We start from the raw sequence: 60,948 nt of genomic DNA on the forward strand, positions 1-60,948 counted from the left end.
GAGACACTGTTCGGAGTTCTTTGTGTTTTATAACTGTTGAGGAATATTATCCTATGTAAAATTAATATTCACATATGTTACCTGCACAGCTCAGGAATTAGTATGGCGATTAAAAGACAGATCAAAATATGCTCATATCAGAATTTTTAAGGTAAAATATCTATGTATCCAACAGATGATGGTAAGATCTTGGTCTACTTGTTCAAATTGTTCATATTATTAATTTTAGGTGAGACAATAATAGAAGTAATTATGCCTGAATCAATTAACTTTAAACCATTTGAGTTGTAATTTTGGCTTTCATCAAAGCTATCACTGTTAACTTGAAAAAAATAGGCAATATTTTCAGTATCTGTGACTTAAGTATTAAGCATGTAACAAACACATTCTAGAATAATCACTGATTTTTTTTAACCAGTTATTCTTTTGTCTCCTTTTAAATTAAGTGTTTAAATATTCTTGAATTTGCATTCAATAGCCTCACGGGGAGGCAGAAGATTTAGAAGGGAGACCTGGCCTGCAGTGCTTGATTGTTCCCATATATGTGATCTGTTCACTCCCTGATTCCTCCAAGAGCTTTCCAATGAACAGCTTTAAAGGGAAGACTGTGGGGATTGTTAGGGGGACCAGAATGAGGGGGCGGGAAATGAAGCATCTTGGAGGAGTGTAAGAAACGTCCTGAGGAAGTGGGGAGACAGTGACTAGTGCCAGGCATGGAAGGACACAGCAGCATTCCAAATATCCCAGGACCGAGTAAGGGAACTGTGGGGAGCTTTTCTGAATCCAAAAAGGGAATGTGAAGCTTCAAAGTCAAAAGACTTGTGTGCAGCATCCTGACATGTTAAACAACTGCAGTGCCAGCCCACAAAATAATGGATCCTAAATGCCCAGAAATATGGTGTGTTGTCTTTTACAACAGGAGTCCTAGTCTTGCTTGATTTTAAAATCTGAATCTGAGTTCTGAGGTGATTGATGGTCAACACGAGTATCTATCTCTCTGATCAGTGACAGCACACACCCAAAATATTAAGCTACTTTCTATTTATAGACCTAAGACTGTGCCTCATGCATCTTTGCATAGTTAAAAAAAAAAAAAATCCTACCTTCATCTATTTCAAACAATGTTTTTACAAGAATCCAAATTATTTCCTGGTAAATTTCTGTACAACCATTAATCAAATAAAATGGGACCTATAAGGACACCATGGTGTAAAATGTGGGCATCAGAGTGCAGCTTTTGAGGGCTTCCTTTGAAGTCTTTCCCCCCACCCCCACTAATGGATTTAAGATGACTACATTGGAAGAGGCAGAGGCGGGACAGAAAGGTGATGTTGTGACAAAATGAGCTTGGTTGTTTGGAAGCAGCCCTGCAGCAGTAGCTCTGAATTAGGGGCCTTATGAGTTTCTCTATGATGCAGATAGAACTTCATGATATATTTAAATCCTTTTCCGCAAACATTTCCCTGATTTGTTGCCAAGCAGTCACTGAATTTAGTAATCCAGACAGATTACCAGAGGGGGCCTATTTTTAGGGTCCTTCTGTTGCTGTGGCAGTTGCTGCTGATCGGATTATGGCTCTATCCTACCCATGTAAAACGCACTGATGCTTCAAGAGAAACCTGCGCTCCACTCCTGTAATTACAATGTCAGACTCATAGCTGGATATTTCTCTCTGAATTTATTTTGCAGCTCCACTGTGGCCAATCCATTATTAACTCATGAGATGGTGTCTTGTCTTTTAGTTTTGCTTTGTGGCTATCAAACTAGCGCACTATTGTGTGTATGTGTGTGCTGGGGGGAGGGTGGGTGATAGTAAATGCGTGCTGCGGGTCACAGAGGACATACATAATTTCTCTTGATTCTGAAGGCAAAAAATAAAAATGTAACTCAGACATTTCTCTCTTCTCTAAATGACAACATCTCCATCTAGTGGCGAATCTGACCTCGAATGTGCTATTATGTTTTACTTTACCACCAGAGGAACAGTAGTATTTACAAATTTGTCTCAGAATGCACTTTGAGTTTTCCTTTAAAATGTAAATGCTGTGCTAAGAAGAATAGATGCTCCCTTAATCACATTGGACCCTATCCCTCAGCCTTTGTAAAGGAAAAAAATTGCCACTTAGCTCAGAGGAAGTTTATCCTCTACTGTGATCTGATACCTATATGCAAAGCTTGCCTTTTGTTTTTAGTGTTTGCTGTGTTTTTGTTTTGTTTTGTTTTGTTTCTTAGCAAGGCATTGAAAAAGAGGCGGTTAGAAACTGCAATAAAATTAAAATTGTATTATTTACATATAGAGTCTCTTACCTGATCTAAGAAGTAAATTACCCACTACATTTCTCATCTCCCATAAGACAATCTTTTATCAATTTTATAGCTGAGACACCCAAGGAAACTAGCATATATTATACACAGATAAGAAAATAAATGATATTTTTCCCTGAAAAAGTGAAGGCTAAAACAGAATACTTACTCTTTTTCCTCTTCATAACTTAATTGGAACCTCAATCAAAAAGCTTTCGCAGTAGGTAACCAAGAATTGAAGAATGTCTGTTTCAAATGTTCTTGATTTTATTTTTGTTACTGTTAACACAAATGAGAGATCATTTTATCTAATGTTCCAACTCATATCCCATTATTCAGCTTGTAGTAGCAAATCTGTTTATGTAGGGCAGATATATAGTCATCACCTGGCCAGGTGAAGCTGGCCACTACCACCAACAGAGCCTCCAGCAGTGTGTGGGGTCAGCCTATTGCAGAGCCTAGTTCTTATGTTTTGAGCATCTGAAGCCCAGCTTTGTTGGTGTACCATGGAAATCCGAATGCTTATTGATCAATGCAAAATTGAAAACATGTATGAAGTCTTTTCTGAGTCTGTAACTCTGGAATGTGCTGCCCAAAGAACTTGCCATCAAATTCTTTCAGTTCAAATGTTGAATGCATTTGGAGCCTTGACAAACCTTTGATCCAGTGTATGTCAAAGTCCAATGACATTTGTGTCACTTTTTCCCTTCCTGCTTCTCTCTACTTCTTTCTTCTCTTCCTCTTCCCTTCTCCTTTTGGTTTTTCTTTGTCTCTTTTCTTTCCTTTCTTCTTTTTTCTTTTTTCTCTCCTTCTTCTCCTGTTTTTTTTTTTTTTCCTTCCATCCTCCCTCCCAGTACCCTTCCTTGGCTTTCTTCTCTTTGACAATAATAATAACACTGATAATATCAATCGCAAAAACAGAGCAGCAACAACAAATAGAAAACTAATAATATTTGTAAAATGGGAGTTCATAACCCACTTGAAGCAAAGTGTGAAAGATGATATATCAAGAACTATGTAATGTTTTGAACAACCAACAATAAAAAAAAAAGAAAAAAAATAATATTTGTATATCTGAACCTTACTGAGATTATCTCATTTAATCACTTTAACCTCATTATGAGCAAACAGGGACATTATGATAAAGTAAACTTTTCAACATATTAATTCAGGACATATATTTGGACACATGTTATGAAATTAGGATATAACAGGCATCAAATCAGATACATATTCTTATAGAATTTGCATTCTAGAAAGAAAGCATGAGCAGTTTAACAAAATAACTACAAATTATGAAATAAAATGTATACTCTAGACAGAAAATAGAGTTTTAAATAAGGTAGCAAATATGAATTGAACTGTTCATATATAGAGTAATATGGTCCTTAATGATGGCAATGATATATTCTGAGAAATGTGCTGTTAGGTGATTTTGTTGTTGCATAGTTAATTGATTGCCTACTGATCAAAATGTTGTTGTGTCACACTTGAGCACATACAGACACACCCAGATGATAAAGCAACTATGTCCTCGAAATCTGGGGACCTGCTTCTCTGAGCTGTTTTTGACTCCTGCTATTTTAGTTTTCTTGCCTATTAGTCTTACACTTTATAGTGTCTCTGTTTATATTACCCTTAGTCTTTTTTTTTTTAAACATTCTGAAAAGATTAGGCTTTCACTTCCTTAGGTGAAATATTGCAATCATACTTTGTGAATTGTACCCCTACTGGGGCCAGAAATGTGTTCCAGAGCTAATATCTTAGTTAACTTACATAGATGGTCAATCTCATTCATCATGTCATGCATCCTTGCCTAAATTTTAAGTTATGGGGACTTTTTCTCTCTGTACCTAATAACTATGTGTGTATGCACACATTTTAAGGATAAAAAAGTTTGTAGGTTTTTAACACTATATTAAAATAAGTCACTTTAGAAAATTTGTAATGTCAAAAATAATCATTTTTTCTAATTTTAAGTAATCTAAAATATTGGAAATATTATTCCTTTTTAAGATTTTAATTCTTTGGCACTAAAAGTTCACTATCCCTATTAATATAATATAATATAATATACAAGAAACAAACAGTAAACTTTGTAAATGTGGTGACATTTTAAACACTGGTGAATAAAGGTGACTGAATACAGACTGAAAAACAACAACACTTAAACTGATCGATGAAATTTCATTTTTTTCTTGAAGTATTCTTAAAGTTTTAAAGATATTCTTTAAAAAGGAGATCATAGTTTTAATATAGTCCATGTTTTAATTTATTTTAATGCATCCCTAATGCTTACAAATTAAATAAAATATTAAAATGCATATTTTAATTTCATGCCACACTAAGATTCCTCAGCAAATATAAACAGTATTTCTCATTATACCTACTTAGGTTTTATTGGGTACGGTCATGTAGTCTAATGTAGACCATCCATACTTGTCATACATTATAGATAAACAATGAAGATAGTACTACTTAAGAAATATATGGATTTTCTGATACCCAAAACATAACATTTGTCAAATAAATATTTTTGAATGTGTTAATAAATAAATGAAAATCAATATTTCTTAGATTGACAAAGCTATATGGCCTCAGGACAAGGAATGTGTATGTTTATTCATTCAACAATGTTTATGGAGCCTTTTCTGTCCTCTAGCAACTATATTATATTTTTAGAATTTCATTTTTAGAAACAGTGCTTGCATTTTAATAGAGAAGACATATTAATAAATTATTTCCAATTAAAAATTGAACTTCAATCATCATAAGCTTTAAGAAGAATTTCAAGATACTAGAATATACTTTGTATACAACCGAAGATATGAAAATTGTGCTGTATATGTGTAATAAGAATTGTGATGCATTCTGCTGTCATATATAAATTTTAAAAAGAAAGAAAAAAAGAATATAATAAAGGAGTGATCCACTGTGGGGGGCCACTGGTGTAATAATAAAAACCTAATGAGTTATCAAAGGTCTAAAACGCTTTTAATAGAGCTCTAAGAATCCACTTAAGCTCAGGCAAAGCTCGAATTTTTAGAGTATGTTTATTAATGCCTGGTATTTTTATAAAAGCAGAGCCTAAACCGAACAACTAATCTTAATCATGCTGCAGCAAATTAAAAGACACTGCACTTTCCCATTGCCTAGATAGTATCAGAAACATTTAAGGTTCTACTATGAAATAGATCTGTAGATAGAAATATTGTATCAATGTTAATTTCCTGATGTTGATCATTTTACTATGGTTTTGTCAGAAAATGTCCTTGTTCTTTAGGAAACACATGCTAAGGCATTGAGTGATAAAGGGAATAATGTTTAAACATGTTTTCCAGTGGTTCAAAACAAATTCGTGTGTACGAGAAGAAAAAGAGAGAGAGTGCAGGGGAGACAGAAAAGATGGAAAAACGGCAAAATGCTAAAATTAAACTCATCAGGATAGTGTACACTTATAATCCCAGCAACTGAGGAGGCTGAGGCAGTAGGATCACAAGTTCAAGGCCAGCTTCAGCAACATAGTGAGGCCCTAAGCAACTTATCCAGATCCTGTCTCAAAACAAAAAGTAAAAATGTAGCTCACTGGTAAATCACCCCTGAGTTTGATCCCAATACCAAAAATAAATAAACAAAATTTCAAATTAGGGGATCTGAAATAAAGGTATAAATCTTTGTTCTAGTCTTAAAACTTTTTTGTAGGTCTTAAATTATTTAATTTTTTTAAAAATTACAATTAGAGTGTGTGGAAAATAATACTAGACACAATTCCTGGCAAGTCTTCATGCCGAGCCTATAATTGATGATTTTCAACAAACAACTTGAGTCAATCACTTGATATGACAAATTAAATTAAAAAGTACTTGCCATTCAACTTTTTAGTCCCTACGTGAACTTTTAATTCACAAAGTGAAAAGTAAAATATCTGTGTGTTAGGTATAGGGTCATAGAGACAGTTTTAAAAGCTGCTTAGAAAGTTTTAGTTCAAAAAACTGAATTAAGCGCAGGAATTTTTATCCTCTCCTTACTACAGTCTTCCTGAAATTACAATAGATATACCCAAGAGAAAATTACTTATGATGGGAAAAAAATAGAAAATATAGCATCCATCAGTTACAGTTACACAAATGTTGAATTTCCATAATATAGAAAATCAATAGATTCTTATTGATGTATAAATGGGCATATAGAAGGCAAATCAAAACATGTGCAGAAGAAGGCTGAGAAGAAAATAACCACAATTTCTTTCCATAGAAAGTGGCCATGCTGGGCTGGGGATGTGGCTCAAGCGGTAATATGCTCGCCTGGCATGCGCAGGGCACTGGGTTTGATCCTCAGCACCACATAAAATAAAAATAAAGATGTTGTGTCCACCAAAAACTGAAAAATAAATATTATAAAAATTCTCTCTCTCTCTCTCTCTCTCTAAAAAAAAAATAATAATAATAAAAATAAAAAGAAAGTGGCCATGCTCCCAAAAGTGGCCAACCTCAGAGTAGACAAAGTTCAGGAAGGGCAGGGTTTCCTACAGAGTAATTAGTGAAAGGCTAAATAGAGAGTGGTAGAGTTTCCATATTTGCATCTGGCTGCAATATATGCCACCAAGTAATGGCATCAGAGGAATGATAATCCATGGTGTTTATTTGGCCATAAAGGAGAAGACCAAGATATTGCAGAGTTGTCCAGAGGCCCTGCTGTTATTAAGTCTTGGCCAACCCTACAACCATACCCTCCAGACTTCTTATTATGAGCAGGAAATAAATTCTTACTCATTTAAGCCATGATAGTAATAATCAAGTTTTCTTTCATTAGGAGCCAAAAAACATACCCAAACTGAACCAACATTTAAATACGTAAACACAATAATCTGAAAAACTCAAAATAATGATATACTTAACAAACAGTTATAAATGTAGGTAGGACCAAGGAGATTGAGTAAGAAAGTTATTAACTTTATCTTTTACAATAGGGATATTAACATATACACTCTAAAGTTAATAAACCAAGAAATAGAAGTTTATGTTTCTAGTAAGAAATATTGAGTTAATCATTTAAAGAAGGAGAATGTAAATTTTTCAAATGCCTTATCCTGTGGAGCATTGTACTTTCCCAGACAATATATATGAAAGAAAGACAAAATTAGGAAAAGTGACTTAAGGAGTTTAAATGAATTTTAAAAAGGAGTAATTCAAAATAATATATGTTGAAAATATTAAATGAGGGAAGATACCAAAAAAATGATATTACATAACTTTCTTAATATTATGTCCCTATTTACCTGTACAAATAAAACATGCATAAATAATTTGGTATGATTATTCAGTGTATTTCCCAGGTGTCTCTTGCAATTTTTTGTCCTAAATATGTTTTCTCTTTCCTTCACACAGTTGAGAAAGAATAAAAGGTTAACAATGTAAAAACAAAAATCTTAGAATTTAAGGTATATTTTAATTTTAAGAATCCCTGGAAAGAGGTGATTGAGTATTATTGGATTTCTTGTGCCTTCAATGGATGCTTTTTTCCCCTTACATTTTTTTTTTTATTTTCAAGGATCTCTTTTTATTTTTCTTGCCATGTCAGATATACACCCTCAATCAATGCTAATAGTCTTAAGTAATTGAAAATCTCTTGTTTATGTGTGAACTGGCTTTAGACAATCTGCCATAAATCCAAGTGTCTACTGGCATAGCACCAGGAGACAAGAAGCAAGACTTTAAAACACTGGATGTTTTCTGCTAAACTTCTGTTTTCACAGTGCTGAATTCTAAATGGAGTTATTAGTTCTTATTGATACTTTTGGCTGTTAAAATCCAGAGGAGTCCTTCTACTAGTAAACATTCCTAGTAAAACACCCTTAACTTTTGTTTGTTTTCATCCTTAATAATCTTAGTAATCTTTGGCAGTCTTTGGGGTCCCTGAATTTCTATTTGCTACCAGTGCAAAGATCCTGGTAATGGTGGCCAGAGGTTATCTATCTCTCACAGGGTTATTCTGTTACTCAGCAAGCCTTAAATTCATTTTCAGATAGGAAAGGTGGACACAGAGAGCTTTGGTTTGCAAGAATCATCCAAGTGTTGGAGAAGTCACTAAATATACAAGGGAGGTGGGCTGTGAAAAGTCAGTGTTCACACCTTAGGCTTGAAGGACATGGAAATACAATGGAAAATAAAACCAAGTATGCAGATGATGTCATGTGACCATAAGTTAGCCAAGTAACCACCTTAGGTCATAGATGAAACACTTAAGAGAGTAGTCAGGGGACACAGAACCCATGGAAGGTGGGGAGGAAGAGAAAAGAGGAGAAAATCAGAGGACCAAACTCATAGGAGAAGATGATATAACAGAGTTGTTGAATATAGCAAAGAGAAATAGAGGCTAAAAGTGGTCATTTTGATTGATAAGGTCACAAATGGTTTCCAAGGTCATTTTGGCAGAGTAGTGAGGAGTAAAATAGGGGAAAGGATCACCAAGGTGTACTTTTTAGGAACTATGGATGAGAAGGGGGACAAAAAAAATGTGTGTGACTGTGACTTCTAAAGCTCTATGCTCCATTAATCTTAATGTTACACTGAATTATGGACAATGGATGTTTGCATTCTTATGCTTTATTACAAATAAAATAATGAATGTATAATATCATTATTATGTTTCCCTAGTACATATATAGTTTTCCCACTGTAGTTAAGCTTTTATTCTTTTATATCCTCCTAAAATATTTTTCATACTTTTCAGTGGATACAGGTAATTTGTCCTGGGCTAGATTATAAATCCTATACAGATATAGAGCATGCTTTCTAGATTTTTTTTTTTTAAACATTTTACCACATGGTTCTTTATTCTGTATGCATTGAAGAGGAAGTTCAAAATGTTGCCACTAGATGGTGCAAAAGATCAAAAGTTGGATGAAATCAGGGGCAAAAATCTTCCACCATGATCTATCATTTTGAAATAAATTATGAAATTGTCCTTTTCAAATCAATATGAAAGCTACATTTCCAAGTTCTCTAGCTAATATATATCTGAAAAAAATATGCCAACTCATTATTAGTGTTTAAAAGGAAGATTCTCCTGGGGAAAGCCTTGGAAATATTGAAGTCAAAATTTTAATGACTGGAATCTAATAATGGTCTTACTATTTCCTTGACAGATGGACCCTCCATCACCCAGCACAACATTAGAAGCGTGCCTAAAATTTCACAGTCCAATTCCGTACTTTCTGTCAGAAAACATTAAGTTCCCCCAACAAATAAAATTAGGGGAATTTCTTCATTTACGATTTTATCATTTTTTTAGCACTTTCCTCATTTTTGTGGAACAATTGGCTAACATAAAACAATATTAGGATGCTACACAGTAATGCTCACATAACAATTATATATTAAATGTATTTAAGAGCAGAGTTTTTAAAACACAGTTCCTCATTTTTATCAGCATTTTATTGTGGAAGGATTATGGTTCCCTTTGCCTCTAAATGCGAGTGTTCTGGCAATACATTTGCATTATTGTCTTTGCACTCTAAACAGCACCACATGTACACTCTGATCAGAACTCACGTGGACATGTTCACCATCCAAAAGGAATCGCAGAAGCAGGATCACTTCGTGAATTTTCGGTGGATCAGAGTTTCCTCCTCACAGCTCTGTCTTGGTATCTGTTTTCACTAACCAGCCCCATTACCTAATGGAAGTAAGTAATGCTATCCTCAGCTTAGGTGGCCCCAGAAGCCTTGGCATATGCTAAGCTTGACTGTTTATTTTTGTTTTTATTGTTTATGATAGAAAATCCTTGAATCTTTTAAAGAATATAAGAAAGAACTGATAAAAGTAAAATTTGTAAATTCAACTAAACAATGATGGACCCTATTAGTGTCATTTTCCTTTGAATACATCAAAACAGAACTAAGAAAAATAAGAGTAAACAATGGGCAAAATGTACCCACTTTTAACACCAACATCATTTAATAAATGAGCTTACTATAACTTGACTTCCATTAATAGGAAGTCAAGTTTGTGGTTTTAAGCATAAGTAATTTTGTTTGATTTATTATTTGTCTCATTTTTTTTCACAAAACTCACCAAAACATGAATTAAGACTTATTTTTAAGTATGAAAAAATTGGGGAAAACTACCATATATGACTAGGTCATAAAGGTTCCACAAATCACAGCTTATTTTTAGAGAAAATTATACTCCCCTTTTTTTTTTTCTTTTGACTGTGGTTAATCTTGTCTTTATTCCAAGTTTCCACATATTAGTAGGAAAATTAACCTGGTGACCTGTCTAGTTTAAAATCCACTAATAATAGTCCTTTTAAGAACTGGCATTGTCTCACCACCCAAGTTTACTAGCTATAGACTTTAGTTTCCAATATCAAGTAATCCCCAGAAGGATAAGAGATGGATAAGGGACAAAAACAGAAGAGTCAGAAGACAATGGGCCTCCATCTTCATATTCTCCAATGACTCCCTTTCCCAGTACATGCCTAAAATTCTTAGACTAAAGCCAGCAACGGAAAGAGTGGAAGAGAAATTAAGAAACCACACTGTTTTTCCTAGACAAATAAAAGGAGTATCTAAAAGTAAATTGTCAGATCCAATGAAGTCACAGCAGATGCAGAAAAGTTAACTTCTCCCCCTCCTAAAGCAGAATGTATGAGTTCTTGAAAAGTAAATAATTTTCAGACAAAATACATAACCTAAATTCAGGGTTGGCTTCAAAAATGTGTGGCCTGTGCAGATGAACAGGGCTCCATGACCAAAAAGTCCAATTTTGGTTATTAATGGGCTCTCACCTTCTTGAAATTCTTTAGAATTTCTGAACAAGGAGCCTAATCTTTTTATTTCACACAGCTCTGCAAGTTATGCAGATGTGCTTGCTTAACTTTATTCTCTTGTCCTTTCAAAATATGATGTAAGGCCACTACAGAAAAGCCAATAATTTCTTCCTCCCTCCATCTCTCTTTCTCTCACCCTCTCTCTTTCCTTTTAAAAATACTCATAAAATATGGTTTTTCTATGACTATGAAGGTATGTTTTTTGGGTACTTTGCTATTTCTCTCCCATGGTATCAGAATTAGAAAGTCCTAAGTAGGACCCTGAATGCAGAGACTAGAAGGAAGACATACAGACTGCCAGATAAACTAGGATAAAGATATTTAAAATATAAACACCGAAAATGAAATCAGTATTTTGAATAAAAAAAATTGTGCTTGTGTGTTATTAAAGCAATTTTAAGTCTAGGAAAATAAATAAATAAAATATAAAAGTTAAGGCATCTGAAATTAATAGCTGGTTTGCATTCCGCCCACACAAACTTTCCAGTGGTCACAGTCCCCATGAAAATGGAACCACAATAATTGTTTCCAGTTAGAAAAAGAGCCTAAAAAGTTTATTTCCATATTTCCAGTAGACTAGCCAAAATCAGTATTCTTTCCAGATGAGTGGTTTGATTGGTTGATGACTCAACTTGGGACTAAGCCTGAGTTTCTGTCGACCCCTTTGCTTGGGCCTAAAAAAAAAAAAAAAAAATATGTGATTTTTTTTTTTGAATCACAGGACATTATTAAGCTGGAATCACTGATAATAAATAAATAAAATCTACTTTCTCTAAGCTAAAATCCATGAGGTTCATATGAGCTTATAGTTACACAAATTGGAAACAAATAGTTATTCAAAATCAGAAGAAAATGTGCTGGTGTCCAGGTCACAAAGACTGAGGACGATGAGTCTGAGCACTTATGAACGTTGTTAAAAAAAGTTGTGGACACACTGGAGCCAAAAAGCTCCTCCTACCTAATGGGGCGGATACAGGTTCCTCACAGAGCTCTGGCCACTCCCAGCTGCCCATACTGCTGTCACTGTTGTGAGTGGATCCGCCAGTTCTCCTCTCCTGCCTCCCTGGGGTCTCCAGGCCTAGTCAGCTTCTTTCCCTGGTCCACCTGTCTCACCTGTGGCCATGGTTCTGGATTCAACAGGAGCAGAAAGGGTAACACCTCTGTAATCTTTAATACCCAGATGTATTCAAGGCATTTTCATTTCTATTCTTTTCTCCCATGTCTAATATGCTGAATTTGAACCCTGCTCCTTTTCATTTTCCCTGCACCTACATTGGATCCATTTATAGTTTTATATTAATATACAAAAAGACAGTCTATAAACAAGCTATCCACTATTTAAAAGGCTGACACTATTTAATAATCTTCAGTGAGATAAGAATATAAAGAATATAACCCATAGCCTAGTTGATTACATGTGATAAATTCACTACATTTATCTTTGCAGAAACTGGAAATGGTCTACTGTTTCTAATATTACAGGATATTTCATAATGAATTATCATATTAAAGGAAGATTTCTTTTTTAGCAATGCATTAGGAGATCCTCGTAGTAGCAGTAGCTACTATATATTAAAATTTACCGAGTGTTTTCTGTGTGCTGCATGCTGATGATCACGTTCAGTTTGTATCATGATCATTAATATTCTCATTTCACTGATGAGCAAACCCAGCTTAAAGAGGGTAAGAAACTAGGCTGAGCCCCACTACCAGTGCATATTGGGGCTGGGATTAGACTCAAACTGCCTAATTCCGAGTTATGGCTGTGAAGACACTGACCTCCTCTGAGCCCATTTTCAGAGTCAGAAATTAAACAGTAATAATAATTGCCAGGAGCATTTTTTACATGTCAAACGCACAGAAAGTATTTAAAAGGTGGGTCACTTTGGCTATTGAGTCAGCATCTCCAAGCATTAGAATCAAAGCTAAGGAAAAAGGATCATTTCCACATGACTGCTTTTTGGTTTTCTGGATACTAACAGCTGTTTCTATTCCAGTATTTCTGGTTCAGCTACAACAGGCACATAAATTCATCTTAAGAATTTCTTATATGATGTTGGGGCAGGCCCCAAATGGCTATAGTTAGGCTCCCTTGCTGAGGCTTGTGGTGGACTATGAGATGTTTTGTTATGTTTTTAGTATGTAGCCAAAGCCATGAATTGGCTCTATGTGGTTAGTGTGTAGTCAAGGCCAGAAACACTCTGATTCAGCCTACATACTCAAGGTCATAAAAGTCTGCTTGTGAGCCTGCACCTACTTATGTAACATGTTGGCAGTGTACATTCTCTGTTTGGCCTACATATAAAAAGGGCCTATGAAAAAGACTCGGGGGCTAAATGGCAATGACTGGGGCAAAATGTAACTGGCTGGGGGCTAAAGCTGAAGCTGGAGGCCAGAGGCTGTTGTCACATCTGAATAAAGCATGTCAACTATTCTAACTGTGTCTTGCATCTTCTTCCACCTGCTGGGAACCTGAATCTATTTCCTAGGTTAGAGTCCCTCCGTGATATATGATCATACAATTATTCAAAGTCATTTCAGTTTGGAGTTGAGAATTAGCTTAATCCAAATTTAATCACCACAAGATCTCTACCATCTATATCAGCAAATGTGGATGAAAACTAAAATCTGATTCAATTATTCTGTTTGGCCTATCATTAACAATTATGTTAGCATTTGAAAGCATTGAATTTTTTCACTTTCTCTTAATTGGCTTGATATCAGCTATTCCTCTGATTATTTCCTGTTAACTGTCAATTGCTTTAACTCTATCATATATAATCCTTGTAGCAACTCTGAATAGCAGGTAGGGATAGCAGAATTTTACTAATGAAAATCTAGAAATTAGAAAAGGTAATTGTTACCTTTGGGGCCATGGTAGAAGTTTGATTAGACAGATCTTTTTGGTTTCCAGGTCACTATCCTCTGTACCACTCTGCTCCTGTGTCATAAAAAGCCCTAAGCAAATATTTACAAATGTCTTTTCTTCTCCCTCTTCTTTGGCTAGCAATATTGCATAACACTTGCAAAAAACAAAACAAAATGAAAAAAAAAAACATGATTATTCTTAAGTCCTGTTCATAGAATACAATCCTCTGAGCCAAAAAGTAATTATGCTGAAAAACTGTTAGCATATAATTACAACTCTGGAATGCACTATAATATAGAGGCTTAAGTGCTAAAAAATGTCTGTTAGGGCCCTTCAGTTGATAGCTCTAGGATTACTGAAGTTAACAAGAATGAGAGGAGAACAGATAATGTTTAGAGTGAGAAAGTATAAAATGTGAGCATTTGAAGAAGTAAAGATTGTAGAATACCCACAAAGGTGGAGTACAGAAAGTGCCAGAGAACATGCTGACCCAAGATGGGACGCTGGGTGAGACCCAGGTCATGTCACATATTATTTGTCTCCATAAGAAAGTTGTCTCTTTCCTAAAAGCAATTGGAAGTCAACAAAGCAGTGTTAACTCTCTCTGTGTGTGTGTGTGTGTATATGTGTGTGTGGTGGGACTGTTGGGTGGTAAAGTAATGATGATCATATTTGCTTTTTGATAAGGTAATCATTTTATACTTACAATTTTGCAATTGTTATTGTTAGTATTTAATGGAAAGAAATGTGAAAAAATTGAAATGTAGATTCTAGTAGTAAGGGTACAGATATCCTAAATTTATTCATTAAAAATAGAAATCCTTGCAGGCTCTGTGGTGTACACCTGTAATACCGGCGGCTTGGAGGCTGGGGCAGGAGGATTGTAAGTTTGAAGCCAGCCTCAGCAACTTAAGGAGGCCCTAAGTAACTTAGTTAGTGAGACCCTGTCCTAAAATAAAACATTAAAAGAGCTGAGGTTATAACTCAGTGGTAAAGTACCTCTGGGTTCAATCCCCAGTACCTGCCCCCACCCCCCAAAAATATGAAATTCTAGACCAAACTAGCATCTTGGAGTTCAACCTCATTTTGCAGATCTAAAGGCAATTTACTATGAATTCAATTCTGATGAAAAACAAAATTAAAGAATGTGTACAAAAATATCTAATTAGAGATAAACATCAAATGCATGCTAATGCTAGGTTGCCTATGAGAGTAGAGACAAAAGAGAGCAAGGTATGGGGTAAGTCAATAAAAATAAGTAAATAATATCTTGTAATTAATGTGAAGAATAATTGGGAATATTTTGTAAGTTTTAGACCTCTCCGCAAGATAGTAAGTAATATTTTGCTTGATTTTTCCTTGATGAATAACCCATAATAAAATGGACAAGAGTGTTATATGACTTAATTTTTAATAAGAATTCCATGAAACTTAGACAAAGTAATTCTTATGGGGGGGAGGAGCTGCTGTCCTGCAAGTTGTAGTCAGATATTCACAGGTGTCATCTGCTTCTACCCACTGAATGCCAGTAACACCATCTCCCATTTGTAGTAGCTTCACAATGTCTCCTGACATTGTCCTGTCTTCTGGGGGCCAAACCTGGCCCTGATTGAAGACCACTGGCTGAAACCAATTATGCCACCCTATTTCCAATCTGATCAGTGATTCTTAAAACACAGTCTGCTGAGGTGGGGATGGGAGAAAGTTTTCTGAGAGAGAAAATATGCAACTGGCTCCACCTTCTCTTACTTCCCTTTTTTATTTTCATTTTTTTTTCCTTGCTGGAGCTCTGGCTATCATTTTGAAACAATGAGATAACCAGTAACTGGAAATGTCAAAAGAACAGAGCATTTCCTGCTGTCATTCAATCCTAACCCAATGCAACAATGCAAACAGTCTTTCCTGTATTTGGGGGAGGAGGATGACGAAAATAAAAATCCCATTTATTACACCATTATTAGACATCTTTTCTGTTATCTATGTAGGACCACAATCTTATTTGATATGTTCCTAGAAACTATCACTGTTCATTTCATACAAGGTATTAAGGAACAAGGAGATAAAGGAAGAAGGGAGTCAAATAAAGGGGGCTTGAACGAATTGAACTGGGAACTCCAGTGGCAGAGGTATTATCAGAAGTATCACAGGGTACAATATATGGGTATTTGCTTTATTATTTAATAATAAGAAAAGCATGCAAATGAGGATAGATAAAGTTCATATATAAGCAAGGAGTGAGGAGCTTGTGGAACATTTTAGACATAGATGAAAGACATAAAGCAAGTACATCCTGAGAATAAAAAGAGATGGAAGGACCAATAATTAGTACACGGGGAAGGTATTATAGCATTACATATTTTCTCTCTTGTACTACTTCTAGATATAATTACTATTTTATTTGAGAGATGAATCATTGATAGTATTTAGTTTCTACTTCTCCATGTCAAAACCAACAAGTATTGTGTGTGTGTGTTAATTTAAAAAACTAATGTACCAGGCCAAAAAAAAAAAAAATGTAATAGAGTTTGTGCCAATGCAAAATACTGACTGCATGCTTAATGTGTGTGTACATTCATATATTTAATTTGTCAAGTATATATTATCAGCCAGGACTGGGTTAGGTACTACAAACACAGAAGCGAATCGAACAAGCATAGTTCCTACCCTTGTGAAACCTGGAGAAAAACAAGGACAGCTGATTAGAAATTACAGCACAAGATTATGGAAAACAGGAGGAAGACTTAACCAAAGACTATTTGGAAGAATTAAGAGCTTAACACAGATAGATCTGAGCCATTCATTTAATTAGAAAGACAAATAGAGGGGATAGCAAGTTTTCCCTGAGTTTAATCATTACATACAGAGTATTGTCAGAATTTTACCTACACCACAGTTTACCAAGAGAAATATCCTTACCAGGGGGACCGTATTTCTTAGCATGATCTTTAATTTTAATATCTTGTTGTGGAACGTAAGACTATCACCTTTTTATTCATCCCCTTCTCCTAAATCTTGACAAAAATGTTTATTTCTTATAGCTGCTATTTGCATGTCTCAATCATGTTTAAATCTGGTTATTAAAAGGGCATATGCTATCACAAAAAAATATTGGCAAATAATGCAAAATTGCCTTTTATTGTTTTTTCACTAGATTTACCACAAAAAGTAAGAAGCAAGCGGGAAGGAGGAAGCAAGGTAGGAAAGGGGCAGGCAGGGGAAAAAAAATCACAGTATTTGTAAGAAAAAGAAGATGTATTTACTTTTGTTATTTTTGGATACTTGTGATTAAAATCATCTCCTGTCAAAGGCCTGGCATCTGAAGTAAATTTTTACTGAGTCTCATTCCTTCCTCATACATGTCCTTTCTTCCCACAACTTTGGGAAGGAGAAGAAATTTCAGGACTTCAAATTAGGTGAAGAATTTGTAAATATGCTATTAAAAGTAAAATCTATCAAAAGAAAAATAAATAAATTGGATTTTATTAAAATATTAAACTTTTGTTCCAAAAAGTCATGTTTGTATAAATATGTCAAAATTGACTCTACTGTAATGTACAACTAAACAGAACAAAATTTTTAATATTCCTAAATATAAAGAGAATGAAAAAAAAAAGCTACTCACTGTAAGAAAATATTACAAACAGAGAAAATCTGGTAAAGAACTATTATCTAGAATATGCAAAGGATTCTCAAAAATCATCAATAAAAAATAAACTAGTGACAACACCAAATTCTAGCAAGGGTGTGGAGAAACTCAACCACTGTTCCATTTATGATGGCAAAGTAAAATGGTATTACCACTTTTGATATGTTTGACAGGTTTTTTTAGAAAAAAATCAACATGCAATTGCCAATAAACAAACATGAGAAACTTTTTGTTGGTGTTGCCATTTCATTTTTATACTACTCCATGAAATATTGCAGATGTCAATTATAATGTTGGTGCAATAGAAATCCAGACAGCCTCTTGGTAATCTATACTCAGATGACAAAATGTTAAGGAGTTCATTTTCCAACTCCATTAATATTTTCTTCAATTTAGCATATGAAAATGATTTCATTAAATAATTGTCAATTAGCATTCAGGCTCCAGTCCCTTGATACCAAATTAAATCTCTGCATTACACATAAAAGAAAATCAGAATAAAGAGCCAATGACACCAATTGTCTTGTAACACTTTATTTTCAACTACTTGTACCTTTCTCAGGTAGTTACCAGAACAACTTGTTTATGGGGTTTTAGGGTTTAAGGTAAACATTTTTTTTTAAAAAAAGTTTCTCTCTACTATACAGAGTTGTGATATAAAAATGACTTATAGGCTATATATTTCAGAAAGTAGGTAGCAAGACTGTAATCCCACTGAGCAAACCTTCCTAGTTAACCCTGTTACAGAATGAAAAGCTATAATTCAGCAATCTTCTGATGAGAAGGCTTGAGAACATCAATGGATTGTTTAGTTTCCTCCACAAAGGGCCACCAGGATTTTTTCATAATCTCCCTTGGTTTCATCCTGTTGATTAAAAAATAGTGTACCCTTAGTGCTATGCAAAATCTTAAACAATATATTTTTAATTGTAGAAAAATTGCATATTTACAGACTATATCATACATTGCAGTACATCAGTGATCTGGGATCTATAATCAAAATATTGTTTGTATAATTAAATAATATGTACAGCCAAAATCTGGTAAGTGTGGATTGTTGTACAAAAAGCAAGGGCTTTCAAGATTCAAATTATAAACTTCCCTGAGTTAATTATGTTATATGTTAGAGCCATTTTTATCTAAGGGTAAAATACATTATATGGGATTGAATAAAGTATTACAAATATAACCTCATATATATGAGAAAAATATTTTGATTCACTCACCAGAATAACTCACTTTGTATTTGTAGTTTTTAGTTATTGGATACAAATAACAGTGTTAATTTAAATAGCTATCAATCTTTCAATATGTTCAAAATCATTGACTTTTCTTTCTGTCTTATATTTCAACATCCAAATGAGATAACTTTAACATATATTTCATACATTTTACCATGATAAAATTAATTAAAATATTTTTAATAATAAGCCTTTTATCTTCTGACAGATTTTAATTGCAAAATAAAACATGATGTCTATGCTAGTAAAAATTCTGAAATATTTTGAATATTTATGCAAGAGCAAGCAAACATTTTCATGATTTAAATTGAAAAATGTACTAGTTCTCCATTACTAGTGAGTAGATTTTGCCAGTGAAAGTTTATTGACAAAGTATTCACCTAGATATATTGAATTAATCTTATATATGAAATTTATGGATACAATGAGTTATCTCTTTTTTTGTTTTTGTCATTTAAAAAATAAAATAAGTTATTACAATGATATTTGAATACTTCTATTTGAAGAAACATAAAAACCTCTTCCAGTCACACTATGAACCTATAAATGCTAGACAAAATGTTAATGTAAATCTAGAGCTAATACAAGAAAGAAATGTGAAAAAAAAATCAGTTACTTAAATAACAGGCAAATAATTTTCCTTATCTCAGAAAATAAAATTTTAAGTTTTGTACAGATTTAGTTATGTATTTAGTCAGTTCTTCTTTTGAAGATGTTCCTAAAAGAAATTTCATTTGAGGAGGTGAGACTATAAAAAGCACTACATACCAGAATGGCTTGGCACAGAGAGATACCATACATCTTCTGATAGTATGCTTTGATTTCATTCATGTCGATTTCAGAACGGGAGACCATAACTCTGATCAACGTCTTATGACGGGTTCCAGCACCCTATACAAAAAATAAATAAATAAATAAAATTGTGTCATTTCTTGTATTCAGAAGGAACTCTCATTAAAGAGGGATTTAAAAGTGAATACCTTTTTATCTTTTCATATAATCTCTATGGAGAAACTACCTCCCTATTCTTACACCACAAACACACACACACACACACACACACACACGGGGGTACCCAGACAAGTGGTAATGAAATTAAAAGAAACCAGCTGCCTGATTAAAGCTTTTCAACCTCCTAACTGGCCTTCTACCAGTCAGTCTTTCCTATATATGAACCATCCAACAATTGCAAATAAAGAGCATTTTTACAAAATTGTGACTTAGATAATCTAACTCATCTAGTTAAAATACTTCATCAGTCTCCTGTTGCTCTCAGGATGAAAACTAATCATTTTATCAGCCTTACAATATCCTGCTTGACTGCACAACCTCTTCCACTGTGCACCGTCACTCTGATGATATTTACCACCTGAAAAGGGTTGTGCTACTGTCTGCTTTCAAGCTTAAGGACGTGCTGTTTCCTCTTCTTGGACCACCCTTGCTTTGTCCCCCTTATCATCCACCCTTGTCCTTACCTGGCTCATGTATACTCAGGTTCAGGTCTTAGGTTAGCTGACAGCAAGCCTACGTGGTTTCTGAAGTCTGGGGCACATGTCCCTTTTTTCTCTCCCTTAATGCCAAGTAGTCATCATTACCCATCTAAATACCACACTGACAGTGGCAGGCATGGTGACAGCAAATGTGCTAAGTACCCTATACCAGTACTTGTCATTTTGTGTTAGGCATGCCTAATGTTTCTACCATCTCCCAGGATTCCTTAGTAGTATTTGAATGGTTAGAAACCCCCTGCCCCTATATTTCTCTGAAGACCTCCTCATTTTTTAGTACAAAGAGTAAACAAAGATAACTTCATAACTATTCATTTGAGAACTCAAAATGAAAATATAGAGGTGGTATCCTGTATAATACTGTGCATGTTAGACGGTAAAGTTAAAGTGATATAGGTTTAAGTATCTCAAATTCATCTTAGTAATACCTTCTACTTCTGTAACCATGGAATGACATTTTAAAAGATTCACTATTAATTCATGGCATAAAAGACAGCATAATAAAAAAGATAAATGAAAAGAAAATGGAAGGTTATAAAACACACAACTTTAGTGGAAGTAGGCTACTAAAATCACACATTAAAAGGGAAGGTATATCACCCTTCCCTTGGTGTCTCAAGTTTTGCAAGTCACAAGTCAGCCATAAATCACTTACAAGCTGCCATTACAACCACATCCATGTATTTTTAAAAATGCACCAAATCTAACACAAATAAAGTAGTAGATTTTCTCTTGCATTGAATAGAAAAAAGATTCTCTTCAATGAGAAGATATTAACTCCAATTTTCAAACAATATTAGGTTTTCTATACTGCAAATACATTTATTCTCTAAGCAAAGCATATGAGTGGATGGTACCTTCATGGCCAGATGAAGCTTCTCAGCAAAGAAAGCTGGTTTGCTTGTGGCACACTTCACTGCAAGAGAGATGAGTTTTAGTTGATATATTCATCACAGAAGAAAGATGCATATGAAAGAAACAGGAATAGAGAGTTTTGCCAATAGGTTTCCATCTACCACTAGTTCTTTCCCATCCCAATATGAGACATTCACCTTAAATAAAGATATTGTAACTCTCCAGATGGTGGTCCTGAAAATATCAACTATTTCCTAATTATATTTAATTCATCCCAACTGCAACTTCAAGAGTTACAGCTATCCCAAATAAACTCTCAGTGCACACAGGGAAACAAGCGAGTATTTAAGGTCATACAAGTAAGTATTTGAATCATTTGTAATAAGAACATTTTTTAAAGTCCTGCAATACAACAAGCTTTAAATATAAAGAAGCTGCTCAAACAAAATACTAGCACAGGTCTATTTGTGGAGTTTTCTTTATTTGCTATTCCAAGGGAGATCCATGGACCTACTCCTGTCTACCAGAGGCTTGTTAGAAATGCAGAACCTACTGAATCAGGATCTGCATGTTAACACAATTCCCAGGGTATTCAACCATAAGCAAGGTAATATTTGAGCAGCACTTCTTGAGATACAGATTCTTTTACTCTGATGGTCATCTCAATAATCTAGAAGACCTTTTAAACACTCAAATTTTCAGAAGCCAACTTCAAACTGCTAAATCAGATTCTGCTAGGCTTGACCAAGACCGTACAACTAACAAATGGCAGAATAGAATTTGAATATACATTTATCTAATTCCAAATCCCATGCCTTTGTTGACCATTCTTGACTGTGCAGCAGTGTGTCCATCTTAGTGTACCGCTTGGCATAAGTAGGTATTTGATAAGTACATTCTACTTCTCCATGTTTTTGAAAAGGGAAATAGTATCTGTTGCTATTAAGAAGATTATCATACTTCTTTGTCAGTCTTACAAATAGCCTCCATCTGAAACATGGATGTATCACCTCTGAAGGTTGGTGCTTTGTTGGTTTGTTTGACATATTAGGCAACATTAAAAACACAGTTCCTAGTTAGAAATTTCTTTGAAGCCCAGGACTACATACCAATGGCTGTAAGGCACTTCTCAATGTCACCCTTCAGCTCCAGGTCCAGGACTTTGTTCATGTCATGTTTGCTGTATTTGGTATATTTCTGAAAAACTGAACATTAAATTTAAATTAAGGTACATACAAATCATCCTTTAAAAAAGTCTAGCAAAATCAGGGTAACTGATTCAAGGAAATTCTAGGGTTGGCTAAACTCCAGCCACACTTTAAAAACTATTCAAACAAATCAGCATAATATGAATACTTCATCTCCTCCTAGGAATGTAACCCATGTGGCCATTTTGGTGCTCCTGTATATTTGGGGAAAAGTTTGCAAGTGTTAACAGTTATTAGAAATGATTCATGATGGCAACTATAACATTTACTACAGCAGAATTATGTGCCAAAGCAAATGGATGTTCCCCCATATAAAGATCTGCATGGTGATTTTCTCTTGTTTAGCATTAGAAATCAATGTGTTATTATAAGATAATGAGCTTTAGATAGGCATCATGGCATTACTCTTGCCTTGGCTACTGTTGGGCTCAGAGCAAGTCTTGTGCTCAAAGGCCAGAAGTCTTTTTGAGCTATATTTGGTTTTGCTTTAACTTTTGTTTTCTGTAATACCTGTGTAATCTTTTCTTCATTTACCCCCAAGTGTTTTGGTATGTTTTGTTCCATTATATGGGTATTTTTTGTCATATCTAAGCCAAATCTTTGGGGAGAATAGAAACTGTGAAAATAAACAATGTTCTGCGTGCCAAAGATGTAAAATGTATTTCCAATACATTGTAAAAATGGGCAAATAGCTCTACTGGGTCAGGAGCACTGTACCATATGATATAGGAGGGACCTGAATAAGACTTTTCTCTTTCCCTGCTCTATATGTCCTCAGTGAAAAAAAATTCCATTTTCCATGAACTGATACCACAAAAATATTTTTCTTGTTACCTCTACGAAGATGGGGATAGCTTCTTGAGGTAAGAATGGTATTGAACACATTCAAATCTGTCCCCTTTCTCCTTTCACCTGCTTCATATAAGGCCTGTCAAGAAACACAAAAGATAAACACTTGATTATCTGCCAAAATGTTCTGTCCATCAGGATGGTAAAATTTCCCCAAAGCTTTTCTAGACAGTTGCTCTGTGTTCAATACAATGAGAGGATGCCAGAAGAAGACTGCACATTCCTCAATGACAGGGACCTATTTTGTTTGTCATGTCTGCCACTAACTCTCTCAAGGTCCCATGTAAACCCTAGAGACAAGAATATATTTGCAGAACACATGTTTGCAGAATTATATTGCCTTAAGATTATGCTGCACATCAAGACCTCTTCAAGTAACTCTCTTTAAAAGATTCTTACTCTACTATTCAAAGTAATTATCATTAAATGGTACTTGTAAATCAATAAATTAACCATAAGCTAGATCAGGTGTTTTGATATTACAATTTCTAAGATTCAAATGCTGACTCTGAAATTTAAAGGCTATATAATCTTAGGCAAATAATTTAACTTTACTAAACCACAAATTTTCATCTTTTGTAAATGAAATAGATAATCCCCTGCCCTATTGTCATAAGTATGCTCTGTTAACTTTGAAATGTTAATTACTATCATCCTCCTGGGTCACACTAATCCATGTAGCCTCTATAAATATACATCTAAGTGCCCTGAGAGTCTTAAAATGGAAAACGTATTCAGAGATGTCACAAGCAAACAAGAATAATTTTTATCATGGGCAATTATTCAAGTGCTCACTCTTGTTCTTTTATATGCTTGTAAAATTTCTGTTTAAACAATCGAACTTTCAATAAAAAGTTATTTTGAACTTTTCAAGCAAAATGATCTGCTATGTATGTATTTAATTAAACAAAAAGTTAATTAGTGCCTATTGCAAGATAATGTACTGGTACAATATGTTGATGTGGGTGGACAAATAAGTTTTTTTTTTTCCTTAATGACTCATTGTGTTGGGAAAGCATAATGCAAATAATTGTTCTTTTAAATGGAAATTCCAGATCTGAAATGTTCTGCTTTTTTCTAACATCAACAATGGTTTACTGCATAAATAATGGTAACTTCATTGAATGGTATGCAATAGTATGTTTTCAATGATATAACTTTGATATTATAATTTAAATTGTATTTATAATATCACTGCAAAAATTTTAGAATATAAATTTGCATCTGTAAACCATTTCATAATCACTGTTAAAAGAATGTTAGATGTGCTTACTGTTTTATATCTTGAACTTAAAATTTTTTCTTCCCTTTCTTATACTTGATAAAATGAAAATTTAGAATTGTTCTCAAAAAAGCAATTCTTGGAAAACAAACAAACAAAAATTCTCATTGTTCTCTTTTAATCCTCTCTGGCTGTATGAGATCCATTGAAAACTTAAAGACCATATTTTCACTCTTGAACTAGGAAGCTGTATCTCATTCAGGGAAGGAATGTTAAGGAACCACTGGCTTCTCAGCAGATCTGAACCCTGATGTCACACAGGGTGACCTGTGCAGTGTAAGAAGACCTACTGAAGCAATATTTTCTGAGCTTTTGCTTACCCTGGCATCTGTATCAGCCAAGTCTTCGTTCACACCCAAATCTTCACATCTGTCACCCTAAAAAGAAAAAAAAAAAGGCTCATTCTATCATAAGCTTTAAATAATCACATGATTTACTTAATTCCCTTGAACTCGGACACATAATTTTTGAGAAAAGAGAGTCAAAAGAGAATCTTGTCTTTTGTGAAAACATGGATGAAAGTGAGGGGCACTATACTAAGTGAAATAAGCCAGGCACAGAAAGATGACCTCAGTTAGACGTGGAATTTTAAAAAGCTGAACTCACAGAAGTGGAGAGTAGATGGTTACCAGAGTCAGGGGGAAGGGAAGATATTGACCCAGGAGTACTAAGTTTCAGACCGGAAGCATAAGTTTGGGGATCTATTGCACAGCAAGGTGACCATAGTCAATGATTTAATATAGTGTATATTTCTAAGTAACTAAGAGAGTAAATTTCAAATGTTTCACCATAAAAAAGGACAGTTAATCAAGGTAATGAGTATACTATTTAGCTTGATTTAGTAATCCCACATGTATACATATGTAAAACATCACAATGTACCCATAAATGCAATATGATTTATCGATTAAAATAGTATTAATTAAAAAAAGAAAATAAAGAAAAATAGTTAATTACTTATTTCTAGAGAGGGTTCAAATATCAGATTTTACTGTTCATGAAAGAGCAGAGGAATTTCCCAAAGTATGTGTTATACCTTAGCAAGAGAAAGCAAAGCATTCCTAAAGTCTCCAGATGTGTCCGAGGTGATGTCTTTGGCTAGATCTCTTTTCAGTTCTAAGAAACAAGAAAAATAGGTTTTTTAGTAAGCTATTGAAAAACAATGGTGCTAATAATAGAATAACCATATCTGACATGTCTGTATTTGCTTACAACTTATAATTGCCACAATGTCCATTGACTTATGAAACATATTTCAAATTATTATCATTTTTGAATAAAATTTGAGAAATTAGAACAGGTGAAATTTTAGATAATGAAATTGATTTCCTAACCAACCTAGATGCCCTTCAATAGATGCATGGATAAAGAAACTATGGTTTATAGACACAATGAAATATTACTCAGTCTTAAAAAAGAATGAAATTATGGCATTTGCAGGTAAATGGATAGAGCTGGAAAATATCATGCTAAGCAAAGTAAGCCAATCCCACAAAAACAAAGGCCAAATGTTTTCTCTGATAAGTGAATGCTGAAACATAATGGTGTGGGGGAGTGAACAAGGGAAGAATGGAGGAATTTTGCATTGGGCAGAGAGGAATGATGGGAAGGGAGGGGGGGTGAAGGTGAGAAAGCTGGTGGAAAGAGATGGACATTATTACTCTATGTATGTGTAGGACTGCACGAAAGGCATGACTGCATTGTGTACAAATCAGAGAAGTGAAAAGTTATGCTCCATTTATGTACAATGAGTCAAAATGCATTCTACTGTCATGTATAGTTAATGACAACAAATAAATAAATTATTTCCTGTAGGGCATTGGAAGCAATCTGAACAACACTGTGAATGAAAACCCAGAGTCAAAAAGTTTTTTCTAACAAGAATAATTTGCTTAAGTACATATTTACCAAATAATTCTGAAATAAAAGTATGCCAGAATTAAGCAATATAGTGAATAGAGCAGGTATTTAAAAGAATAAAACAAAAATACACACTTCAGCATAAATTATTTATTTACTTTAAAAAGTGTAACTATCTTGTATGCAATAGAGCTTAATGATGTATGTATGTGTATAGAGATATTTTAACCTGTCAATATACACTCATTAAGTGTATAAAATCATGCTGTAATAGAAAAAAAAATAGCTGAATTTGTAATTGACTAGAAACAGAGCAATTTAATAAGCTATCAATGGACTAATCTTCATCATAATGGAGAAATATGGATGTTTACCTTTATGAAATATGCTTTATCAAACAAAAATTAATAACAATGTCCCTTTTGGTTATTATCACTGATAGATAGATATAAGGTAAACATCTGTAATGACATAAACATTTCAAAAATTAAGTTAAAATCTTCTTGCTTTCATACTTTTATTATATTGTTCTAAAAACAACATATAAGAACTTTTGGGCTTTCAGGGCTTGTTATGAGAACAAGGGAGGAAGATATCAAATGGAGGGAGTCATGTATTGGTTTGGGGAAAGAAAAGGAATATAGTAATTGATATGTGGGTATCCTCTTATTAGTGGGGAGCATGTCATTTAAATGAGATATTTCACTGAATAGGTAAAATGAGTCATGGTTGGTCTCTCTATACCATGAATCTAATTGAGATAAAGAGTATGGGAATCATTTATGTTCATAATGGTAAAGTTAAGGTTTCCAACATAGAATTAAAAGTACCTAATTCTTTTCCTTGTCAAAGACAGGTGAACAATATTTTTGAAGATGTTTTATTACATACTCTTCTCAAAATTAAAAAAAATAACACTGGACCATTTTCATGAAATAACTCTCAGAACACAATGCTCTGAATTAAGGTCTCCATCCTAATAACTTGAGCCTATTAGTTCTGGATGGATATTTTCTATTAAATGCCAGCCCCATGTGACCTGGGACCTGGGATATCAGCACTCTAGCACATTGAATGCTGCCTGATAACAATGTATGCTTTTAGTAGACATGTGTAAAACAGTAAAGACACATTTTAATAGGTAGGCTTTCCAAAGCCTGCACAACCAACATCTGCATTTAATTTTAAGATAGTGTATCAGAATTCCTTTCCCAGGAGCACACTTGGACTGTTGGACACTACAACTTACCATCTCTGTAGACTCTGTTAATTTCTCTTATTTCTCTGTTATTTCTTGATGCCAAAATTTCAATCAGAGTGTCTTCATCAGTCCCAAGTCCCTGAATTGAAAGAAGAGAAAAGGAAAAACATATACAAATCTGGATTCAGGAGGATCAACCAGATTTTTTTTAATTTAATTTGAATTTAAGTTGTTTGAATTTAATCATGTCAATTTCACCTGTAATTTTTAATAATTATGATAAATTCTATTTACTGTATGCCTCTAAAACAAATTGGGTTTAAAAACCAATATTTCAGGTAAAGACATAAAAATGCAGATATTTGATTTAGATCATGTTCAAGAAGGATATTAGTGCCAACATTTATTTTTTCTCTACTAATTTATATTTATTGAATTATTGATTTACTAATTCACTGAGCTCCCACTGATTGACATACACTGTACTAGATATTGAAGAAGTGATGCTAGGAATAAGCAGACTTGCTCTATTTACTGTCCTAAGAAAGGAGTTTTGCCTAATCAGGAGGGTTACCTTCATGGCAGCACGGAGCTCATCTGCATCAAATTGGGCTGGAGTTTTCAGCAGAGCTAAAACAACTTCTTCCAGGTGACCTGTAAGGGCTTTCTTCAGAATTTCATCCAGGGGCTATAAGAAAGTTTAGAAGAAGTTAGGTGCTAGCTTATATAGCAATGTGCTGATACTTGATTTTAGGTCATCTTGCTAGAATTTCCTAAACACAGCCATCTTTTAGAGTTCCTTCCCTTCACCTTGACAAGCATGACAGATATTTAGGAATGTCATCTTCATTTTTTAGATCTAGAGAGATTAGATGAAATTTACTGAATCTATTTTTAATTTCTTAGAGAATAGGGTTCTCAATCTTAATACAGAAAAGAAATCACACAGTTCAAAGAACAGAAATCTGTGTTATCAACAGAAAATAGTAGTAAGAATACTTTTAAAACATGATATGAAGTTTTCCAAGCATTGAGCTTTGTGCTGCTCAGATAAGTACTATCATTGAACATCAATGATATACAGCTTTCTAATGGCACCAATTTAAAAAAAAAATTATATCCATATTTTCTGTAGAAGATACAAAGCTTACTTCTAAAATAAATATATACAAACTTTAAATTTCAACTCATTTTAAATTTAGCAGAAGATGCACTTCAATCAAAATATATTCTTTGTCACCTATATTAATTTTAATATTTGTTATGTTCAGATTGAAGACTTATCTCTAATATAGAACATCACTTCTGCAAAGAACTTACACAAAGATGACCAGCATATGAAACCAACTAATTTGCTAAACTTGAATCAATTGTAATGAAATGGATGAATAAATACTGCAATGCCAGTCTCAGATATAACGGGAGAACGATAGCTAGAAACTTGAAGAACTAGGTAAGTGTGCTTCAGAATCTACGATTATGCATAAATAAAACCCAAATCAAACTTCAAACCTACCTTTCCCTTTTCCTGGAGGTATGCAGCTTTGATTTGTTGACGCTGAGCATTGTTTCTCTTAGTCAGAATGTCAATAATGGTTGCTTCATCCACACCTGGAAATAAAGAGACTCTAGGCTTTAAAATCAATTTTCCTCATAATCAACAACTAACATAAAATGATTCATTTTCAAGTTGCTCCAAGTGAGGTTCTAAACGAACCAAAAAATATAAATTATGTCATCCCAAGAAATAAATGCTACACTACTATCAAGCTAAAGCATTTAGGATGGCATTTCATTCATTTGAATAAAAAATGAAACTCCAATTAATTGTCCCTGGACCTCAGTGTCACAGGGTTTGGTCCCAGTTTAAACCCTAAAAGTGATCAGAATGGTGATTTCAGGATTGAGTATCTGCTTGAAATGGGTTCTGTGGATACCTGTTATAGCATTTATTCCATTGATTATACCACATTTTTCAAAGTAACAAGAAAGGAAATATATCTTCATTCAACAAAGAAAACTTTTATCTTCAAATGAAATTCTCTTTCCAGTCTCTCAGGTCTATTATTCAACAGCCAATGGAAAGTCACTCTGGAGTTCTGGGGAGCAGCTGTCCTCAGGAGACACACTCACCTTTAGCCATGATGGCTTTGTGCAAAGCTTCAACATCCGAGGAAGGATTGAAGCTAGGATAGGGGCTTACGGCTGACCCAGGACCACCTTTGGATGATTTCACAGTTTGCTATGGTGGAGATAGAGGCATACATTAATGTCCATTTACTTGTGTTAATTCCATTTGAAAATGGTAACTAAGTCATTGTACTTACAACATATTCCTGCTCTTGGTTGTCAATAAACCAGGCCTGCTTGAGGAATTCTGATACCATTGCCATTTTCAAAGAAGTGTCTGGAAAGAAAATGGGTAGATGTCTTTATGAAACAAACCCACCACACACAAACACTCCCCCTACATACCCAAGACATAGCATTATAAAGTTACCTGGTTCTTACTTGCTGGGATTTTATTTAGGGGCATAATAAATATGAAGTGTAGGTATTTTAAATGGTCTAACTCTAAAAAAGAAACTCATAGCCTCCACTCAGAAACTGAACTCTTTCTTGGTATATTTAATCCTAACCTTCTTAGAACAAGTGCTGGCTGAGCAAAGCCTTTTACGAAATGAGTCAAGATTAATCTGTCAGAAAGTAGAAGAGAATAAAACAGAGAAGTTGATCTTATTTGGAAAGCTGAAAAAAGTTTGCTGGGGCGAAAAATGTTGACAGAAGCTGAAACAAAGAAGTTCAAATGTATGTCCAGAGCATTAAGGAAATGATACGTTTGTAAAAACAAAGTGGCACAATTTCATTTATATTTCAGAAAGAAACTTCATTGCAGGTCATGGAGAATGACTAAGACAGGGACAAGTTGGAAGATTGGAGATCACTTAGTAGGTTATTAGAGAATTTGTGTGAGATGAATTAGGGCCTGTACCACGGGATGCTTAGAGAAAAAGCATAAGTTTTACATTTGTGAGGTCAATATTCTTTTTTTTTTTTTTAAAGAGAGTGAGAGAGGGAGAGAATTTTTTTTTAATTTTTTTTTTTAGTTATCGGCGGACACAACATCGTTATTTGTATGTGGTGCTGAGGATCGAACCTGGGACGCACACAAGCCAAGCGAGCACGCTACTGTTTGAGCCACATCCCCAGCCTGAGGTCAATATTCTGTAACAATCTGCAGGTGTGGTTTACTTAAAACTCATTTTACTCAAAAATCCATGTATTTCTTCCCAAATCATCCACTTTCTTCTTCCATTTCTGGGTGAAAAATGGTTTCACTACTTATAGTAATTGCTATCTTCACATTTCCTTCTATCTGAACTAAGTATTAGACATGTGTTTTTTTCCTCAACACATATGCACGCATGCATGTACACACACACACACACACACACACACACACAGCTGGACATGGATTATTTTGTACCAATATTTTTTTCTAACAAGAAGCACTGGAGTGAAATTGCAGCATGCATGCCCTGATGTCAAACTTTATCTTAAATAAAATTTCTTAAATTGTTCTGTTGTGATAATATTTTTACTTAATGGAGCATATGTATTTTTAAAACTTTATGCATGTTAAAAATTAATGTGTCTTCTGTTTTCTTCATGTACACACACACACAAAAAAAATGCCATCAATGATCCTTTTTCTCTGGAGCTGTATTTTAGAAGTTCATACTGAAAATCTACCCTGATATCTCTTTCCACACCCTTTTGTTATATCACTTTGGAGACTACTCTCATGGATTCTTGTGAAGGAGGTTGAAAAAATAATCTCTGCAGTTTTAAATTCATGATATGAAGTGAATTGACTCAGGAGGAGTTAAACTCATAACCTGATTCCTTAACAGCATGTTCAGACAAAGTATTTCAATCCACACCTGCTGAAAAATGACTGCACTTCCAAGTAATGAGATTAAATACCGGAGGGAAATAATATCCAAAACAGAAACAACTGCCACTTAATTATCATGGGGATTGTTCAAATTACTATTTTGTCATCTGTGTGAAAAACCAGTATATTGTGCATTCAGTTAATGCATTTTCTTCTCTCCAGCAACCCATAAATTTAGCTGTTTTCCTATGGTAAAGTCATGATGTGCAGTTTTGCACAAGATTTTACTTCCCATTATAGTCTAATCTGGTGCAATTGCTGTTGCCACATGAAATTTCAAATGCAAACTGTTTAATTGGCACATCCTACATTGCATAGCAATTCTAGTAAAATTTCAAATATTCAGAATTTCTTTTTCATCATCTCACTCAAACCTTTAATAAAGTAGAATCCTCAAAAAAGTAATATAATTGGTCACTTGGCAAAGTTTTTTTTTCTATTACTTATAAAAACATGTTCAATAATTCTATTCTTTTCAACTAGAGAAGAAAAATTCCTAAAGAGAGCAAAGCAGAAATAAGAATATTTGCAAATGTGCTACTAAAAGTACATCCATTAAAAATACTGAGAAAGTCTAGGAAAATAATGATATTGCTGTATTAATTACATAACACAAAATAACAATAAGGGAGTTGAATAATTTATTTGACATGAGTGTCCTTAGACAAGAGAGCTTTGTGACTTGTAACTTCTGAGTGCCTACATTTTAGTCTGGACTCTTGGCCTAGAAACATAGTCTAGGAGAGAAAATCATGAGAATGGAATCACCCTCAAGACAGTCCAGGGAGGGAAATGAAAGTTGAGTCTGTCAAATAACATCTTCTAGCTCTTAGAAAAGCTTAGACACAAGATGATGGTAGGATGTAAGAAACTGTTCTAAAGGAAACATATTTTACCATAGTCTGCTAGTTTAGTGCCCTCATCAAATTTCATGTATTAACAGAATTTTTTCATAACCATAGCACACCTTACAAATACCACAGCAAAACAAAATTTTGGCCCAATTTTATTACTAAATCCCTCTGCCTATTCATTACTTTACACTGTGTATGAAAACCACCTTAAACTTAAGAGTTCAAAATAGGTTTTCTTTTTTAATAATATGTTTAAAACTTGACTAGATTTTTAAGATCCTATTCTACTAGGTATTTTAGGTTAATATGTATTTCAATTAGCTACCAGTGAGTTTCAAACCAAGTTTATCTCCATGATGAGCATCAGCTATTTTGGGGTGAAATTAGCTATTTGTACATAGGGCTGACCTACAAGAAAATTAATAATGTTCCACATTTCTTCTGACTGATGAACAAGCACTATATACCAATCTCACTTTATCTATGGATTAAATATGTAGCTTTTTAAAGGTTAGAATATTTTTGTATATTTGTGTGTCCTAAGAGAGTCCCCATCATTTTTCTATCCTTATCAGCCTTATGAAAGGCAACTTCCAGAATTTGTGACAGAGGAAGCTTTGTTCTGTGGTTTACCATAACTTCCTGGTTACAACAGTGATATTACTATGTTAACTGCATAACACAACATACAAAAGATAACAGGCTTGAGCAATTTATTTGACACAAGAGAGTGTCCCTGGAGGAGATATCTTCATGATTTGTCTTGGTTACATGCAAGAACTATCAGAATTCTGCAATGCCAGTAGCATCGCCTCTTGTTTGGAACAACTTTATCATCATAATCTCATTTTCTGTCTAGGAAAAAAAGAGAGTGATTTTCAGTCAGTGTTGTAGCTAGTAGTGGCCAGAATTGTGACACAAATCCATGCCTTCTGACTTCTACGTGTTACATGCTTTAAAAATTAGTGACCAAAAGACAATAATATCAAGGACAATATTATTTTTAATAACTCACACTTAAAAATCACATTCATTAACAATCAAACCATGGAGACTATAGCAGATTTCATAGCAGCACTAGGGAGTTTATTTTTAAATGCTTTGGCCTAGTACATTTTTTTTCCTTGACTATGTATTTTATAAATCCTTACCATTGCTATTCTTGAGAAGAAGACAATTAAACTATACAATGGCCTGATTCTGAGGAACCAATTTATGAAATGTAAGTTTATAGATGTTTTACTTCTAGCTTTTTGAATAGGGAGTTTCCATTGCCTGAAATGTGCTTTCTCCTGCACACCCTCTTCCATTCACCTAACTAACTGCTTACTTCTAAGTGAGGACTTAGCATAGAGGACCCATCACATCCTACACCAAGCCTTCATTGAGTCCTCAGCACTGGATTGACCTTCTGTGCTCTCCCAAAGCATACTGTCTTCATCTCTGCAGTAGCTCAACTATTGTGCTCTTACCCCTTTCTGACGACTCATTTATAGCCCCCAGAAGCATTCCATGAGAGCAGAGCAAATATATCATTCATTATGTACATCCTAACCCTGGAAAAATGCCTGGTATTTAGTATGTTTGTAACTATTATTGAATTAATAAATAATGCATCATTGCTAGGATTTTAGAAAAGATCTATACCGGTTTAATCATCATCTATCCACATCTATAGAATAGCAACTTAAAAACTAAAGTACTCCTGGCCTTAATTGGATTTTCTTCATTTTTACTTATTTATTACTGGTGCATTTTAATTATACGTAAAAGTGGAATTCATTATCTCAAGTCCAAATTTGTATATAACATAATTTGCTGAGTTTTCCCTCTCCCCCATCCACTTGTTTTACTATATTGATTTTCCTTCTGTTATTATTAATAATAATATCTTCATCATTATTTTAATTAGTACATTATTATATACATATATATAAGCAGGATTCACTCTGGTATATTCATACATGGATGTAGTATATCTTGGTAGATTTCTTTTCCTAGTAGTTCCTCCTGCTCCCCTCCTCCCTCACTTTAGATCCCTTTCCTCTATTCTATTAGCAATTTGACCCCAAGGAAATATCAAACTTCTCCAGATGATTTTAATTGATAAAATATAAATCTTGGAATGAATAGTATCTAAAAACCATTACAGCTCCGAAGTACCAATCTTAAATTTCACCTTGAGTGGTTGGAGGTGAAGAAAGTTAGCCTGATGAAGGAAGGCTACTATTGGATCTATCATGATCTTCATGATAAATATCTGTCAGAACTCAAAGGAAAAGGAAGTAGTTTACTTCAAAACAATTTATAGCTTATCACTAAATGTAATAGGCCCATTCACTTTGCTTTGATGTTAAATAAGTCACAAATTAATGGTTCTAGAGAGAATTAAGAACAATCAGTTTAGATAGCTAGTATCATGTACTGAAATCAACTTTGCAGATGTTTTGATTGAAAAAGTACTTAATAAGCTTGAAACTCTAGCTGGTTCCCTAATAGTGTTGTTATTATTTTGCCAACATCAATCATATGTTGGGTGTCTGCCAGATGTGGATGCCTGGGGCTAGGGCGGTAACATAACTTCTGGGTAAGAGATCATTTCAGAGTTATGAAACCAGTATTTTTCCATATTTGAATCATTTATAACATGCCTTCTCTTACAGCTACCAAAATACTTTTCTGCAGACATAGGAGAACATTGCTTTTTCAAAGTGTCTACATAATTTTAGGCACAACCAAAGCAAGAAAAAGCACATCTTTCTTAATTAGCTAACATTAAAAATTAGAAATCAAGGCATTTAATTAACATTTAAAATGTTTAAAAGAAAAATCCTTGAAGGAACATTTGTAAGGTTATGATTCATAATCTCTCACATAGCAAAGCTCTCAAGACTTGCTTTGTGTTTTCCTAAGGAGTTCTGTGACCAGTAGCTCATTCAACAGTCAAGATACTGCTAAGCTAGAAGAGCTTTTTGAAGGCCCCTCTGGCATTCCCATGGGATGACTTATCTGACACCACCCAGGAAATATTTCCTTTCCCTTAGGTTTTCAAACCAGCACTGGAAAAGCCTGTCCATGACACAGAGACTCCAGGGAAAAGAATGTGACCACACCCTGTTTAAATGAAATGAGTAATAAGTGGGCCTTCTTAAACTATATGAGTAAACATAACATTAATTTTAAAACGTTAATTGCAAAGAGCACAATTACCGCTCTGAGGTCTCTTTAGTTTGCCTTACAAAAGAGAAAAATAAATTATGAAACTTAATAGTTCCTTGTAACCTATCAGTGACACCCCTGTTTCTCTGACCACCCCCCCACCAAGTACCCCCTCCAGCATGATTTACATGTAACACACACACAGCTCCTGGAGACAGGGGATCCAAGGAGGAAGGAAGGAAAAACACAATCTTTCCAGGCTGGCACAGGCCAAGCACATTCTTTCCTTCTTTTCCATGGTAACTCAACAACAGTACAGGAAGAAAACTTAACATATTTTTGAAAATGTTCCTTAAATAAAATAAACATTCCAATTTGCGATTCTTAAAATATACATAAATATCCAATGTGATTTTACAGATTTATTAAAGCATACTAATGCAACTAGCCACAAATTCTATAGAAGCAATAACAGTCAAGTTCATCAAACTCCTTAGAAAAACACAAAGAAAAATCTAAAGAGTTTTTACTGGTGTTGGAAAAGTTTTCAAAACAACCCAAGCTATCTAAAGGCAAAATCAAGACTTACCTTTTTTCTACCTTCTTCTAAAGAATGAAAGAGAGGCTCTTCTCTGAAGGTTGCAGTCTAGAAGTGGAGCCTTGTACTTCTGATTTTATAGGATTTGAACGGAGGCCACACCTAGCAACCAGAAGTTAGTAATTGGCTTCCTTTTGTTTGAAGTACAGACTCAGCTTTGTCCAAAAACAAAGTGAAACGACTCTTGCAAAACTACTCACTAAACCAACTCAGCTGACAGTAAGAAGAAACGGAAGGACAGATTTTTTTCCTCCCTTCTTCCTTTTGCACATTTTTTTCCCCCAGATGGGAAAGAATGCGATACAGTTTCAAGTATGCAGTGCTGTCTGCTCGAATCCTAATGCCAAATATTGGCACACTTTTAAATTAAATAGATTGTACATTAACTTGAAAACCAAAAAAATCAAAGAAAGAAAAGGGTTTGAATTCCAGCTCCATTACCTATTACTATGTGACCCTTTGGACATATTTAATTTCCTTGAACTTGTTACTACTTTTGTATATAGGAGTAATAATACCAATGCTGCCTAACCACAAGAATTCTTGTGACAATTGCAAAAAAAATACATTTGTAAATTTTAACATTATTCAGGGATGAGTAATTTTCTGTTCATATCTCACCATCATTTTTTCTGCCTTCAAAATAAAATTCTTTTTGTACCTGTAAGAAATATTTTTTTAAAAAATCCAGAGGGGTTCCAAATTTTGAACAGAGTTAAAATTAAAAATTTGAATATTATAACATTCAATAAAAACATTAGCATTAGAGCAAGGCCTATCTATATTAATTCTTTTGAAGAAAATCATTCATCTATAAACTTTGATACAAATAGATCCTTGACACTGGAAAGTAGTTGAACTAAAACTGCACATTCAAAGGATTAATGGAGTAGCCACTATCACAGAGCAGGTATCATAAGAAGTTTCCCACCTGACGTAAGGAAGGGTAATTTGTTCCCGTAACCTCAAGAGTGATTCATTTTTAATTCTTTATTAAACCTCACAAAATAATGTATGATGTTTCCATAAAACTATGCACAAATGTGAGCTGCCTCACACATGGTTCCGTTTATTTTGCATTTTAGTGCTTTGTTCTTTTTCCTCTTTCCTCATAGATATCACAGGTAATTATGTAGGTCAGGCAAGAAAAAACAATGAGAATACCTTTGTAAGATTTGGCAATATTTAGAACACAATGCCAATTTCAATGAAGTCAATATAGCCTACAGTCAGATGGTCATCTAATTTGAATATTGGAAAAAAAATATCTATCTGTATTTTGGTACCTATCACATTGTTATGTGCTAAATATAAAAATTAATTAATTAGATGCTAATTAATTTGATTGATAGCTTTGCAAATTGATCTTGACAGAGGTACACTAGCTTCCTAATAGTATATTTACATTGTCAGCTGAGAAGGGAAAAGATAATTATGTAAAATATGGTTTCTTTTCTTTTCTTTTTTCTATTTGTGTTTGCATTTCTAACTTTGGTCTTGGAAATGTTGGCTCATACTTGCATAATGACACTCTTGTGAAATTAAGAAAAAAGTCCATGCATTTTTAAGTAAAATATAGCAATCTAAAAGACATGCCATCTTATTTTGTTTTTGTTGATACCAGCAGCATGAACCAAGGGAATTGCTTTACATGTTCAGATTTGAAATGTGTTGTCAAACCCAAAATAGCAACAATAAACATAGTACTTGTGGTAGAATTTGGAAAAAGAAAGTTTAAGGAACATTTTTCCAAAATTAACTTCCAGCTGTGGCTCTAAAGGCAAGGGAAACTCCCAAACGTAAAGGAAAAGAAATTCACTAATCCTGGAGTAATATTGCTGTGAATAATCTGTTGGAATCTTTTTTCCCCATAAAGTCATAATGCCAAGTGGATTTTTGGAAATAAAAGAAGACATAAAATATGTTACCACTGAAGGAGAATCAGTTTTTCAATGCTGTATGGGAGAGAAATGCAGATAACTACAACCCCAGAGAAATGACTCACCACTCTTCTGTTTCTAGAAGATGATTCATCAGCTCCATTTACTTTACAAATAGCAAGAGAACCTAAAGTAAAGGAAGAGGAGGAAAGAAAAGCAGACAGTTAAAAGCACCCAGTACATATTACTTTTTCACAGCATACTTATTTCTTCTTCTTTTTGTAAAATCTGATAGTGAAGAGGAAACAAAACAATGAGAAAAAATAGGGAGCCTCCCATGTATCCCTCATACCGTAACAGAGAAAGAGTGGCAGAATGTCTGACATTGGTGAGGTTTCTCCCCAACCTTTTTATTAAGGTTTCTCTAAGCACTATTGCTCATATGGAAGAAGAGGTGTACTCAGAATCACGGAGAAGAGCTGGGTGCAGTGGTACACACCTGTAATCCCAGAGGCTCAGAAAGAAGAGGCAGGAGGATTGTAAGTTCAAAGCCAGCCTCAACATCTTGGGGAGACCCTGTCTCAAAATAAAAAATAATAAGGGATGGGAATGTGACTCGGTGGTGAAGTTCCCCTGGGTTCAATTCCTGATATTGATATAGATATAGATACACACACACACACACACACACACACACACACACACATATATATATATATATATGTATATGCGTAACACACACACACACACACACACACACATATATATCATGAACAGTGGTTCACTGAAATCTCCAAATGTCCCCACAGCTTTCTCACACTCACTATTTTATAACAAATGAAAGTCATTTTTTTAAAATTTCTAATGTGTTCTCAGATAAAAGCACTTTGAGAACTAAGGCTCTAAATAGGTTTCCCGTTACCTGTAGATAAGTATAGGTAGGTATGTTTAGATATGCTACCTCATTTGTTGGATCTCATTTAAGAAAACAAAAACCAAAGTTATCTGTGTGCAAACAAGACAAAAAAAAAAGCAACTTCATTTTCTTAATCACATCTGGTATAGGAAGATGACTGTTTAAAAGAGTAATAGATCAACCCTTTGATAAATTATGTTGCTTTTCCTGATACAGATTCAGCAAAAAAGAATGAAGGTATCAACTTGAACCCAACAATAAAGCCTGGATCTGATATTTCTCTAAAAATTAGTCTGCTAACTAAAAAAGAAAGTTCAGTTCACAAGATAATTCCAAAGATATATTTGGACTATATAATTCCTAATATAATTACTCAGAATTATTTTAAATCTAAAGGAAAAAATTCATATATACATTTTACAATAATATAGCAAGTCTTCAGATAATCATAATTAAGCCTGCTCAGGACATGAGCAAGGGTTTCACATCCTTAAATTTAGAAATGATGTCTGTCTTGATTTCTATTTTAATCAAATTGGTTAAAAAATAATTTAAAATATTTCTTTTTTTGGGGGGAGGGGGTGTGATGGGGTTTGAACTCAGGGGCACTTGACCACTGAGCCACATCCCCAACCATATTTTGTATTTTATTTAGAAACAGGGTCTCACTGAGTTGTTTAGTGCTTTACTTTTGCTGAGGCTGGCTTTGAACTCACAATCCTCCTGCCTCAGCCTCCTGAGCTGCTGGGATTATAGGCATGAACCACACATCGGGCTAAAATAATTCTGTTTTTGCATTAATTTTTATTGGTGCACTATAATAACATATAACGCAAGATTCATCATTCCATATTAATTTGTACACATAACCTAGTTTAGTAGAATATTTATTTAACCTAGAAGAGTTTAAAAAAAAACTGGGGGGGGGGGTATGAGATCTTCACTGGCAAGACTGTTAGAAAGGAATTCTCTGCACATTGCTATTTGTTTAAAAGCAAGCTAGCAGCAACAATTAAAATAAAATATACACACAAGAGGATAATTCAGAAGAACAGAGAGCAAGCTGAGAGCACGTAATCCTGGGGAAGGACTGAGGAGAGAGTGACAGGAAGGAAGATGCGAAACCCATTGTGAAAGGCTGGAGTTCAGAAAGAGGCTTTAGAGGGGCCTGTATTTGGAAATCCAGAGGAAGATGATGGACTTAAGCATAAGTTTCAGAAGTACAGTGGAGAGAAAGTGGTTTGAGAAGGGCATTGAGGGCTGAGGGATGGAGTAAGTGTCCTCACTCTCAGGCATAGACTTGCAGTAAATGGTGATAAAGTGAAGGCAACAAGGCATTTACTATGAAGTGAGAGTGGAAAACCTGCATATATTTCTGGGTGGAAAGTTAGAGGCTATTAAGGTAAGAGAGTAAAGATAAGGAATGAATGATGCAGTTGAGGGACCATGCTTCTAGAAGATTTAAGAAGATAGAAAAATCAGTACAGAGAAAGCATTACTACCCTTAGAGATGAGGAATACCCCTTCCACCAGGAATCTCCTCATATTCTCCTTTCTTGTTGAAGACCTGATGGGAGGAAGGTGAAAACTCAGTAGTGTAAGGGGACAAATGTAGTCATGCTGAGGGGCAAAGATGTAGCACTGGCAAGAATGTTCAAAGGGAAGGTTATGGGAAGCAACAGGGAGAAGACAGCCATCCGCAGGCCAAGGAGAGATACCAGGGTCAGATCCTTCCCTCACAGCCCTCAGAATGAACCATTGATGGCTCCTTGATCTTGGACTTGCAGCCTCCAGAACTGTGGGCAATACATTTCTATTAAGCTGCCAAGCCACAGAAAAGCTGCAACTGATGCTCCCATAGTCTTAGGAGAGGCAATGGATGGGTCAGAATGTCTGCCTCATGAAGCAGTTGCTTTTCCATGCCTGAAGAATTGAAGCTAAAAGTGGTGAACGTGTTCCTTGGGATGCACCCCCAGGAAAGTGCAGGTGCAGAATGGCCATTGAAGAAGAAATGTCTCTCGTTCATAGAAAACATACATTTTTGCACTGTTTCAAATAATGACTAAATATAAGAATAGCTCTTAGACGAATTTTTGCTCTTCATATTTGGAAAAGTTGATTACCATAAAGAGGTTTTAAAAGACTTTGTTTTGTGTATATGTTATCTCTGATTTTGACAATGTCTTAGAGCAACATTTTATTTTCATGTCGCAAGACAGATGTAACTAGTTTAAAGGAATCAGATAATGCTTTAGTTTTGCAACAACATATCACATTTTTTTTCCCAACAGTTATAATCAGGGCAGGGGATATAATGCCGAGTTTATTAACCAAATAATTCAAAATATTTCGCATTGTCAAAATAACTATACAAAAATATTGGAAGTAATGTTGTATAACTAGCTAGCATATAAAAATCATTGACTTAACTTTTCAGGTATTTATATTTTATATACCCATAAAATAAGAAAACTCATGAAAGTACCATAAAATGAGCATCAGAATATAACATACACAGGTTGGGGATCTGCACACTTTTTTATAACTATGATCATCTTTAAGCTCAAAGCCAAACATGCAAATTCTAACATTTTCCCTAAATCTGATACATAACCCGGAGTCTTTCTGAGAGACTAAAAATAAGCACAATGTGAAAAAGAAACAATTCTAAATTCCACATGTGATAGGTGGAAATGAACCCCAAGAAATTCGAATTCGGCTAATGGGTTTATGGTGGTCAATCCAGAGAATTAAAGATCCTTAGGCTTCATCAGAAGCTCCTCTGCCTATTTGAAACTGTATCCCGTTGCCGGGTTAAGGTTTTGCATTTTTAAGAGGCTGTGGCAGGTGCTTGCAATATGCACACTGAGGTTTAATTTCCATCTGGGTGAAAAAGAAGTCAGCTGCCTGAGGCTGAGGCTTATTTGCTGTGGACACAGGTAAATTTGCTCAAAGTACTCTAAGTGTAAAGAGAATAAAGGCTTAGTTGGGTAAAGAGGGAGCACGAAAACTCACTGGGATTAGAAATGATGGGTTAGGCAAATATTCTTTACAGCATGTGATATTTGCCATATGGAAATGAAATGCAGATCAGAAAAACAACCTCATGAACTTCTTAAATCGCAGTGTCTCCTAAACTTCCTTTAAACTGAAACATCTAAGTTACATTTCTATGCAGTTTGAGTGTACTAAAGTTAACATAACTATGAGATATTTTTAAAAACTCTATAGATGGGGTTTTGTTGTTGTAAAAAAGCACTTTGTTGAAGAGAATTATATAGTGAATGTCAGTAACATTAAAAAAGACTTTCTGAAAAAATTAATAGAGAATTCATTTTGTTAACAAACTTGCTTTTGCAAAAGGAGTTACAAAACTTCTCAATGTTTAACTGTGGTTTGATGAATCATGACTTTAAAATTTTCCCTGAGGTACAGAAGTTGTGGAGGGAGATTGTGGGAGATTGCATAGTTTTGTTTGTATCTAAATAATGAAAAAATAATACTATTTGGTTTTTATGAAACATTTCTTTATTTACTTTTTATTACTTTATTTACTTTTTTCATTAAAATGAAGATATTTAAAAATAAATTAAAAGCTCTTAAAAATATTTTTTTTTTCAAGTGACTCATTTCACTTTAAGAAGTGGTAGAAAAGCCACATTTCCCCCCAAGGGAAGTTGCCCAGAATTGCTTAAAGTACTTCTGACTTAAATAAGTTGCAGTGCTTAATAAATTACAATAAAGTTATTTCAGCTATTGAGACATAGCATTCTTTATTTTTGCTAGTTTTACAGAGGCTCAGAAAAGACTTTAATTTCTAGAGCAAGGCATTCTGTGACTTGAAGCTCTCTCTGCTGATTTTGCTCCCCCATATTTTAAGACTCAGCTCCCCAGTTCTCTAGAGCAAAACTTCAAGTCTCTGTAGAAATAAATGTTGCTTCTGTTGAAAGCAAACAGCATATTGGTGGGATCTTGAATAAAGAATTATTTTATTATAATTTGTAGTGTATCTGTTTTATGCCATCTCTCTACTAGATTGTTTCTTTAAAATTAATTCTTATTCATATCCAAATTATCTGCAGGGCTTTGTCTGTTGTAGGTGCACATATGAAATACTCAACCGTTATTCAATTGTTTAACAGAATGATTCAAATCTACCCAGTAACTGTGTGTTAACTCCTCAAAACTTGTTACCAATAACATAGAATTTGGTGCTTTGCCTGGCACTGGGGATTCAGTGATAGACAAAACAGAAGATCTACCACCCTCACAAACACATTCTAAGGACACAATCACTACATTATGTCAGAAAGGTAAGTTTACCCTTTCACCCTAATGTTTTCCCATAGTCTGTTCACACATAGTGCAGTGCAGACTGAAATCAGACTTTTGCCTTAGGAGGTGATGGAAGATTGTCGCAAGGCTTAGCTCCTATATTTACAATTGTAGCCAATATTCGCAGTTACAAAAAAAAAAAAAATACTCTAAGATCCCAACACAAAGGCGGTAATAATTAGATCTTTGAGGGCATCCGAATTCAATTATCTGCCCTTTGTGGCCATGATGCAAAGACAGCACATCCATCTATCCATCCCCAGTGTGGGCCTTAACAGGAGACTTTGAAAAACCACTATCAGTGTTGTGTCCAAGAGACAGAAGGACTAACTCATCCCTCGGGGCCAACAGGAGCAGGGGCTTAGAGGAAGGGGATCAGTAGAAGGTCAACTAAATCCAGCAGAGGGCCAGACGCCCAACTCATCATATTTTGTGTGAATATGATGGATGAGTATGATGTGTGAGTATGATGGTTGAATATGATATTGAGCTCTTAAAATAGACTGGGAAATAACAATTAGACTTGACTAGGGAGGAGATTAGAGAAATAGGTTCAAGAGGACACTGGAAGGGGCCTTGGCAATTGCCCAGGAGGAAAGTGCCTTAAGCAAGGGAGTTTGTCACAATTGTAAAGTTAATTAATCAGTCTGTAATATAAAGAGTGTGTTTGATATTATTGATTTTTATTTTAAAATACAAGTCACCTGGATTACTCAGGATTGCAAGTGCAGCAATTGTACAACAAGGAGTTCAGGCAATGGCGGGGTATCTATGAAAAGTGAAGGGTTAAACCAGACCCTCAGAATCTTTTGGGATCAGGAATTTGAATAATGTTAGAAGTTTCTTTTTCTTTCTCTTGTCTCTGCATTTATCAAACTTGTTTTTGTTCTCACAGTAATAAACATGACATTCAACATTTCTGTTCTTGCTTCTCAGAGCTTCAGTAACATCTTCTTTCTTCCCCTATTTGAAGAAATGAAAATAAAAATCCCATGGAAATGTTTCGATTGACCTAACTTAGATCTGACTTAAAATAATCCACTGTGGACAGAGAGCCTTGATTAGAAGACTCTGCAGAACCAGTTGGTTGGTTTTACCCAAAACAAGACAGAGTTGTTCATCCATAAGGCACTGGAAGAGTTAGAATTTTAATACTAGTGAAGGCTGCTTCTTAGACAAAATAATGAATTCTATATCGCCTTATGGCAGTGGAATCCACTGTCTTCCTCAGTAACTCATATCTGGAAAGGTTTTAAAACCATAACCATCCATATAAAATTGATCATCTTGTTTTCCTCTTGATATAGCTGAAAAAAAAATTCTTGTGTAACCAACATAGTGACTTATAGTAAAGACAGAATTTTTAAAACAGATAAGAAATATAGTATGTTGCTCCTATAAGTAATAGTAGACATAAAATAAATTTTTTCCATGATCCTGACTTTATTTTTAAAAATCCCATTTTCAGAATAAATATCATCTCATGATTATTCCAACTTTAAAGATAATTGGTTTAATGCTTTATGTAGTCGATGTTTTTTGCAAAAATACCAAATCATGTAACATCTTGTCATGAACAGCTACACATGACAAAAATTTTAAAATTATAAAACTCGAGTTTGGTTGTACCTCTGTATAATTGTTAGTAGAATCTCATTTCATTCACTTATTCTCTGTCTTAGTAAAATCTCAAGAGGATAGGCAGATGAAGACGACCCCCATGCCAATGTTCAATCACCCATGTAATCTTTTGTGGTTTTTGTTTTTTAATTTTCCTTTAATCATAATACTTTCCATTCATTAATGAGGGTTCTATTATATAATAATTTCATTTTATCGTGGTTGACTACCATATACTTTGTCAACCCAATTCAATCACAATATGATATAAAATAGCCATCGGGCTAGATTGATTAATATTGAATAAGGTATACTTAGTTGCCTATATAGAGCTACTAAGAGTCAAATAAAATAAAGATCAAAACTTATTTTCATGATCTTTCATCAGGCCCCCAAACATAGCATGATTGAGAAAATGAGTACTATTAAAAACATAGTTTTTGTCAGGTCATAACTAATTTTGAGCATTCTCCCAATTTCGGTTATACTTGTTGCTTAGCTTAAAGGTCTATTTAAAATCACAGGGGATAAGAATTATCCAACAATAGTTTACAGTCTACTCAAAGTTCATATTGATGGTAGGTTCATATCGATGATATAAATATACTTAGGAATAATTAGGGGTGTTCTTTATTTTACATTTAGGAAAAAAAAAAACACTTCTCATGTGGTATCTCAGATTTATGGTTAGTTGAGTTCTTAGGATCCACACTTAACTCAATGGCATATTTACCAAATCATTTTTGTGACTGTAACTCTAAAACAATATATGTGTCATTGACACCAAAAGAAGATTTGATCCAGGTCCTGAAAAATAGAAAGCAATTTCCCAAAGCCTTGGAAGATTGATGTGCAGCATTACATGTAAATATTGTTTTAAAGGAAGACAATATACACTTCAAAAGCATTTATTTTCTGCTAAGAAATGAGGAATACATCGTTCCAATGAAAGAACAATGTATCCTTTCTATGAAATCTAGTAACTTGCTTTCCTTTATTTTCATGTATTGCTGAGGCTCTCAGCCAACATCCCCACAGTAAAACCTTTTTTTTCCCTAAGAGTTCATCTTTTCTCATCACATTTTTTGCTACCTGAAGTAGTGATCCTCTTTTGCATATGTTCATTGCACTTGAATAAAGGAAATTTATGGTTTCAGGTAGAACTCTCTGTGATGAAATAGATGTATTTTTCTATTTCTATGTATACGTCTATTACATCAATGCTGAGAATGTATTTGTAACATCTCTAATACTTGCCAACCTATTTTTAACTGACCTTGTTTATTAAAAGCCTATTGTCCTGATTCTGTACCTAGGTTCAAATGAAGTCATACTTTGAAGATTCAAGGAAACACTTTTCCTCTCAATTTCATTTCTGAGGAAGAACACAAACACACATTTTGTAAAATGAAAATATGAGTTTCATCTGTTGCCTTAATGTCTAAAAAGACCTAAAATGGGAAAATAGACATCCTTTCCTGTCCTTTCTCTCTCTCTCTCTTTCTTTTTTTCTCCCTTTCTCATACTTCAGTTAATAGTGACATCTTGTTCTTTCTCTCCCACTCTATATTCTGAGCCCCATGTGTCCTCATCCTAGTGAGACCCTTTCTCTATAATTTCCCAAACACTTTAGATTCCAACTTGTGCTCATTTGGTTGTTCTTTGGAATGATACTTCCCTATATTTTCCATAAATCTTTGCATTTTTTCAAGCCCAACAGTAACCCATGCTATATACTCCCTAGCTTTCTGATTCAGTCCTTTGAAAATTCTTATTCTATTTTTTATGAGCGTTTCATGCTTCCATAGTCTTAGAAATTCCTTTAGAGTACTCACTGTTTTTAATACTTCTTTAATTTAAACCTCAGGACTTTCATGTTAGAAATTATAATTGCCATTTCTCTAATGAGAAAAAATTAAATGAAACTCACCAAATTTCATGCTTTTTCCCCCTAAAAGTGAATTGAGTGACAATATTTGAATTCAGGCAAGATAATTTTCTTCTACACTGACTTCGCTATATACTAGATATTTGAATTAATTGTTACATATATCCAGTTGTGATTATGAAAAAATATATGAATATATAATTGTGACTTAAGAAAGATTGTGCTGAAATTCTATTTACTGAATTGCTGCAAATGTCTAGTTACTGTGCAGTTTTGTCTGTAATTATGTGTTTGATTTCTGTCTCCAAAAACAAACTGTAAATTTATTGATTTCTTATGTGCCTCATTTCCTAGCACAGTGTCTGGCACATAGTAGACACATAATAAATACTTGTTAAATAATTTATAAATGAGGATATGATACTTAAAGGAGGTTATTTAGACTAGGGCTTCTTAAATAATAAATAATCACACAGAACAATCTGGCTTAGCTTTCACCACTGGGAAGCTGATACTTCCTGAAAGAAAATCTGCTTGGACAGTATCAAGGGGAGCTGATTCTGATCTGTTCTATATTTCAACACAAGTTTCATAAATGATAAGGAGACATAGAAAATTTATATCTATGAAATCAATTCTAGTTTCAGTTTCTGCATTCTAACATTCTTCTTGTTTTCCATTTCTTCATCTTAAAGTGAAATTCTTCGCTGTGAATGATAGTGATGATAATAATGAAGCATGACATTGTTGTTTAATAACCTGTCACAGACATGTTATTAACAGGCAACATTTGTAATAAGGAGATTTAGAATGATCTCATAAGGATAAATAAGAATTACTTGGATATAGTTTTAAAAGTTGATGAGAAGGTGGCAGGGTGGGGTGAGGAACATGTTGAGGATGAAACTAAAAAGAGGATCAAATATAAAAGAAGTACTGCCTGCCTCAGAGGAGTTCCTGGATAAATCCTATACACAGGACACATGCAGAGCTACTTGAAATCAAGTGAAGGGGCAGGGGAGCCAAGCATCCTGGCATAACCAAATGAGCTCTGTTTCTTTAATGCTCTGGATACTGGATAAAACACATCTCCAATCAGTCAATAGTCTTTCTGTACCCATGAAACTCTGAAACATAAAACTTTGCAGGGCACTGTGCCCAGGTGGGCAGGTGACAAAGGAATGACACAACAGTGTTTACTTAGAGTTGACTAGCTCTTTCTTTGTGGTTTATGACTGAAACTCTACAGATCCCACCCTCTAGTGTACACTCATGAACTTACTGAGATTGCTCAGGAAAGCTTGAACTTCTCTAAAAAGGGCAAATGGAAACCAAGTCAGTAGAGACTCAGCAGCCCCAAGTCTTTCCCTGGCAACTTTCAGGGTAGGAGCAACTCTCATTCTTTAAGTTTCCCTCATGGAGTGATCCATTCTGCTATTGTGGATATGTTTTACTTCCTGTGAAAATACTTCATCATATAATTTATTAAACTGGATTGGTTCTGTTCTTCTATAGATCAGACAGACACATGGGTATATGTGTAAAGGTGTGTATGGGCATTCAACATTCACTCAGTGCCAATGTTCCTGGATAGCAGTAACTTAAATTTCTTAATATTGTTGCCTAACTGATAACTGGCAGCACTTATGTTGAAAAAAGTTGAAACATATTGGAGTGGTGAACTGAATGGCAAGGACCACGGTGATCACGTTGTGTTCATTCTACTCTGATTCTTGCATAGCAGCTGCATTGGCACTTCACCGAACAGCATTGTGTACAGATTTCCAAGGATAATACAAACTATAAAGCAAATACTTATTCAGAAAATGAAGTGTAATTTTAGTAGCTATTCAACCTATGGTCATTTTACTTGAAAAATGTAATGCTAAAATTGTATTAATAGAACTAAAAAACAGTTATTAAATCATAACTCACTGTATTTATAAGGCCTCTCAAAGAGTGCTTAAAACTAGTGTATTGAATGAAATTTATGTATTTATATTCTTATTTTTGAGTATAGACAAAGTTATCTTCATGCCAAAAATTGTCACTGTGCCAATGAGGTCTATCACTGATCACTTGGAATTTATTCTTCTGACTACCAGATTCTTGAGGTGCTATAGAATCTCACTGAGGAAAAAGACATAGCTGAATGTCTATCATTTTCTTCTCAAGCATGTAATTCTACAGAAACTTTTAAGTAAAAAATAAAGAAGTGAAATCTTATCTGCTACAGCAGTAAAAGTGAAAATTTGTGTTGGTCTTTTACAATATTTATCCCTTCTTCACAATAACACAATTGGAAAAGATAGGACAGGTGATACAATCACTGTGCATATTTCAAAACTGAAGCCCAATGAAGTTAGGATTTAGCCAAATTCAATGAATAGTAAACCAGGGAGTCATGACTTGAATCTAATTCTTCTACCTTTGAATGCAAATTTCTTTACATCAAACCACAGCGCCTACTTAAGCTTAGTCATTTGAAGGCATAAAATTATCTAAAACTTCAACCTAGAAAACAAAATTAGAGGATGTCAATAAAGCCACACAATGAGGCTAGAATATGAGGGCTTTAATGACTATGAACTTACATCCAGTTACCCTGTAATAGTAAAATAATTTCACATTGAACGCCTAGCTCAACAACCCCATTTTTGTAGCACATAGAATCACAGGTATCCATTCTGATTCTGTCTTTGGGAGGGCGAGAGAACCTCAGAAGTACACTTTTGCTTCTAACTCCTCTAGCATTAGTCAGTTTCCTTGACAAATCTTGAAAAACCAGCTATTCTGGAGTTAGCACTCCTAATGTGCTCATACTTTTCAAAAGTTTCCTCCCTTTTGAAAATTTTTGTTCTTCTCAGTAATTTTTCATACCTGACAGTTTAAACAAAGCCAGGTGATGAAATAATGAGACAGTCTGATTTATTCTTTGTCTTTATAATAAAAGGAATCCAATGCAAAGGCACCAAGCATGCCTAGTTTTTGTCCACTCCCGATCTTTTCTCTAGGTTGATTGTTCTTGAACTCTACTATTTTTTGTAATTTTCTTTGATTTAGTTTCTGAAATTGTTTCAATCCTTGAATTAGCTTTTAACCTTTAGTTCTTATGTCAGAAGTCTTCCTTCATGATTTCTTTACTTCAATTCACTGAAGTCGTTGACTACATAAATGCTTAGATTCCAATTTTCTTAGAATTCTTCAGGAAAATAAAAAAAAAAATAACCTGACTCCCCAGACAACTTTCTTTGTATATTAGGTTTCAAATAAGTTATAAATCCTAGAAAATTATGATATAAGTTCTATTGATTACAGCAAATGTCATTTAAAGTGCTGTTATTCCATCTTCAAAACAAATCGACCAGAAGAATACTGAAGCATGGATTAAGAAAGCTAATAGACACTGTGGTTTGTGCTTATCTCACATGGTCTATAGAGTAATCAAATTCATTCAGTGAATGTCTAAAAGCTCTGATCCTCTGTTTCTGAAATGTATTTAATTAACTGATGGCACTAATCATTGAAATTTATGGTTTATTCATCTTCTAGAAATTTAGCACATTTTATGAGATAAAACACTTTGTTTATATCAATGGCAATATGACATAATCTCGAAATGTCATTAAGAATTTCATCTTAAAGTCCTTACTAATTGTTGAAAAGCCAAAAGTAACTTGATTTTCATTTTTCTCAAGCTAATGACCTTAGATATTCAATGAAGAATCATCAAGATAAAAGGTCTGAAGTATAGAAAACTTTATAATTTCTAAAATCTCTGGCTTTCAAAATATAGGATTTTTAAAAATTAACAAAAGGCTTTAATAAACACTATTCTTTAATGAAATAAATTTGGGAAAGAAAAAACAAAAATCTACTATAAATCAGCACTTTTAAATGAAGGAAGATTTGAAATTTTCTGATGGGCCATGGGTAGATATCCTTTCTCTCTTGAAGTTTGGTCACTGGTTTATAATTCAGCAGAGTTTCAGGTAGAGGACAAATGCAGTTAAGAAATGTTTCAGGAGATGTCCTTTGCATTGTATATGACTCATGGCTGATGCTTGAGTGATATGACTACTGGGTGTAGATGGGGATTATGTGGAAACATAGGAATTATCATTCTGAAAGGCCTCTCGCAAAGTAGCTGGAATGTGGACAGTCACCTCGGGTCATGAACGCTGAAGACTGCTTTGGTGAGCAAGACATGAAAGGCACTCTGGATATGAGGCTGGGGCTTGCTACAACTGACTCATAGAGTAGAGCCATGAAAGCATGAAAAAATATATCACACAGAAAATGCAAACATCGAACCAGTTGTTGGCCAGAGTCCTGAACATCTTATTAAAAGGAAAAATATCTTGGCTCACTGTGATGTTAGAATGTGAATCACAAATGCTCATCAGAATAGCTTGTTTTTATTGGCACTCTATCAGTTTTATATATTGCTAATACAGGTTTAAGTATAAAGGCTAATCCACCCCTTTACTATTTGGTTTTTAGGAAGGTACAAAAGAACTCACTCATCCAGAAACTAACTTGATCTGAACTCCAGTATATTGAAACTTTGAGCCATGAAGTTTTTTTAATAAGTTAAATTATAATTGAAAACATTAGATAAAATATAGCAGTCACATAATCTAATTTTAAGGAATCTGTCATTACAAAGTAAAATCTATGATTGCAGAACAACACAATGACATTGGGTGAAGATTTAAAGCTAGAATTCATTAAATGGCTTCTAATCATATCCATTTATTTCTTACTCTATTCTCCATATGATTTATATAGAACCTGAATATTATCCACAAAGAAATCTTTTTCTCTATCTAAAATCATGTGTTTTTTTAAAATTTTTTGTCTTCTAGTTTAACTTCAGCTCATCTTAAGTAATAAAAGTAAAAGGTAATATTTATTTATCATGTGCACATCATAGGACATTGGTCAAAAGTTCACAGCATACATTTTCAAAAATAACCCTTATAACAGTTATATGGACGGGATACCATTATTATCCCTACCTCCCATAATCACTTATTTGCTTGAACAACTTTCTGAAGTTCTCACTGTCCCTAAGTGAGAGAATTACGACTTAAATCTAGAGCAATTATTCTCTATAGACTATGCCTTAAAAATCTGTGCCATGAGCCATCCAACTACAGGCTTCTTTCTTATAGAACTTTATTTCAATTTCAATACATTTTAGTATTAGTTGAGCTCAAACTTCATTAATATGAGAAAGTAAAGTAAATCTCCTCCACACACACACAGCTTTTCAGTTGTTCATTATTATTTTTGACCATTTATTGTAGAAGTCCTTGTGAAAGTAATTTTATGTCAGTATCCTCATCTATAATACAAGTGGTATCACTTAACTTTCTTGCACCTATGGAATGATGTGAAAAATGGTGATATATAGTTGAAAGACAATAAATGATGTGAGATGATGTAACATAAGAGCTAATTGCACAGTTTCTTGATCTACTGAAGAACAAATCTGCTTTTGCTACTTACAAGATGTGTAAGTTTTAACAAGTTTCTTTATTTCTCTATGCCTAAATTCCCTAAATTCTGTAAAATATGCATGGAAATTAGTACTCCACATTATTTTTGGTGGATTATATGAGAACGTCTGTGCAGAAAGTTAGCATGATAGTATGTAGACATTCCTCAGTAAAGTTTTCCTTTTGTTTGCTCAAAACAAATGAAGTAGACTGAGTTCTTTAAAATAAGAATGAAAGTCATTTTAAATAGGCCATAGTAAGAAAACTATTTTTCAAAGATATAGATATTTTAAAACTAGACAAATTTAAAGTTTTCTTTTGAAAATATTATTTTATCATTTTGCATTTTTATAATGCCAATGAAGTTATTTGGGAAAGAGATAGATCATTTGTACTTCACTGATGTTCTCTGAACTGCATTCTGTGTTTTTAAAGACAAACGATCGACTTTCCCTACTGAGTTTGGTTCTGGAGGAAAATGGATTAGAAGATACTGTAAGAAGTTGAAAGCAAGGGAATTATTTATTTTTCCATTTCATCTAATTGTGTTTATAAGTTACCATTTGGAACAAGCAAAATGTTCATCATTTTACTGTCAGATTCTACAGTTGTCCCTTGTTTTTATGGGAATTGGTTCCAGAACCTGCTGTGGGTACCAAAATCTGCAAATGCTCAAGTCCCGCATATTAATTGAGAAAATATTAGCATAGAGCTCACCCATATTCTCCTGTATACTTTATATCTTCTCTATATTACTTATAATATCTAATTAAATGTAAGTATTAGGTAAATCATTATTACATAATGTATTGTTTATGAAATAATGACAAGGAAAAAATATGTATATGGTCAATGCAGACACAATTTTTTCCAAGTATTTTGAATCTACACTTGATTGAAAGATGAATGTGGTTGCCTGAAGATACAGAGGGTCAATAATATCTGCTATAAAACAGGAATTAGAAGAGGTACTTATAAAAAATAGACACTGTATAAAAAGGAAGACTCTTAGAAAAGATGACAAAGATGCTGTAAGATCAGAATATTAACACTTGAAATCAAGGAGGGGAGAAAGGCAGAGGCATGGGTTTCTGCAAGTGAAGTGCCTAATACTGGAACCTAGAGGAGCTAAAAAGCCCCTGGTCTGAGTTTTAGGCCTGTTGGAGCATGTTTTTTTTCTGTCAAGGCACTTCCTCTACTGGTTGCTATAGAAATAATTATACTATACAACTCGGGGAATCAGAAGCAGATGGATGTTAAAGCAGAAATGCTGTCATCTTTGTGTGTTTGGTCCTAATGGCCTCAGAATTAAAAGAAGATAAAAACAAAGGACATCATTATTTAAACTGAAATTTTAGTAATAAGGATTTCATCATTAACCCAAGTATTGCCCTTGGGTTAAGGCTCTTTGCTCCAAGCCTCAGAACAGTCAGCTAATTCAAAAGAAAACAGGAAGCAAGAGCTGCTGTCAAGGGGAAGAAGGTCTGATTTTAATCAAGAAATGAGAATAAGTATATCTTGGAGGGTGATATCATCTTGTAAATAAACGGTTGTGCTGGGGTGAGGGGAGTTTCCGTCACCAACTTAAAAAACTCCAAAATGTAAAGCCGTTCTTTTACCAGCACTATGTTCACTTTGACTCGTTCTTTATTTTAAATGTTTTTGAGGCTTAATATATGTGTGTGTGTGAATACAGATGCCTATATATACATATATGAAACATACACATTTATATCTTTTTATTATCTCTATTCAGTACGACAGTATTTCAACTTCTAAACTTTTGTAATAAATTTTGTTATCTGATAGGGCAATCTTAACAGCCTCTTATTTAAGTCTCTCTCTACCAAGATACTTTGATATAATTCTCATAGAAAACAGCCAGTCACAGTTCCCATTTTGGCATGGTGATTTCTGGAAGGGCCCTATGATACCAATTGTAGCTTTTTAGTCATTATGAAGCAATGAATAACAAAGTTGCAGAAGAGCCTAAATTTCAAGACTCTGTATCTGTTCTGCAGTGGCCATTGATTATCCCTTAACTTATCTGATGTTGAAAACTTATAATTCCAGCTTAAAAAACACTGACAGACAAGTATATATCTCTCCACCCTAGTTAATCATTCCATATTAAATCACCTAGCTACTTAATCTTATCTCATGGAGTTCAAGTAATTCAACCAATTAAAATCTGAGATAAAGGTATGGGTGTAATAATGTTTGCATTTTGATAACCAATGATAACCAGGTATATTTCAGTTTCATAAAATGGAAGGAATTAAAAGTGCTAAGTGGCCGGACATGGTGGCACATGCCTGTGATCCCTGTAACTCAGGTGGGCTGAGGCAGATGAATCACAAATTCAAGGCTAGCCTAGGAAATTAATGAGAGCCTATCTCAAAATAAAAAGAGCTGGGGATGTAGCTTTGTGATGGAGCACCCCTGGGTTCAATCCTCAATATCTAAAAGCATTAATGACACCAACAAAAACAAAAGTGCCAAGTGGAAAAATTTAATCAAGAATTTGTTAAAAAGCACATTGTAATAAATTCTAAGGTATAAGACATCCTGTTTGCAAGGGTTTTAGAATCTTTTTGGGAAAAAAAATGGCTTGTTTATATATAAAAGTTGTAACAAACCTTTCAAGACTGAAAGTGGTGAATATTAAATAAATGGTCAAGCGTATGTTTGGAGGAAGGGGTCAGTCATCAGAGGAGGTTTCCTTGAAGTTTTAAAACAGAATAGCATTTATTTAGAAGGAAGGTGCACAAGCTATTCCAGAGATAAAAGGCATAATTAACAGAGTAGAATGCATACAGTGGATTGCTGATTGTCATTTCAAATTGTTCGTGAATTACATGTAAAGTTATGTGTACAGAAACTTCCATGGTATGTACTTGTAGAATACCAGGCTCTTTCTGTTCATCTGAGAGCTCGCTCAGGGTTTTTAAACCAAGACCATATATTCCATGGGTACTGATGACATGAGGTTTCTGCTCAACTTACCTTAATCATTCTTATTCTGTGTGTCAAGTCATGCTCTTGTCAGCTGTCCATCTATTTTTTCTTTAGAAACACAGTCATCACTTCAGATCCCTAATGGATGAGGATCACCACGTAACCTCTGTTATTCTGAAATCCTGTCATCCCCACGGACAACAGGGAGCCCAGTTCTCAAACAATACTGTCTACCACAACCCTGGTCCAGCTTCCCTGGTCCACCACTGAGCTTCTCAAACTGCCTGCCCCTCCATCAGCAGCACATGCCTTGTCAGCTTAGAGAAGAGAGCATTCTCTGGCCCTCCCAATGAGCATAGTCAGCTGGGAAGCTCTCTGGTGCTACACAATAGACTCATTCTCTCATGCTTTCTTCTCTGAGCCTTTTGATCCCTTCCTCAAAACTCTGCCAAGGCAGTTCTGTCATTTCAACTTAATTTAACCTGAGACTTTCCCTCCCTGCCCCAGGCTTTCAGTGACCATCCAACCAGTGTATTAGGACGATTTCTGGGCACTCATGCCAGGGAGTTTTCATTCATGGGAGAATGCTCCCGTATTGACAAATTCTTTATTAATTTTATCTGTCACCATCCTTAGCCCCATCTACAGTCCAACACTATCAAAATCTAATTTTTGGCATATTTCCCTGATTCCTTTTGCTGCACAATTTCATGTCCTGAAGTTTCTTTGTTGAATAATTCCTTTTCTCCCTTCCCTGGTTGGCCCCTGCCAGGATTTGGCCATAGGTAGAGAACTAGAGTTCCATGTTCTTGAACTCATCAATCCCTAATTCCCCACTCAGTATCTTAGAGATCCATCCTTCCCCACCAGGATTCCAATTTAGGGAAAAAATAAAAAAAACACCATGGGTGTGATTTAGACTTCCCTATAGTTCTACTATTTTTATCATAAATTGTGTAATCCAATCTTCAGTTCTATCTACCTTTTAGCAGCAAACAAACAAACAAACAAACAAACAACCTTGGATTTCTTTAAATGCTGCACTGGAGACCTTCTAACTTTCACAGTGTCTCTGATCAGTAACTGACAAATATGAGCTTGTACATTCTTTTCTTCAATAGAACATCAATGCTTAGCCACAACTAATGTCTCAAAAGTCCTTATAATAACTGATTTCCCCCATGGTATATCATGCAGAGCAGTACATCTCTTTTCACCTGTATCCATCCCATCTCACCACCAGTGAAAGTTACAACAATTGTAATGATAAGAGTTCGGAGACTCTTTAATAATGGGATCCTATTACTAACCAGTTGGTCAGTGATCTGATTCTAGAATCCCTTTCAATGCATTCGCTCCTTAGGGCCATTTTTGAAATGCGTTCTTTTCATCTGGGCAACTTCATTAATTTCCCAGAACTGCTGTAAAAAAAATACCACAAACTTGGTGGCATAAGGCATCAGAAATGGAGTCCTGGATTCATCTGGAGACCATAAGTCTCAAATCAAGGTTAGTGGAGTTGGTTATGAGTGTTCCAAAGAAAAATCTATTCCATGCCTCTTTTTAATTCCTGGTGGTTTTCAGGGAATCTTTGGTATTCCTTGGCTTATACATAAGTCATTCCAGTCTCTGCCTCTGTGTCCACATGATATTATTCCCTTTGTATCCCAGTGGGCACATGACACTTTTCTTATGTATCTAGGTCTCAGAGTCCAATCTCCCCTCTTTGTGTACAGACATCAGTCAGATTGGATTCAGACCCACTTTAATATAGTCTGATCTCACGTAGCTAGAGGCCTTATTTTGAAATAAGTTTACATTTACAAGTTAGAGGACTTTAACATATCTTTTTTTTTTTTTGGGGGGGGGGGAAACTATTGAACCCATAACAATGTCCCAAAGATAAAGACAGACAAATCCTATGATGATCACCTGTTTGTAAAGAAAACACAGGAAAGTGAGGAGATGGAATGGTAACAGAAGAAGACAAATCAAGGGTACATTATCAAGCAACACACACCTGAGGGTAACTTCTATTCATTTCCATCAAGGAGTTCTGGGGACAGTGTAGGTCATAACTCTGAGTTCATTGTCAGAGGCCAAGAAGCTAGGTTATTCTTATCTGAACATTCACCAGCCATGGATCAGAGCTATGACTGAGGGGATATAAATCATTAGACATATTTGATTCCCATTTGTGCATCCTGAAGGTGGCTTTTATGGGTTGAGTTGTACATGCCCTCACTCCCAAATACATATGTTGAAATCTACCTACAGAAAGTGACTATATTTAGAAATAAAGTTTTTAAATGAAAAGGACTTTCTTTTTCCCATACCAGGTAAGGAGGGAGGTCTCAAGAAACGAAATCCACTAACACCAGGATGTGGGACATCTGGCCTCCAAAACCATGAGGAAATAGATTTCTGTTGTTTAAACGACCAAGTCTGTGTTATCTTGTAATAATAGCCAAACAAGTTAAAGCAGAGAGGCCCCAGAAAACCATGCAGGTTCTGGCTCATGAGAGTGAGAACTCCCTAGAGGAAGGTGGGTATGGAGGGGCAGGGAATCTGAGGGGATGTGGAAAGAGCACCCAGTGTCTGCTTTGACCCTCACCCTTACTTCCTTGGAAACCATTTGCAGAATGTGTAATTCTTGTCCCCACCTGTTTAGCTTTTGTTTCAGTAAACATTCTTTTTTACAGAAAGAGCATAATAAAGGTTCTAATGCAATCTGAAGCTGTGACTCACATCTGTCAATGTAGGCACTAAAAATTTTACCTAGGACTGCTTTTATATAATAGAGGCAAAATCAAGGATGGCTGGACCATGGGAAATTTATTTTGATTCATCTTGATGTTTTTATACCTGCCAATAAGAGTAAATGGGTAAGGCAGCAATTTCTTAAGGATGAAGGCAAGGTCCTGAGTACAGTTACTTCAAGGTAGAGGAAATGGGTTTCCCCAGAGAGTGATCAGTGTAGACCAGATACAATTAACCAACGATGAGGAAAACCTGGAGTAGGTAGTAGGGTGGGGGAGCTCTTAACTGACTGATTATATAGAATACTACTTAGTTCAGCATTATTAAATTCTGTTTCTTTATCTGCACATACAAGGAATCTACATCTCAGTCCTAAAAATAAAATTCATAGTCAAGTTTGCAAAATTATTGTCTGTAGGTGGAAAAAAAATGTGGGAAACAGTCACACAAAACTTCTTTGCTCCCATAAAGAATTAATAATAACACCCACAATATAGCCTCTTTGGTTAAATTTGGCTATATATGCTTTCATATTTCCAAATCTAATTACTATGGTGTCACATTGAAATGACATTCTATTATGTAATGTGATGTTAAAGTTGATCTTACTTTAGTCACTCCTTATCATAACTTTATGGTTTGTATGATTTTATTTTTACCTGAGGTTGACTTTCTATGTTCATTTCTTATAGGAAAAATTTGCTGTGAATTTTTAAGTTACATATTAATTATTAAACCAAGTATCTTATTTTACACTTAAAATCACAAAATGGCAATTTAGCTTTCAAATTTTTAAGAATAAAATATACAGATGCAATTCTCTTATTAGAAAAAGAAGAAAAATAATAAAAGTGATATAGTAAGATTTTAAAATTAGGAATGCTATTAACATATATGCATATACATATATAAGATATATGTATACACATATGTATAAACATATACAAGATTCAGGTTATTTCCTTGTTGTTGTTCTTCTAAACATGACAAGTAATATGAGATCAATTTTATTTTCAATAATGAAAGTTGAAATTTTTACATGTAATGCTTAAAGTGATAACAAAGAAATTAATGTAAAAAAGGCTGTAGGTTATTTGCAAAGACTCCAAACACAATGCAACAGTTTTTCAGATCTACAATAAACATCTAAACAAATCTTACATGGAAAATTGTTTACCATATGGAAAGTGATCCTGATGTTAGCATGACAAATGTTCTCCTCACACTTAATGTTACTTTGCTTTTAAGCCTGTTAATCAGAACAGCCAAAGCTTGTGCTGTAATAAAATAAAGAAATAATTTTCTTCCAGAGGAGCAAAGATTGAGTTAGTATTCAGACCCAGAAGCTGAATACAGACACAAAGATGAACTTTCCAAATCAAGTCAGTCTCCAAGAAGACACACAGAAAGACATTTTAAAAAACAATTCTAAATGTAATAACTCCATTCTTATAGATCAATAGCTCATTTTGAAAGAAGAAACAAAAAATGCATTACTTTTATGTAATTGGAAAAGTTAAGGATCAATGTGGAAAATATGCCATAAACACACTAATCAACATGTTATAATATCATCTCATTTATGCACATTCTAAGTTGTGTAAATACTCTTCTCCTAATTTTCTGTTACCCACAGAATCTCACCCTTGTTCTTTATCTTTTCATGTCTCCGAGTGTTAAAAGAGTGTCTCCATGGAAGCAATTAAGTCCAGTGTCTGAAAACAGCCACCCAGTGTTCTTACTCTCTGGCTTCATTCACCTAAACAGCCATTTTCAATTGAAGCAGGTAGTGTTTTATCTACTAAACTATTCCTACCTTCATCAAGGTTATATTTCATTGGTGTGATGGACATAAATAAAAAGATAAATAAATAATTATCTTAAAATCCAGAATCTTCCACTTATTGTACAAACTTGAATAAATGAACCTACTTAGCTTCAGAATATTTTTACTTGTAAAATTAGGTCATAATATTGCTTCAAAATTGGCATATATATATTCAATATATACATATATATTCATATATATATATACATATACATATATATTCATATATATATATACATATACATATGTGTATACACACACACATTTCTATATATACAGTCTTTGTTTGTTTGTCTATTTATTGGTATATGAGATTAAACTCAGGGGCACTCTGAGCCACATCCCCAGCCTCTTTTTTTATTTTATTTAGAGACAGGGTCTCACTGAGTTGCTTATCTCCTCACTATTGCTGAGGCTTGGCTTTGAACTTATGATCCCCCTGCCTCAGCCTCCAGAGCTGCTGGTATTACAGTACATTCTTTGTTGAGATAAAAATTAGTCTCCATCAAAAAGGAAGCATAAATCAGAATTAGACTGGACAAGGAGCCTTATGTAGCTCATTACATAGATAGAAATGAAACTCATGGAACTAAACATGTACGTTACTCAGATTTTTTAAGTTATAAATTACCTTTGTTAATATGACCAAATAGAAAGGAAAAAATGGAACATGTCCTGTTCTTTATCATAAGTTGCAGTTTCTTTATCTTTTCCTGAAAGTTAATGGAAAGATGATAGATTATTTGAATATCAAATTACCTTATGAAAGAGGCCATCATTTTGTCAACTCTAAAAGTTAGAAATCATTGTTTTTAAGTTTTGCATTATAACTATGATATGACATGAAGTTAGTTTAAAATTTTTTCATCTTTTAAGTCACTCAGCCTATGGGGGGGAAAAAAACTCTGAGCTTTTTCTTTATTTGCTCTTCTAATCAATCTGAAACCTCTTACAGGAGGGAAAACAGTTGTTGTGGTAACAGCTTATCTCATGCTGCTATAAGAGACAGCAGTTTTCTGACTCTAAATATAAGGC

The 60,948-nt window shown here is 34.3% G+C and overlaps 1 protein-coding gene across 1 annotated transcript; it reads right to left on the reverse strand.

Annotated features, from left to right (window-relative positions):
- Window positions 1-18,169: 18,169 nt before the first annotated feature.
- Window positions 18,170-36,366, reverse strand: Anxa1 (annexin A1). The gene is made up of 13 exons (XM_027940073.2): window positions 36,216-36,366; window positions 29,983-30,062; window positions 29,789-29,897; window positions 29,172-29,266; window positions 28,230-28,343; window positions 27,704-27,794; window positions 25,631-25,710; window positions 24,915-24,971; window positions 23,298-23,391; window positions 22,365-22,460; window positions 21,258-21,316; window positions 19,661-19,783; window positions 18,170-18,516 (listed from the first exon to the last, which is right to left on the reverse strand). The coding sequence occupies exons 2-13, from the start codon at window positions 30,046-30,048 to the stop codon at window positions 18,460-18,462; spliced, it is 1,041 nt and encodes a 346-aa protein (XP_027795874.1). The 5' UTR covers window positions 30,049-30,062; window positions 36,216-36,366; the 3' UTR covers window positions 18,170-18,459.
- Between the last annotated feature and the right edge of the window lie 24,582 nt (window positions 36,367-60,948).

This window comes from Marmota flaviventris, chromosome 13 (assembly GCF_047511675.1).
Source record: "Marmota flaviventris isolate mMarFla1 chromosome 13, mMarFla1.hap1, whole genome shotgun sequence".
Classification (NCBI taxonomy): domain Eukaryota; kingdom Metazoa; phylum Chordata; class Mammalia; order Rodentia; family Sciuridae; genus Marmota; species Marmota flaviventris.

Bases quoted from the DNA above. Each gene is read 5' to 3' on its own strand.
- Anxa1 (XM_027940073.2), bottom strand. From the start codon at position 30,048: ATGGCAATGGTATCAGAATTCCTCAAGCAGGCCTGGTTTATTGACAAC. The intron at 27,795-28,229 runs GTAACCCTCCTG...CTTTCAATTCAG, and splicing joins AGCTCCGTGCTGCCATGAAG to GGACTTGGGACTGATGAAGA. The intron at 21,317-22,364 runs GTATGTAGTCCT...TCTCTCTTGCAG, and splicing joins GAAGTGCCTTACAGCCATTG to TGAAGTGTGCCACAAGCAAA.